Here is a 72,089-nt window from a genome sequence, read left to right as displayed (position 1 = left end):
ATGGTACCATCTTCAACACACTCCTAGATTCAGAGATGAATTTATAACTCAAGTCATTTAAAGAAGTTTTTCGGGGGAGGGGGTACTTTGTTTGTTTTTCTGTTTAATTTTTTATTTTTCCCTTGGAGTAGAATCTGTTTCTGTGGCACACAGAAAAATGGTTACAAAGATATGTAGGTTCTAGTCCTTGACCTATGAATGTTACTTTAGATAACAATGGGACTTTGCAAATATGATTGAGTAAACATTTATACATAAAAATATATGCACCCCAACTGTAGCAGTATTCACAGTCGCCAAGACATGGAAACAGCTAAAGTGTCTTTCTATAGATGATTGGATAAAAAAGAGGTGGTGCATATATACAGTATAATATTACTCGCCAATAAGAAAAGATGAAATATTGCCATTTGTGACAACATGGATGGATCTTGAGATAATCATGCTAAGTGAAATAAGCCAGACCAAACAAGTTGAGACCATATGATTTCACTTATATAAAACTGGAAGCAACAAACAAGATAAACAAAAACTCAGAGACACAGATAACAGTTTAGTGGTTACCAGAGGAAAAGTCATGAGGAGGGAGGTAGATAGGAGGTAAAGTGGGTCATACATATAGTGATGGAAGGAGATTTGACTTTGGGTAGTGAAAACACAATGCAATACACAGATGATGTATTATAGAATTCTACATTTAAAACCAATATAATTTTATTAACCATGTCACCCCAATAAATTTAATTTTTTTTTTTTTTTAAAAAAAGGATTTTGAGATGGGGATATTATCCTGGATTTTCTGACTGGATCTTAAATGCAATCATAGGTATCCTTATAAGAAGCAGAAAGGTCATAAGGCAATAGAAATAGAGTTTGGAATGATGTGCTTTAAAGATGGAGAAAAGGTCCACAAGTCAAGATATACCAGCAGCCACTAGAAACTGGAAAAGGAAAAGAAATAGATTATCCCCTCAAAGCCTCCAGAAGGAACCGGCCCTGCTGACATCTTGACTTTAACTCAGTAAAATCGATTTTGGACTTCTGACCTCCAGAACTGTAAAAGAATAAATTTGTGTTGCTTTAAGGCATCAGGTTTGTGGTAATTTGTCATAGCAGCCATAGGAAACTAATACAGTTTCCAACCATCTGAGCACCCTTCCTGTTTTAGAACAATCCCTCATTCTATGAAAATTGTTGGAAAGCAAGGCCTTGTCTCCCTTTATAGATAGCAAGAGAGGTATTGTTTTACTTCATTCTGGGAACCAAATGTCTGAGACACTCAGGATTCTTGATGGTAAACCACAGAGACACATCAGCTAGCTTAAGCAAATATAAAGCTAATTGAAAGACTGCCAAGAGGCTCATAGAAATATGTTGGCAGGCATTAGCCCAACAACATATAAATCCTATCATGTAAGCTGATTTGTCTACTACCCCAGTGAGAACCTAATCCACAGCAGCAATGACCACACTTGAACCCTCTAAGAACAACCAGTACCTGGGGACGAGCTCATTGCCTTTAATGCTTTCCACCTTAGAGGGAAGCAATTTGTCATCACTAGAATAGAAATTGATTCTGATTTGGATTTCAGCATTGTGCAAGCCATATCAGCTATAGTCTTATAGTTTGCTTTTTATGCCATCGTTTTATGCTAACCACATTGTTTATGAACAGAAAGTCATTGTGTAGCAAAATAAGTAGGTAATTAGGCTGGTAGTCCAAAGATTCATTAGTTTCACATGGAAATCGTACATAATTAGCTGGTCTTATAGCATAATGGAATGACATACACAAGACTTAATAAAAACTCTAGATTGTAGTACTGCTCACCAACAGTTGCATTGAATTGAAAGCTGTGACTGGACTTGTTAGTTCACTGGAAGAAAAGGCAAGAAGGAAATTATATTGATGTTAGAGTTATGGTTACTGACAATCAGATTAAAAAAATATGGCAACTTTATAATGAAAGGCAAAAGATGTATGGATGAGAGGGAGAAAAAAATGGCATAGATGATAGAGGCTTTGTTCCTTCCTCCTTCTGGCAATCAAATCAAAGTTGTGACAGAAACACAGAGCAAACGGCAAGCAAAACTATCTTGGATCTAAAGGAACAGAAGCACTACAACTAGGGAGAGAAATAATTAATCAACCTGCAATGGTAGAAGGAAGGAGGAGACAAAGATACGAGCCTGCCCAGTTCCGAGTGGCGGAGTGAGATGTGACAGCAGTGGCAGCCGGCTGCTGCAGACGCTTCTTAAAGGGGCCAAGTCTGGAAGCGGATTTTTGCGATGATGTACCTGCGTGCTCTGAGCACCAGTTGACTGCTCTGGGGGCACTAGAGACTTACAGGGGGGACACTGAGTTGTCTGAGCAAGGGCCAGAGGCAAGGATCTCTCCCCAGCAAAAGTGCCGGCAGCATCCATTGTTCCTCTGTTGAGCCCTCTCCCTCCCAGTGTGCAGACTCGGTGCTGCCATAGCTGAAACATCACCAAACTGGATAATAGAGGTCGCTCTGCCCAGAGGATTTCCCAAAACTCTACCGCCTCCAACTCGTAGCCCCATTCAAGCCACATCCAGGTGTATCTTCAGAGAGTCAAGTGCTCCTTGCTGAGCAGTGCCAAGACTCACAGTGGTGGCAGCTAGACTCAGTTTCTGGAGTGGCCTCTTGAGGCAACTATAAGCACAGCATCTGTGGGTTGCTTGTGGAATCTTAATAGGTGGCCCTGGAAGGGCACAGGCTGGGGTTAACCTTGGTCTGCAGCTGAACTCCTCTCAGGACTGGACACCTACTTAACAAAGCTACACTAATGATACTGGGAGACTTGTTGCTTTGTTTAGTACATAGAAACAGACATGGAAAGGTAGCCAAAATGGGAAGACAAAGAAGAAGAAACTATGTGAAAGAACAGAACATAGATCCAGAAATAATAGAGTCAAGCAATCTAACAGATGGAGAGTTCGAAACACTGGTTATAAAGATGTTCAATGAATTTAGGAGAAGTGTTGATAAATTCAGTGAGAACTTTAACAAAGAGATAAAAATAAACGTAAAAATGGAAATGGAAATTATAAAAGGGAACCAGTCAGAAATGAAGAACACATTATCTGAGATGAAAAGTATATTAGATGGAATAAATATAAAGAAAAGGACTGAACCACCAATATAGAGAATAGAGAAGCCAAGGACACTCAATCAGAATGGCAAGAACGAAGTATCCAAGGCTATAATAATAATTTAAGGAGCCTATAAGACACTATTAAATGTAAAAATACCTGTGCCATAGGGGTACCTGGCAAGACATTGAAGAGCTATTTGAATAAATAATGATGGAAAACTCTCCTCACCTTGTCAAGGAAATAGACATACAACCCCAGGAAGCCCAGAGAGTCCCAAGAAAGAGGAACCCAAAAAGGCCCACAGCAAAACACATCATAATTAAAATGCCAAGGGTTAATACAAAGAGAAACTCTTAAGAGCAGCAAGAGAGAAACAGTTACCTACAGGGGAGCACCCATAAGACTGGCAGCTGATTTCTCAAAAGAAACTATGCAGGACAGAAGGGCTTGGCACAAAATATTCAATGTGAAGAAAACCCAGGATCTACAACCAAAAATAGTTTATACAACAAAACTATCATTTAGAGTCAAAGGATAGATAAAGAGCTTCCCAGACAAAAATAAACTAAAGGAATTTATCAACACCAAGCCAGTATTACAGGAAATGTTGGATAGACTTTAAGAAGAAAAAAATATGTATCTAAAGCATGAATAACAGATGCTAATAACTACATTCCTATCAACAAGTACCTCAAATGGAAAAAAATTAAGTCCTCCAACCAAAAGACAGAGTGGCTGAATGGATAAGAAAACAAGACCCCTATATATGTGCTGCTTACAAGAGACTCACTTCAGCTTAAAAGACACACAGAATAAAAGGAAGGGGATGGAAAAAGATATTGCCTTTATGGACCTAGAGGGTGTTGCGTTGAATGAAATGGGTTGGATAGAGAAAGACAAATATCACATGATTTCACACACATGTGGAATCTAAAGAATAAAATAAACAACAACAACAAAAGCGAAAATACACTCATAGATACAGAGAATATTTTGAGGGATACTAGATGGGAGGGGGGTTGGGGAAATGGTAAAAGAAGGCAAAGTGATTAAGAGGTACAAATGGACAGTTAAAGAATAGACATAGAGATGTAGAGTGTAGCATGGGGTAGATGTTTAATAATGTAATAAATATGTAGGAGGGAAGAAGGGTACTAGATTTAGTGGGGTGATTGCTTTGCGAGTTATGTGGATTTCTGATCACTAGGCTGTACATTTGAAACTGATATATTATTGTATGCCAACTGAAATTGAAAAAACTCATTGAATTGTACAACGTAAATACGAGCAACTAATTGTGTATTATATTTCGATAAAGCCAGGGGTAGGGGAAAAGAATATATTTACTCCAGTATTTTTAACTCTTGGATGAAATCAAGAAATCCCTTGGGACAACTTGATGTTTGAGAATAATAGTGAATGGAAAACTACGGCAACCCTATACAAGTAAGTCCTCCACAGCCTGCCATACCCCAGAAACTATGGTCCATGTTACTCCACTGGATAAAGAACTTAACTCCAAACAGCTGAGTCAATAGGTGAAGTAAAAGGAGACATGAAGTATATTATAGAAGAGAACTTATAAATAGCAGTTTCCAGCCTGAAAAATGGTTAATAAACAAGGACTATAACCCCTACACATATTTCCTTTCTTTCTTGATCTGTCATATATGTATTTAAACACTCAAATCTATTTTCTCTTCCTCTTTACTAAAAGGGTAGACTTTATTGGATATTTGTCAGCTGTTGCCACATAGCATTTGAAAATATTTCCTAATTGGATGGAATCCTCATTGAATGGACTTTGTTTAAAGGCAGAATCCACTCCTTATAAGAATTGAAGGGGAAACACACCTCTCATTTGCTCTCTGGCAGGTAAGACACAGGTATAGGCCTTAGACTACTCTAATCTGATGCCACTGACCAGTAATACTTAAGAGGTTTTTGTGGGTTTAGTTTGGAGAACAAGAGTTACTTTGAGCCAGCTCTCTGTTATTCAGTGCTAGTAGTATCAGCAGTAGTAGGGAGTGACTTGTGGTGGCTTCAGCAGCAGCATCTCAATGAGACTTCCTGTGCTATGATCTAGGATTCTTAGCCTCTACAATTTATGTCCATTTATCCAGGCCAGTTTCCTAGACTGTCCATTAACTTTGCAGACTATTGAATATTCCTTCAATAAATTACTTCTTCTTTACATTAAGTATGCATCTACCTTATGTTTTGTAACCAAGAATCCTTTTTGGTGCATAAAATTTAGTTAGCTGGTAATATTTAAATCCTGGCTTGGTAATGGCTATTTTTTGCTATATAAAAAGAATGTGTCTAACAAACAGACTCATGGACATAGAGAGAAATGGCAGGGGGGAGGGAGATAAGGGGGTCAAATATAAGGTGACGGAAGAAAATTTAACTCTAGTGAACACACAATGCAATATATGAGTAACATATTATTGAACTGTACACTTGAAACCTATATAATTTTATTAACCGTCACCCCAGTAAATTTAAGAAAAAAAGATTATGTCTGAGAAATGGTAAGAGAAAAAGAGAGCAAGTCCTGAAAATATTATAAATGTCTGAATCTACTAGTGCCTAAGCCATCTACCAATGGAGTTTTAATTCAGTTACATGAGCTCTCCCTTAACCCTTACCATGTTTTTTTTTTTTTTTTTTTTTTTTGCTTATTCGTTTATTTTACTTAGACTAGTTCCAGTTCCACTTCTGCTACTTAAAACTAAAAGAATCTTGAGTAGTACCTGAGAGTTTACGGGAGGCAGCATTAATTTTACAGTTATAAAGACTTCATATGTTGTCCACAGCTTGTAGAACAGGTCCTGAAATAATTATCTAATATATCTCTTTCTTCCAGAAGAAAAATTAGGAAAAATTTGTTTCTAATAAACTCAACCTCCTAAGTCATCGTGAAAAAGGAGTATTTTTTCTTCAGAATTATCAGAATTTCTCATGTCTAAGGGAATGAATTGAAGAAGTTACATGCTTAATTAGATCTGAGAGTCCAAGGTAAGTATCAGGAGCTATAATTGTCAGATATGTGGGGAAAATAAAAGTAAGAAGCTATGGGCTCAAATGAAAGAAAGGGAGGTCCTAAGAACCAGTTCTGGAACCAAGTTTTCCATTTGCTGCCATGAATTTTTTGCAGGAATGTTGAGGGCCCCTGTGAAAGGGCTTAGAGAGCTGACCTAATAGGTGAAGCTACCGTACCAATGTTGTTGGTGACTTTTTATTGTTTTCTGTCTGCCTGTTAAATAATTGACATTATTAATAATTGTGTGGAAATTTTCTAAGTCAGATGGATTTCTTAAAAATTCAAAATTTCACAATTCTCAGCAGCATTCCCTCCCTCTAAATATCTCCAAAGCCTTTGCCTCACACCCACCTGGCTATTTGTGTCTCATCAACCCTCTTCCATGCAGTTCTTTATTATAAATTTTCTTCTATGTACCTTTATATCCCCTCTCTCATTTTACTATTTATATTCCCATCCTGCTCAATATAAACAAAAGGGTTTTCTACACAATTGGCCCTACCTAAGAGAGAAAATTTTTGTTCTGTTCACTTTTATTTGGGGGAAATCTGTTTATGTTGCCACTTAAATATATAACAACCAACATATATATCATACAGATATAAATACAGTATATATATATGCATAAAGATACAAATGTATGCGTGTGTGTGTGTGTGTGTGTGTGTGTGTGTATACACACACATGACTTTACTGTAGGTCGGATATAAATACCTAAAAGGAACAGGCAATGTGAAGCTTCTCAGCTTTGGTACAGTCATCCCTGGGGAGCAGACTGAGGTATAGACTCCAGGGTAAAGAACTTATTCTGACTGGGGCTGGAGAGGTCACGATTTGTAGATATCTACCAGGATAGGTGGTATCTCCTCCTATTATTGTATCTCTCCCCACATCTATCATAGCACATTATGTCCTTTTACTGGCTGTCACAGTCAACTTTAATTGACTTTGAACATGAAAAATGTAAATTCGTACATTATTTTTCCTAACTGCCTATAGCTAAAACAAGATTTTAGAGGAGTCATAGCAGTAGTTCTCAACTTAGAGCAATTTTGTCTCCCAGGAGACATTTGGCAATGTCTGGAGACAATTTCAATGGTCACAACTCAGGTATGGAGTGCTACTGGCACCGGAGGCCAGGGATGTTACTAAATATTCCACAATGCACAGGACAGCTGCCACAGACAGGAAGTATCTGGCCCAAAGCATCAACAGTACTGAAGTTCAAAAATTGGGGGTTAGAGTAAGGAAGGACATACAATAAACATGCTGTTAAAATGAAAAATATTTCTCTTTGTGTATTGATAAAGGAGATTCAACTATTCAACTTTTTTCTGTATGTGTTCTCTTGACGTGTTATACTGATTTTGCATACTAATTCAGATTACCCAGGTCTGACTGAATGAAATTAAAAAATTAGAAAGACAAAGGCAGCCCAAAATAAAAATAAGGAGAACCTGCCTTCAAATGCAAAAGATTGTATTTAATGCTTCAACTGTTGCAGAGGAGAGAGGTAGAGAGAGGATACACAGAAGAAACAGATGTTAGAAAAAAGTGTGCTCTCTTTTTGTCATTAGGAAATAAAACACCTCTGCCTAACAAAATTAAATGATCTAAAGAATAAAACACATTACAAAGATCAAGAATTGTGACAACTCAATCCATTACTAAAACCAATTTGATATATTAAATATTTATATTAAGGTGTATTGTTATACCAAGAACAACAAAACCACTGACGTTTCCCCAATGTATTCCTGTATCTAAATGCATATGAGCAGCATAAAAAGAAGTCTGCTATGTTATGATGAAAATTATGAGAATTGAAACCAGATTCTTACATTCTAGTTTTCCAAGAGCTAGGCCAAACTGAATAACAACATAACACAGAAATAAGCAATTTTTTTAATATGTCAGCAAAATCACAAGTCTATCATACAGGTTAGCTGTAATAGGAATTGGAATGTTCAAATTCATCAAAGAAAACCCAAACTATTATAGTCGCCAATAATTATTTCTATGCATAAAAATATCTGAAGAATTTAAGGGATATTATAAACATTAAAGTTATATGGCAGACTATGCCCTCTCCAATTAAAACCAAGTACAAAAGTTCTTTGGATAATACAGATATTATGAATGCCGAGCTCCAGTTACACATCAGCAATTGTTTTTAAAAAGATTGTTAGTTTGATACATTTTAATAAAGCCAAGCACCTCATTTAGAGATTATTTTATAATTCTAATTTTTTGTCAAATACATATTAATGAACCATGTGAAACTGCCATTTTTATAGGTCAAAAACTATCCAATGTCAGCAATTTCACTTGGTTCCATCTACATTTCCCCTTTGCTAGTAATCCTGTATACTTTTTCTTTTATTTTTTATATACAATTAATGCCAACAAGTAAGCTATTGATTAAAAATATGATTATTGTATGTTTTCACATTTTAACCAGATAGTTTATTTTGCTATTATTTAAGGAAGGAGGTAAGTGATGTTGAAGATTGTAGTTAAGTGAAAAAAAGTAAGCAGATGCCCTGTTATCTGTTTGACACTTGCATAAGTAAATGCCTCTCTGAGATACTATAATCTACCTTTTAAGATGATTTTATGATAAGATATTAAAATTTCTTAAATTTTATTAGAGACTGCCAATATCTTTAATTTTTTTTTCTAAAATGGACTGTTTTACTCATTTATATTCATTATAGAGTTTTGAACATATATTCATTTGGTTCTGGAGTAATCACAAATATTTCTTTGGATAGAAAATACAAAATAAGCCCAATTCTGAGCACAAAGTCTCCTGTTACATACATTTTAGGATTAAGAAACTTGAAGAATTCCTCAAGGATCAGCCTATGACAAACTTTTACTCCATATTCAGGACAAGGTGATACAGGGGCAAGATTTGGCTGCCTAATGTGAAAGATCCTTGCTGCCTACAATACCCCTGGACTAAAGAGGGCTACATTCTTTAGTGAGGGCACCTCTATGTTGGTGGCAGAAAGTTTATCCAGGACAACATGGTCAGCAAGAGTCCACTCAGTGGTTGTGACCTGGATAGGAGAGTCTGAAGAAGGACAGAAGAAAGATGGTCATTTACCTGATGCATAATTTTTTTAATGTTCATGAAGTCAAATCTATTTCTTTCTTCTTGACTTTGGTGTCCTATCCAAGACATCATTGCTAAATCCAATGTCATAAAGCTCCTGCTACATATTTTCTTCTAAGAGTTTTATAGTTTTAAGTTTTACATTTAAATTCATTTTGAGTTAACTTCGGTATATTGTGTTAGGGGCCTTTAGCATCTTATCATTCTTCTACTATGTATTTCACTGTCTAATTATATTCTGATTACTCATTCATATCTTTCTCTAGTTCAAGAGTATAAGCTACACTAGCATAGAACATATTTTCTTTATCTTTATAGTCCTCCACCATCATATAAAAAATGCATAATTATCAAAATATTTTAATTAATGAAGGAACGAATGAGTACATGAATTCATTACTTCTAAAGACTGCAGACCTAAGGTTTTTAAATTTTATTCTTTGAAACTAATTTAGGTTTTAACTCCCATTCTATGGACCTACTCATGGACTTATCTTGGATGAAGTAAAGGGGAAGAGTGTGAAGCAACACTTTAGTATGTGTGATTCTGAAGACTGCATCTATTATGTATGATATTGGGATATTTTTAAAACTTGATGGAGAGAAAGTTATATCAAGAGGAAGCTTTTCACACTCCCCTCCCTCTGACCTTAAAATCAGAGAGAATAGAGATATTGAATTAAGAAAAAAGTTCTAAAGTAACAGAGTGAAAGTCAAGAACTTGTTCTCTGTGAATAAAAATGATTATAAATATATAAATAGAGACATATAAATAGACTAGAGATTTGTTAATGGCTAACAATCTACATTTCAGCATATGTGTGGATTCTTTTTTAAGTCATGATCTCATTTAATTTAAAATTATTTTTTTCTTATGTCTGCTCATTATGTTAAATTAAGAAAACAAAATTTTAGGGGAGAAAATGAAAAATCATGTGTAAACTTAATGACAAACACTGCTAACACATAGCTGTGTATTTTATGTTTCTTTTCTATGTAGATAGATGCATAAGCATCTATGAAAAATATGTAGAGGAATAGATATAAAAAGAGAGTTTGAAAATACAATTACAATAAAACAAAATAAAAATTAAAGCAAGGGCACCAAGAAAATTTTAAAGCAAAATCATAACATTTTCCTATCAGAGGTCTATGTTTTGCTTTTTTTCATTTAATATCACTTTAGCCATTCTTTTTGTTACTGAATTTTTTTGCATGGTTTCAAGATATTCTTTTTTTATGCATACATCATATTTCATTTAGCAAACTGTTTATTTCTGAATATTTAGATTTCTAATATTAATATTGAAAATCATATTACAGTGAATTCTTTATACATAAAGGCTTTTGTATAGTAATTATTTTTACATGAAAGTTTCCTATAAGCAGAATAAAGAAACTTTGATACAAATTATCATTTTTTAAAAATAATACCAGTTTACACTTCTAAAGTAATGTGACAGTCTTACTGTATCCTTACCAACATTAACTATTATTAGATTCTCAAAAATATGTATGCTAACTTGATCAGTATAAAGCTCAGTCTCAAGCATTTGGTAAAAGTCTCTGAGTAGAGCTCAATACAGTTAGACACAATCTATTCTCAGAATGGAAGAAGCAAACAGTAAGCCTTCTTCCATGAACTCCCAACATCACTTCACTTACTGTCACATTGCTTTCTGGAAGTTGTAATTTTTCACTAGATATGGAAGATTTGTGTCTTTATGTTTCTGGATGGGAGAGGGCGAAGACAGAGAGCTCTGGCTAGCACAAGAGTATCCATACTATAAAATTATGGCTGTCTAGTTTTATGAATTGCTTAGATTACTTGGTACAGGGAAAGATGGACAGACAAAGACAAAATATCTTTCCATCTTATTCCTGTGAGATGGTGCTACAGTTTTTTTTTTTTTTTAAGTGGAAAATGTCTGAGTGGGACATCATTTGTTTAGTTCAACTCTTTGGAAAGCTCGCTTTTAATTTTCTGTCCTATGAATTTCAACCTTTTTAAAAAATCTTCACAGAAACTCTAGTGGGAAGTTTAAATACAGTGCATATAGGCTTTGGATCAGTAGTATGTGTAGCAGCTACAAGTAAGAAACCCCAACTACAATGATTTAAGTAAATATACCTTATTTTTCTCCCATAATAAGAAGTCTAAACTTATACTGATGCTGATACTTGTTTAGTTGCTGTATGATAGAAACAATATGGGAAACTGAACCCACTGGCCAAATTTGGTTCATCATTTATTTTAGTAAGTAAAGTTTTATTGGAATGGAGCCACACACATTTATCCAAATATTTTGTATGGACACTTTTACAATAGTCCAGCAGAAATGCTGTAACAAACAGCATTTATTATAGAGGAGGCATAGCCTACAAAACATAAAATATTAATTATTCAGGACTTTACATGAAAACAAAACTTGGCAATTGCTGATGTAAGTATGAAATCTCTGTAATTTCTTGACCCTTTCCTGATGTTTCAAGAAAGCAGCTACAGCCATCCCACCCCATCAAGGAGAAAAATAAAAGGGAAAATAGGTAGGACTGGCTGTATATGGCCTCTATTACTAAGAAATACTAAAGCCTTCCCAGAAGATCCCATCAATACTTATGTTACATTAGCCAGAACTTAGCTATAAAAGTATTTACATATATAACCAGTAAAAAGGGGTTGGGAATTCCTGTTGGCTCAGTCCATAAAAAACAAACAAGTTGTTGAATATTTCATATTGGCTTCTGCTCACTTTTGTTTTCTTCTCTTTGTAATTATATGGGCAACACTATCGGCAAACAAAGAGAAATAACTAAAATATTTCAAGGATAGAGATGATCGTTATTGTCTCTCTGTTACATTTTGAATTGTTAATTCAAATAAATCATGTAAGATGTTTGCTTTCTTCTAAATAGAGTTAAAATCCCTGGACATCATATATGAAACAGACATACGAAGACTGAAAAAAGGGGAAAAATGTCAGACTACCTAAGCACCTGGGGACTCAAGGAACAACACAGAAGTGAGCTCTCTCAGTTTTGTTTTTGCTTCATATGTCTGAGACTAGATGCTAGAGAAATGGGCAACTGTAAATGCTAAGAGGCATTGACCAAAAAGAGCCCAAGGAAAGCTTGCTCTTTCTACACAAAGGACCAGTAAAGAGGCAAGTTAGTATAATAGAACACTACTAGATGATAATTGCTCTATTCCAACCAAATACCATAGAAATAACTCTGCCCACCCCACCTATCACCAGACTAGACTTCCACTTCGCCAAATTATATTAAAATACTGTAACTCCTCTGCCAGAGTGATGCTGACAAAGCCCTGGGCAGTAATGAAGTGCCAGCCCCCAGTTATCGAGGGAGACCACATGAATAGCAGGGACTCTTACCCTCGTTTGTTGATTATGAGGTGCTTTTTCCCCCTGCCACTGGGGTGGAGTCAGAGAAAAAAAATGGAGAGTCTGGACTTTTATTACTGCCCAGCTAAAAAGGCCACCACCCCAACCTACCAGTGTCATGGAAGGCCACATGGAAACCAAAAACAAGGCATCAATATACCTGTCAACCAGTGGGATATTAGCAGAGACCTAGTGGGGACACTAGAAAGCCACATGCACTCAGCAATAATGAGCAGACTTCCCTTCCCGGGTTTATAGGTAGAGGCTAAGAAGGAAACCTGGACTTCAGCTCATGTGGTGTTAAGGAGATGGTATTCCTCTTCTCCGCTAGAGGAGTGCCAGAAATAGTCTGCTGTAATAGAGTCAGGCATGCAAGATAGTTCTCCAAATGTTCAGGTTTCAGTCCAAAATTGCTTGTCATACCAAGAACATGGGAAATCACAATCTGGACAAGAAAACTCAGTCAATATGCACCACATGCAGATTATGAATTATCTAATAAGAATTTTAAAGGCACTATCATAAAATGATTTAATAATCAATTACAAATATATTTGAAACATATGAAAAACAGAAAGCCTCAGCAAAGATACTAAAAATGGAAATTATATATTTTTGTTTTTAAAAATGTTTGCCCAAATATATTGAGATATAATTTACAGATAAAATTGTATCTATTTAAAGTGTACAACATGATGATTTGATAAGTGTAGACATTGTAAAATAATTACCACAATTAAGTTCATTAACACATGCATCACCACACATATGTACTATATTTTGTGTGTGGTGAGAACACTTAAAAGATACGGTCTCAGTAAATTTCAAGGATACAATACAGTATTGTAAACTATAGTCACTATGCTGTAAATTAGATTTCCAGAAATTACTGATCTTATAAGTGAAAGTATACCCTTTGACCAACATCTGTTCTGATATTTATTTTCTTTCTTCTATTTTCTTTGGGTCTACTTTGGTTTTCTTTTTCTAGTTTCTTGAGATGTAAAGTTAGGTTGTTTATGTGAGATTTTTCTTTTTTCTTAATATTGGTGTTTATTCTATAAACTTTCCTCTTAGCTCTGCTTTTGATACAGCTCATGGGTTTTAATATGTTGTGTTTTCATTTTCATTTGTTCCAAGATAACTTTTAATTTCTCTTTTGATTTCTTCTTTGATCCATTGGTTGTTCAGGGGCGTTTTGTTTAATTTTCACTTACTTGTGAATTTTAAATTTGTTTCTAGTTATTTAATTTATTGTTTCATTATGGTTAAGAAAGACTTTGATATAATGTTAATCTTAAATTTGTTAAGACTTGTTTCGAGACCTAACATATAATTATCCTGAAGAACATTCCACGCAGGCTACAGAGGAATGTGTATTCTGCTGATATTGGATAAAATGTTCTGTTTATGTTTATTAGGTCCATTTAATCTAAAATATAGTTGAAGCCCAATGTTTCCTTAATGATTTTCTATTTGAATGATCTATTCATTACTGAAAGTAGGCATTGAAGTCCCTTCTATTTATTGTTTAGTAAAACAATAATTGTTAATATTTGCTTAATATATTTAGATGCTCCAGTGTATGTACATATATGTTTACAATTATTATATCCTCTTGATGAATCAACCCCTTTATCATTGTATAATAACCATCTTGGTTTCTTATTATAGTTTTTGACTTAATGTCTATTATGTCCAATATAAGTATGTCTACCCATGCTATTTTTTTATTTCTATTTTGATATAATCGATTATCATCTTCCATCTATCACTTTTAGCCCATGTGTATACTTAAAACTGACATTAATATCTTGTATAGCTGGTTCTTGTTTTTATCCATTCATCTACTCAGTGTCTTTTAGTTGAAGATTTTAATCAATTTACATTTAAATTAATTATTAATTGGAAAAACTTACTATTGCCATCTTCTTAATTGTTTTCTCATTGTTTTTTAGTTCTCTTTTATGTTTCTCTCTGTTTTCTTTTGTGATTTGATGATTATCTATGGTGGTATGTTTTGATTCTTTATCTTTTGTGTATCTACTATAAGTTTTTGTTTTGTGGTTACCATGAGACTTACATAAACTAAACTAATAAGTGAAATTAGTAATGTCAGATGTTAATTTACAAGATAAATATACAAATCTCAATTGTGTCTATTTACCAACTATGATTACAATAGTGAGAAAAAGAGTGAAAGAGAGAGAGAGAGAAATCTAAGAAGTCAGAACATGTATAGGACTTACATAAAATTTTAATGAATGAAATCACAGAAGATTTAAATAAATTGAAAGACATAGTATGTTTGAGATTGGGAGTCTTAACATAGTCAAGATGTCAGTTATCCCCAAATATATATACAGATTTGCCTCAATTCCTATCAAAATCACAGCAAGGTGTATTTTTAGATATATGCAAGATTGTTCTAAAATTTATATAAAAAAGCAAAGAAACTAGAATAGCTAAAAATTTTTGAAAAAGACAAACAAAGTGGTTTGAATTGATCTACCCAATTTTAAGACTTTATTATTTAGCTACACTAATCAAAACTGTGTGATATTAGCAGAGGAATAGACACATAGATCAATGGAACATAATAGAATACCCAGAAATAATCCAATAAATGCAGTCAAATTATTTTTAAAGAAAAATATAAAACAATTCATTAAAGAAAGAATATTCTTTTTAACAAATGGGAATGGAGGAGTTGAATATTCATACCAGAAATATAAGCTTTAATCTAAAGCTCACCCTTTATATAAAAATTAACCCTGAAGGATCATAGATTTAAATATTAAACATAAAACTATAAAAGTTTTAGAAAAGAAATAGAGGAGAAAATTTTCAGGATCTATGACTTGGTGAAGAGTTCTTAGACTTTACACTAAAAGCACGATCCATAGAAGGAAATATTGGTAAATTGTACATTATCAAAGTTAAAATGTTTTGCATTGTAAATACTCTTTAAAAAGTGAAACATATAGTTGTGACAAAAGACAAACAAGGAGAAAACATTTATAAACTACATTCTGACAGAGGATTTATATCTAGAATTCATAAAGGACTCTTAACATTCAATAGTAAAAAAAAAAAATTCAATTAGAAAATGGGCTAAAGATATAAATAGACATTTCCCAGAAAAGCATCTATGGATAGCAAATGAGCCCATGAAATAATGTTCACCAGCACTAGCCATCGGGGAAATGCAAATTAAAATGCGATATGACTGCAATGAGATATGACTACACAACTATTAGAAAAGCTAAAATAAAAAATAGTGACTACCAAATGCTGGCAAGGATTCTGAGAAACTGAATTTCTCATACATTGCTTAAAGGAATGTAAAATGAAAAATAGAAAGGTCCTTTTTAAAAATATCTAAATACACTTACCATATAACACAGCAGTCTCATCCCTGGGCATTTATTCCAAACAAATAAAAAATTATGTTCACATTAAACATGCCCATGACTGTTCATAGCAGCTTTATTTGCAATAGCCCCAAATTGAAACAACCAAAATGTCCTTCAATGGATGAATGGGTAAACAAATAGTGATACATCTATACCATGGGATAAAAAGACAAATCATACCAACTAGTAAAAAATTAATAAAAAGAAATATTGATACATGCAACAGCTTAGATGGTTCTCAAGTACATTGCGCTGTATTTAAAAAGCCAACCTCAAAAGGTCATATCTTGTATGATTCCATTTGAATAACATTCTAAAAATGATAAATTATGTGTGTGGAGAACAGATTAGTTGATGCCAGGGCCAGAGATGGTTGAGGGGAGATGGTGTGGTAAGAAAGATAGTAAAGTGTAAAGGAGTAACACGGAATTTTTGTGGTGAAAAAATTGTTCTCCACCTTTATTTCAGTGGTTGTTACACAAATCTGCACAGCCGGTGAAATGACACAGAACCATTAATATCCAATGTATTAATGTCGGTTTTCTGGTTTTGATATTGTACTATAGCTATGTAAGAAGTAGCCATTGAAAGAAACTGGGTAAAGGGCACAGAAGATCCCTCTGTATTATCCTCGTAGCTTCTTTTCAATCTGTAATTATTTCAAAATATATTTTTTAATCATATAGCCTAAATTGTCCTATGCCTTTCCCTATTTAATTAAATATCACTCACCTGACACACACAAAAATCATCTATTTATGAATAAATAAAGCTAAGAAATAAAATTTTCTGATTGAGTTTTCTGAATTAGAGAATGAGGATTTATAATAGGCCTATAAGTGAGATCTGCAGAAAATCTTTTGCTCTCAAGTCTACAGTTTGACATATTTCAAATGACAGGTTTTAATTATTAGGAACATAATATGTTTAATGGTGAGCCACTTGAACAGATATCTATATAAAGGTAGTCCATGTCAACTTATATAATGATAAGCCTAGAGTATATACTTAGACATAATACATACAATTAAAACATCACTTATTGGATTTTGTTAACCAATGTTACCATAATAAATAAAAATAAATAAATTCAGAAACAAAGATAAAAAATAAAAACAAAATAAAGCAAAAAAAGTACATATCAGCCAAATGCACATGGAGATTTGTGCATGTGTACTTATTTTTTCATAAATTATAAAATTTGATTAAATTAAACTACATAATAATTACTACTTACTATTTAATTCATTTCCCAACAGACAATGTTAAATGGTTGATACAGTTTTAGATGGTTAGGAACTGCTTGCCTGCTACCACATAAATGTTAATTCATATAATTTTTAAAAATGGAAAGACTCACAGAAGTCACAGCAAGGACAGCATAGGCAAATTTGGTCAGTGAGCCATACATTGGATATCCAGGGACTCAATGATCTTGTAGAAGCTTCTAACTCTAAAATGCTGTGATAAAGACAATGCAACATTAAGTGATATTTTTGTCTCAAGAGGATACTTGATAATAGCTTAATTAGTGAATAGAAATTATCATAGTTTGATACAATTCTACTTGTCAGAGGCTCACAAATTAGACTTTTTAATACAGCTTGGTGGTGCTAACAGGAGATATAACTAATGCACAATTTATAATATTACAGATCCAGATGGCAAACTAAATGCATGCATTTATTTCCACTGTCCTCCTAAAGTCCAGTTGCAATACAATATGCATAGAAGAGAATAATTTTGTAAAAACGCTGTAAATAAGAGAACTTTAGCAAACACGAGATTTTGACAAATACCTGGATGATATGACAAATGAAATCACATTAACAAAGAGAGGCTGAAAGATACACAGGAGAAAGTGGATGTGGAGGAGAGAGCCTCCATTTTGGTAGTGTTTTCAATTGCTTTTTTTTTTTTTTTGAGGAAGTTGTTAGATTTAACTTTTTAACTTTTATGGAGTTTGTTTACATGTAGATCTATGTCTTTATTTTTTTTTTTCCTATTTCACAGTTTCTTAACACCATTTATTACAAAATTCATCTGATGTAATATGGGTTTTTCCCAAAAGCAAAGCTTGGGACAGAGGTGATCTATTTTTTGAGTGTGTTCTAAAGGAGCAGAAGTGAGGGATAGGGGTCAACAGTAAAGGACTAAAAGCCGATTTAGTATTATCTAGTACACCACAGCTTCTGATGACTAGATACCCAGTGAGGGACGTTCTAAGATGCATTGCAACATGTAACCCAGTACCATTCACTCCAGTCTTGAAAGAGAGAAACATTCATTGGCTTTTATCCTCCTTCATATGGTATGGATCATGACCAAGTGCACTCACATAAGATTATCAGGTTACCAGAGAAGTCCCAGGACAAGGAACAAGAGATATTCAGTACAAACTTTCAATAAGGAGCTAATAAACAAGGAAGTTAAAACCTGTGCAGAACAGCGCACCAGGTTGGGCTGGAATCAGATGTCAGACCAAGAGGCTGTAAGGCAGTACTCCAGTGGTGTCAATTACACCTTCCTTTCAGCACTGATTTTAATTTAGTACACTAAATTTCTATAGATATATTAAGTACCTACCAAGAGCCTTTATTATGTTCCACTGGTCAACTTTATTGTTCCTGGACCAATGAACCCCATTTGTTATTACAGTGGCTTTATAGTATAAGTTGGTATCTAGTAGTGGCATGTCCCTCATGATTGTAATGTTTCAAATATACAATAGCTATTTTATATATTTTATATTTTTGATGTATTTCAAAATTGTTTTGTTAGAAAACAACAACAAAAAAGTTCTGTTAGGAGTTGGAGTTGGATTATTTTGAACTTGTAGATTAATTTGAGGAGACTTAAGAATTTTATGATGTTGTGCTTTCCCATCCAACAATATGATGTTGTGTGTCATTGTTCTAGTCTTCTTTTATATATCTCTTCATAGATATGTTGCATATTTCTTGGTAGCTTTACATCTACATGTTATATAGTTAATAGATTTTTAAATTATTTTTATAATTAGTAATTATAATTGTTGCATGACAAAGCTGTGGAATTTTGTTTGCCGATTTTCTGTGTGGCCATCTTATTAAATAAACAAGAGTTTTCTGCTTTCATCCATTTCTACTTTGTTAATTCATTGGAAAATCTAGATATCTAACCATAGCTCACAACTCATTTACACTTAAATCTATTTTAACTTCCAATATTTTAATAAAACTTCTCTTCCTAAAGTTACCAATTGCCTCTGTGTTAGCAAATTCATAGTTACTTTTTTAATAGTTCTATTTGATTTTTCAGCTGCATCTCACAGGATGACCACTTCAATCTTCTTGAAATACACTATATTCTTGGTTTCAGTGATTCTATTTTCTTTGATATTTCTTTTATTTCTTTGGCCACTCTTTCATGGTATCCTTCTTCATTTTGCTAAACTTGGAGATCCTCATGATTCCGGCCTCACTGCAAACTTTTTTTGTTCTTACTAAAAATTTCCCCTTGAAAAATCTCTATTATACCTATGAGTTAAAATATTTTCTGTACTTTGTCAAATTCTAAATTTGTAGTAGTAACACAGTGACATACCAAAAGTGGGACAGCAAAGACTCTGTCCCTGATATGGGCAATAAAAAGATGCATTACATATCGATAATTTAAAATAATAATAAAACAGACTAAAAGTTAGTCTGCTTTTTCATTATCCTTATTTGAAAATTTTAAATAATATCATAAAATAATATGTGATAAAATACTTCTCCCTCAAAAAAAAAAAAAACTCATTCGACACGTTCTAAACAATTGCTGTAGTTATCGTTAAATTCAATAATATAAATGTAAACTTCAAACTAGTACATTTTTTTTATTTTAAACCTTTTAATAAACTATATATTCTAACAAAATGTAATGAGGTAACTCTTAGTTATAAAATCAGTCCTTGCTTTACCTGGACTCAACTACACATATTAGTTTTAAGAATAATTTTATAAAGGTTAAAAATAGTTTGAGCTTGCTTTGTGCATTCTCTTTAAATCCAATCAACTACATGTTTCTGCTTTTAAATAGTAGACTCCCAATAACCAGTGATAGCACAGTAATTATAAAGATAAAGAAACATGAGTTATTTTGGTTCTATCATTGTATTCAACCATTTGACATTTTTGTTTATGCTTAGAGTTTTTCAACTGCAGAAATATTTCAAAACAACTAGAATCAATCCTGAAAAAAGAAAACATGAACAATATTATAATTTCTGTAATTCATCATTAAATGGGATTTTATGATATACTCCAAACTTATTATCATATTTAAGGTTTTCTTTGTATATCTCTTGCTTCATGTGAAATGAAAATAAATTTTAACAAATTCTTCAATTATAGGAAGGAAGATTTATTGGTAGATGTGAATGTTATTTATTGAACAGAAGATATATGATAAAAAATACATATCTTTATAAGATCATTGACAAATTCACACAAGGCTCAAAACAGAAAATGTAATGTCATTTTCATCATGGCAACAAAACAATAGGTAGGTATAATGTATTCTCCTTTTTTCATAAGACACATTAATGTAATTAAAAGGTATCGTTCCATTACTTTCCCTTCGTGTATTGGAATATTTAATTATTGTTATTGACTACACGTACATACTCAATAAAAATAAGTTTCTTTGTATTTCTTCTGGTTGTTTTTATTATGTTTCATATCAGAATTACTACTGAAAATAATTCTGTCAGATAAAGGAGAGGAATACTAAAAAAAAAAAAAAAAAAATCTCTCCGGAACTCAGTATCTAATCTCCCTTTAGAACATTTCTATTTGAATGATTCTAAATCATTTTAAAGTCTAGCATATCTTAAACTGTACATGCGATAGTCCTCCCAAACCCAATCCTCCTGTGTTTTTTCTAATTTCAGTAAATGATATTTTCATCCCTCCATTTTTCTATTTTAGAAAGTGAAGAAGGATCACTAACTTCTATGGCTTCTTTCAAAATAGACCTTGGCTCTTTGACTCCTGCATCTGCTGTCTCTGTCTCTTCCAGTTCTAGTTCTAATAAATCTAGTCTGAAGAAATGGTGGTGGCAAGGTAAAATATAGGTAAAAGAGTAAAGCACCTGGTAAGAAATTGTAACCAGTAATTTTAATAAATATTGTTTGAGATCAATAGTAATGAAAATTCTATATGGGCACATATGGCAAATTGTGATGTGGTTAAGTAGAGGGGAAAGTGAATTTTCCTTCCCAAGATGCCCTGCTATTCCCTTTTGCCAAAGCCACCTCTACCCCTGCACATATATCTGAAGCTTAGAACCCCTTTTAGATATTGACATAATATCTATTGGAAAAATATCACTGAAGTGACATGGAGAACTATAGAAGAAAGAAGAAACTAGTAGAAAGAAGGATGCAAAGAACAGAGGTGACAATGGGAATGTAATCCATGAAACTGTTTGGGGGGAAATAAAAGTTTTTAGAACAAATGATGTGAGCAAGTGACTTGCACAGCAGGGCTAGATATTACATATAACTTCAGAGCACTTCACCTGTATGTGCTGGATTTACTGTTGCATGTCTGTGCATTATGGGAAAAGATTGAGTGGTTTTGAATGTCTTTGTGATTTGGTAAATCAAAGAAATAAAATAATGTTAACTGCTATTACAAATACCTTATGTATAACTGGTTATAAGCATCAATTCTCTAGGCAGAGCTTTAAATTCTCATGTATTTTGATTCTACTTAGACTTCAGCTTCATAAAGTTCCATTGGATTGAAACCAGGTTGTGAGTGTTGATAATGAGTCTCTCTGACTCATGAACAATTACCAAGACTAACTTTGTTATACTTTTGACCCAGACATTAAGCTGAGGGCTGACTTTGAGGGATGTGGATGGCTTTCAGAAGCTTTATGTGTTTATCTGTCTTTCCCCATAGACTTTCACTCAAAGAGAACAGCTGCACCAACTTTGAGAAAACAAACTTCTAAACCATAAAATCACTAGATGCTAGGTAAGTTAGGCCAACACTCTGTTTAAAAGAGAATAATAAACTTAGGCAGCATTGCTTTGGCATTATTCAAATTTGATGTATATTTTCTGTTCATAATTAAGATCATGAATACATTTATGTCACCAAAGATCATACATTCAATTTTTAGTAAATGTTGGCTCCTAGTCATTGGATGTACTAGGCAATGTTATATTAATGCTGTAACAATATAGCAAATAAAATATTTTTTAGAGTATAGATTTCTTGAGGAGAGAGCCTCAGAAGAACACTGTGTTCCTTTTCTATATCTGCTTAAAATTTGTTAGACCTTTGTGGTAGTTTGTCCCCCAAATGACCCAATTCTTCATCCTTCCATGTACCTATGACCATCACCATAAAATTCTTAGGGATCTCCTACTCTGACTCTGAGTTTAGTCATATAATTTGGTTTGGCCAATGGACTTTAGAAAATGTTAACACAAGCAGAGAGTCAAATGTTTGCATGACTGGATTTTCTACTTCTCAAAGGTATCCATGAGAACAGTTTGAGGCCAGCCTGCTGGATAATGAGTCACTGTCGTCATTCCAGATGAGACTATTAGATCTGCCAGCAGCCAGTCAACCTCTAGACACATGAACTAGTCCAACCAGGAAGAGCAGAGATGCTCGATGACCCACAGCTGACTGCAGACAAGTGTACCAACACAGCCAGGTCAGCTAAACCCTTCAGACTCATGAGCCAAATAAACATTTATTGTGTGTGTCACTGAATTTTTCTGGCGAGTGTTACACAACATTATTGTGGCAACAGATAACTGATACAACAACCTTCTCATAGTTTAAACAAATTTCAAAGTGCCTCAAGTACTTTCTATAAGGTTAGTATGATGTATTAAATACATGAATATTATAGGAGAATTCAAAGATCTTCAGTCAGAAGATTAACTTTGAGTGCCAAATCTGCTACTTACTGGTTTTGTGACACATGGAAAATTACTTAAAATCACTCACCAGCCAACTGAGTAATTGTGAGGATTAAAAGAAATGTTATGTCAAACTTGCTGTATGACCTTGGGCAAGATACTTAATCGCCTTAATCTCAGTTCTTATTAGTAAAATGAGGTTTAGAATGGTTGTTATCTCTCTAGAGTAATTGTGAAGGTTTTTTTTTTTTTTCATTTCTTTAATGATATAGAGCTTTTAACAGACAGCTTGGTAGTTAGAAAGTGATCAATATATATTAAAATTATTCTTTTTACTATTAGTAACACTTTTAGCTTTGACGACAAAAGTGAGGCATTGTAGCTAAAACATTTCTGGTAAAATGTATATATTACTTAAGGAGTTTTTCAGGGTCCTAGGTGCAAGAACCTATATGGCTTCCATTTATGAGATTGTAACCTTAGAAGAAGAAAAAGTCTTCATAGAGAAATGAATTTAAAATATGATAGTTTAAGTGGAAAAAAATGAAGGAAGCAGAGAGGTAAAGTATCTCTATTAGCCAGAGGGGCTGTAGGAAATACTTAGCAGGAAGCCCCTGAGAGTGGTGGGAACTCTATGTATGGCTAAGAGCCAGGATGGAAAAGCCTATCCTGAGCAGTAGGATGCTGAAGGGAGATGTGAGGTGGAATTAAATAATCCTGGTGAATTATTTTAATGCAAATCTTAAAGTTGGTATTTCTGAAATTATGTGACTTTATTTTTGTCCTGCATAAAATAAACCAAGTCATACAATGTGGAGGGTTCCCATGAGACAGTTGATTGGTGCTACAAGTAACAGGATTTGGGTCTCCAATAAGTCTACGCTGGTAGCAATTTAGGTTACAAAGACCAATGTCCCAAATCAAATGTAACAGAGAAGGAAGAATGAGAAAGCGTATGGAGCTCAATAGAAGCAGAGATAGCACAGGAATCCTTTTCAGCATAAAAGCAGAAAAGCATTTTAGTATTCAAAAGCTCTAGGAGCTTCAGGCAGACAGAATAAAAGCAGTTGGCAATCAAATGACAGCAGCTAACTGAGCACTGAAAGACCTTTACAGAGAATTTCTCCTTTTTTCTAGTCTGGAGATAATGAATCTAAATATTTTAGGATATTTTTCATTAGTGTGAGACAATATGAGAAATAACATTATTTGGAAGACAAATACCCAAGAGAACCTCTTTTATACCTCTGAGGGTGAGCCTGAGATGCACAAAGTCCTTCAGAAAATGGTGCCCCAGGCACTAAGATCTTCTAAGATGAAAAATAGAAAAGAGACAGCTCTAGAAAGTGAGAAGCTGATTCTGCTTCAATGTGCACAAACATGAACAGTGCAGAAGTGAGGATGAGGAGGAGAATGACAGGGCTAATGAGGAAAATTCTGTGAACATGGGAAGAGCAAATTATAAGGAAAGTGTCACAGCAAAACAGAAGACTTAAGAAAACGTAGTCACTTTTTTCTATTTAAGTTTTTAAGTTTGTATATTTAAAAAAAAGTCTCCTCTTACTGTTGATCATGATATGATGTATCAGAATAATGTTTTCCCCACTCTACATCTAGATAAGGATGTGCCATCATCACTTAGTAACCTCCCTAAAAATTGATTTTCTGCGTCTGCCTTCAGTTTCCTGCTGAATGGGTCTATCTTTTTCTTAAATTTGTTGGAGAAAACATTATAATCAGAACAGCTAAAAATAAACAGGAAGAAGTCCTGAATCCTAGTCTCGGAGCTGCACCAGCCTGAACTTGGGCATTTAAGTCTTCCTTGGTTAAAAAAAAAAAAAAAGAAAAAGAAAAAGAAAATAAAGGAGATCCAATTAAAGGGGTGGTATTTATTAAGTTTCTGATGAGAAAAATCACTCTATAAAAATTTTGCAGGACAAGAATTCAAGCACCACAAAAAATGAATAAAAAGCACAGTTTCTTTTTACAAAGATGGATATCACAGAAGTCATTCTTTGCTGTCAACAAGGTGGTCCTAAAATTTTAACATGAATCTCCACATTTGGATGGCTCAGATAGACTGATACTGTCAAACTTACTTTATTCCAAAATAGTCATAATATTAAAAGATTCATTTTCCTGAGGATTATATGGTAACTACTGCTAACATTGAACCCATTAATTAGTTAATTAAATAAATATATATTTTCAAACACCTACTGTATAGCGGTTATGGCTGTAGGTGCTAGGGATAGAGCAGTAAAAATAAACAAATACCCTCCCCCCCACACACACACAAATTCTCAGTGCTCATGGAATTTGCATTGTAAGGGTAGAATTGAAGAATGAATGAATGAATAAATAAATGATAGATAGATGATAGATAGATAGATAAATGGAAATGTATGTGTCTGTGTTTGTGTGTGTACATACACATATATTAGAAAGTGTAGGTGTTTTAGAGGGACATCAGAGAACAAGAAGTCATGAAATATACTGAAGGACCCAAATTGCTCAGAGTGAGCTTCATTGACCTTTGAAGAAAGATGCACAAGAGGTGAGGGAATGAACTTTCTAGGCAAAAGGAACAGCAAGAGGCTAACGGCCCTGAGGCAGGCACATGATTATGTATTACAAGTCTAATAAAGAGGTTGTTGTGTCTGGAACAGAATGGATGAGTGGGAGAGTGGCAGAAAATAAGGTCAGAGAGGATATGAGAGGTGCATTAGACTAAAGCTATTGACCAACATAAAGTATTTGTTTTAAGAAGGTTTTTTTTTTTTTTTTTTTATGACACATTTTACATTGCTCTCTGGCTGCTATGGTGAGTACAGGATCAAAGTAGGGGAATGGGTAACAAAAACAAAAGCAAATGGTTATTGCAATAATATAGGCAAGATATGAGAGCAGAGTGAACTAGGGTAGAAGCAATGGTACTGAATATATTTTGAAGGTAGAACTGACAATCTATTTGCTGGCAGACTGGATCTGGGTGTGGCAGCAAAAGAAGACAAAGATGACTACAAAGATTCTGACATAAAATACTGGATGGATGGGATTGCCATTAAGTAAAATGGGGAGCATGAGGGACAAGAATGTGCTCGCTTGGTGGGGAAGAGCACCGAGATCAATGTTTAGTTTTGAATAATATAAGATTGGTATACCTATCTATATTCGAAGGAAAAATCCAAGTAAGCAAGCAGCTATAAATCCTGCAGTTCTGGAAATGTCCAGATTGCAACAGTAAATATAGGAGTCTATAGCATAAGTTGGTGTGTACAGCCACGAGACTGGTGATATTAACAAAGGAATGATTGAAAGCAGAGAAGAAAAGAGGTCCATGGAATGAGCCCTGAATATTCCAATGCTGACAGCCTGGGGGATGAGTCAAGGAAAACCAAGGGAGTGTGGTGTCTTGGAAGTCAAGTGAAGAAAATGTTTTAAGAAAAGTGGAGTTATCAGACAGGTCAACTGAGAAGTAAAATCAGATTTAGCTATGTGGAGGACTATTCTCTCTGTGAGGTAAGAAAGGTTATCAGCTGAGAGGGAGAAAAGGGAAAGAGGAAGAAGGATGGACAAGAGATAAACAGAATGATTCCTGATTCCATAAGTCCACCTGTTCCAGTGATCAAGAATTTCAAATAAGGTCAGTCAGCCAAGGCATGTCTTTTCTTTCAGACACATGAGCCATGGCAGGTACCACCAGGGAATAAGCAGAGAGGGGGATTTGACCAGGCCTGAAGCGAATATGAAGAAATGAGAGAAATATGAGAAAATGAGAGAAGGTCAAGAAAGTCAAACATATGTGCAAGGGTGTGCTTATAACTGACCATGGTATTCGATCTGGGAAGAGAGGAATGAGGACATAAAGAGAGATAAGACAAGTAATAATCAATATATTTTATGTCCCAAGACAAGAAAGAAAGAAAGAAAGAAAGAAAGAAAGAAAGAAAGAAAGAAAGAAAGAAAGAAAGAAAGAAAGAAAGAAAGCTAGCTAGCTCATTGAAGTAAGAGCACTAGAGAAAGTGAGCTAGAAAAATGGGAGGTGATAGTTTGTATGTGGGATGTTTAAAATTAGAATTAGAATCATATTTACCAGGAATGCTAAAACTCAGGGTAAGATGTTACATGTGTGAGGTTGAAGAAACTTGTTAAACAAGATTATAAGAGAAGTAGAGGTCAAAGAATTGAATGTTCAGGTTATTGGAGGAATAACTTATATGGATATTGAAACCATAAATTATGTCAAAAGCAGTGTTGGAGGGTACCATTTATGTTTTGGGGAAGAAAAACATATCAAGTTCTTGAAACTTATTTTTTTTGTGTACCTAAGAATTTGTGAAATGGCTTAAGGGAATAGATCAATAACAAGCGCACACTATACTTTTTTGAATAATTTTTGGTAGGACCTTTAAGCGGTGTTCAGATTAATAAACATTTGAATCTCTCTTGTGCTTCTCTTTGTATGCTCTGGGAAGCATGTTTTATCTTATTGACCAAAATCTCATTTACGGTTCAATTAATACAGTAGAGAATACATGGTACATGCCACGCTCTTCCATTCTTTATGGTGTGCACTGTGATTCTGGCAGGCAAAACCAATTAACTCAAAAGAGAAAGCAAAAGAAGGAAAAAAATTAGTTCCTTCTTATTAAGAGTCAATAATTCCTTCAGGTCATACAAAATTTGGTGAAATGTTGATAGCAAAGTAACCATATCTTATAATTTAGGATCTTTTTGAAATTTTATCTTTTAACTTGCTTTGAGATTTAAAATGCCAGTGACAACATTTAAACTCACGTACATGCAAACACGTGTAGAAAGCACAATTTTATCAAGTATATGTCATATGTTGTTCTCATAACTAAATAAAAGTTTTCATCCATTCTCTTTCCACCTGCTAATATTTCCTTGCAGAGGAAGTTGGGCTATCTGCTGTGTCATCCTGTTGCTAAGAGATGTGTATACCTAAATCAATCATATTCCTAGAGTAGAGTGCTGAAATTGTGAATGCAGATAGGGTACTTTGTATCATTCTGCAATGTAGCATCCTTTGAATACGGTTTGATTTTATTTATATTTCCTTCGCGGGAGATTATAATCTACTATATGCAATGTGCTATCAATTTTTGGTGCAAAATTTCTTGTCAAGAGACTTATTACAAACTGATACTATAATATGATTGATCTGTTTTCCCTCTGCTAACAACTATATAAAATAATAGACTGCTTTGCCTCTCTTCTGTATAAAGGAGAAATATATGATTTGGAATAAACAATAGTCATCTTCTATTAATGCATATCCACTTAAAATAAAACCAACATAAACTGTGAATAAATAAATATGCTAAGGTTATATATCCTTGAACCTTAAAAGCTGGTTTGACGGTCTAATAAAACCTTATTTTCAAATGTCTCTTTGTGATATAGACAATGTCATATCAATTTTTTAAATGACTTAAAACTGAATGGTATTATATCAGGTCTAGGATCAAGTTATTGTAATATCTTTTCTTAATTTTTTTTTATTTGTCAGAAAGATGTAGTTGTTGATATGGAAAGAATATAAAATTATAAAAAGAATTTGAGTTGGTCAGGAATGCAAAAAAATAATCAATATTGAATTTTATCATATAATCCATAATGATAAAAACTGGAACAAACTTTAGAGGAAAATCATTTTTAGTAGGCAAAAAGCATTCTTAATATTACAGCAGATTTAAAGGTAACATCAGGGAGTGAATTGCAATATTAATTTGAAAATAAGGACTGTATTCATTTTTGCTTTTTCCCCTCCTATACTTAGCAGTGATTTATATACGTCTTTTATTGCTTATGATTTCAGTCAGACTATGATCCAGTTCCTAATTAAATGTAAAATCTTCAGCTTTAGATGTTGCTTTCTGTTTTCTGATTTGTATCTTAAAGTACAAAACAATAAGAGAAGGGGGTACTTCAAATTCTCAGGAATCTCAGTCAACACAGTCTACTAACTACCCTCTTATATTCCCCTAACTCAGAACTCCATCAACCCTGGGCTACTGGAGGTTTAATTTATGCATCATTGGCAAGGATCATCTCATCTACGACTTGAATAATGTTTTCCCTACAATTCAAATTTGTGTTACTGCTACCAATACAATAATAATATAAGCTCAACATCTGGTGTATGATGTGGGAAGAATCTGCAAAAGAATAAATGAAAACCTAAAGTATAAATTGAAATATCTCTACCGTTTCCTGAAATCTGTGCCAGGTCTAATGCTAGGTCAAGTGCAGCTACAAACCTGCCTTTGAAGTTCCACAGCATTGTATCTCTTCTCTCTTGGCGGTAAACTCTGTTCCATCTTACAGCTCCCATAATGCAAGTAAAGCAAAAATGAAGACTTTACCACTCTCCAAAACACCCTCTCTTTGAACTTGTATAGCAAAAACACCACCTGGAGACCAGTTCTATAAAGGGAACTATTAACCTTATAGCCAGCTGAAAATATTGGTCAAAACTTTTCAAGCATACTATCACTTCCCACCATGAGCTATGAATTAGGTGAGATAGTAAGTGGACATATATGTGCCAAAATCAATACTGATGTTCATGTTTTTTCAAATGCTGCTCCACACTGAATTAGAGGCTACAGAAGACAATCTAGCTCCAAAATATATGTATTCTGAGTGAGTCATTACATTTCTGATGTAGAGCATGGAGTCCCTAATTCTTGTCCATGCTCACAACTGTTTAAAATAGAAAGGAAAGCCCAAATCAAAAAACAGGACCCTCCAAACAGGCATGGTGAAGTAGGCAAAATAGATAATCATATAAAACCAATTTTCTTCTTCTTCCTCAGAAATGAAACTTGCAAATGTCAAGTGAACACAGGAGTGCCCAAAGTAAAAACCCAATAGACTAGACTTCATTGTGGGTATCTAAGTTCTAGCCCAGGCTGTACATCCAGAAGTGGTGGTGAAATTTTTAGGAATCTCTTGCTACTGGTGTACAGATGAAATGGCCTAAGTTGTAACAGACACCTTGGACTACCAATAGAAGTTCAATATTGAAGAAGATGAAGAAATTAGGTAGAAAATACCTAGTCTTTGATGATCATGGGAATCTTGAATCTCTTATTCAGAGTTTTACAAGATAAAAATAATTTTATCTTATTTCAAACCATTGTTATATTATTCTTTTTCTCATCACATGCAGATGAAACTAATCATAACTAGTACATTAGAGAAGGTTAATTGTCTCATTTTGTTAGAAGCTTTCAGAAACAATTATGAAGAATTCCCTTTCACAGGTGTTCCTATGAGATGATTTCAATATTATATGCATTTCGAGAAGCCTAATACCATTGGATAATGTAATTAATTCAACCCATTTTGCTCCCTCATCCATTTTCTCTGAATCCTATAGTTCTCATTTAAGCAATTAATGTAGTGTTGTAATCATTAGAAATGTTCACGCAATTTTTGGTCCCCCTCCTGGTAGGGTTGCCTTTCCTTGACCACTTGAAGCCAGGTGGCTATGTGACTAGCTTGGCTAATGAAATATGAACAGGAATAACGTACATCACTCCTGTGAGAAAGTTATAAGAACCCATGTGAGATGCATCATGCCTCCTTTTCCCCACAGTGGTTATTATGAATATTTACCAAGATGGGGACTTTGTCACTCTATGTCCCTGTATAAATGCTATAAATGTCTTTGTCAACCCACAAAAAATACAAAGCAGAAGAAGAAATAAACTTTATTTTATTAAAACAATATTTGTGGGGAGGGGGTTTGTTTCTACAGCAAAATTTAACCTATCCTGACTGATACAGGTAGCAAATTATCCTGTGCATGACTATGTGTATATATTTAGAGGTGGGGAGGGGAGAGGGAGGGAAAGAGAGAGAGAGAGAGATTGGGAGAGAGATTTCTTAAAGATTGAACCAACTGAAATATCTAAGTTCTCCTTTTCCTAAGGAATTTTTCTCTCCCCACTGGACTCCCCAGTATGCTATTCAAGGACTCTCAGGTCTCTCTTCCTTCCTATGGCATCTTTCTGTCAACTTTTGCCTTTTCTATGTTTTTTTTTAATTTCCATTTACATATACTTATTTCTCTTTTTATTAAGATATAATTAATATACAACATTGTTTTAGTTTCAGGTAAACAAAATAATGATTCAATATTTGTATATATTGCAAAATGATCACCACAATAAGTCTAGTTAACATCCATCACCATAGAGAATATTTTCCTTGTGATGAGAACTTTTAAGATCTACTATCTTAGCAACTTTCAAATACAGCATCATTAATAATAGCCACTAGGCTATACATTACATCCCATAACTTATTTATTTTATAAATGGACATTTGTACCTTTAGATTCCCTTTACCCATTACACTGACCCCCAACCCCAGCTTCTGGCAACCAGCAATCTGTTTTCATAATGTCCGAGCTTTCTATCTGTGCTTTTTCCAGATACTACCTCATATGTCAACTTGGTTCTGTTTCCAAATGTCTATGAAGGTAAGTTTATACTACTTCCCTCCACCCCATTATATCTCTCATCATTTATATTCATGATTACTCCTAAACCCCTTGATGGTCTTGTCCCCACAACCCTATTGAAAATGCTATTTGTAAGGATACCAAAGACTTCATATTTACCAAAACTAATGACTTCATCTCCCTCAACCACTTTGCCTCTTGGGCCTCTGATGGCATTTCTTCATAGTTTTAGTGGTAATGTTCCTCTAGAGAGCTTTTCCTGGACTTCTTCTTATGTGTCCTACCATTTTTCTCTATATTCTTTCTTGACTGCCTTTCTAACTTCAGCCACCACCAAGATTCTCCAATCAATTTCCTTTTGATTTACTCATTTTATTCCTCCAGATGAGTTTATCAACCCCATAATTTATGAGCTGATGTTTCAAAATCTATACCTCCAACCCCAAAAGTCACTCAACAATTACAAACCTCAGAGAGCTCTAGCTTCTCATAACCAAAACAGAAATCATTACCTTCTGCATCAATTTCCACCATCTCTTCTATTTCATACTATATCTCAACCCAGTATGCTAAAACACCTCAGTCATTATTGGCCCTTCTTTCTCCCTAACACACACCCAATCAGTTACTTCAATCTATTTATTTCTCTGAATTATCATTGAAAATTCCTTTGCTCATATTTGTATCCTCTCTACTTGCTCTGTGAAATAGCCTTCTGGCTGACCTGCCTGCCTTCATGTTTACTCATACCAAGTCTTCATGAGGTCTTCTAAATTATCTCTCTCGATTCTTGATTTGATATATTACATCTACAAAACCAAGGGCAAATTACCATTGTATTACGAAGCCCACTAAATATGGCTTTATAACAATTTAATTTATGTCCTCCTAAACTGCCTAACTAGCTCTGTTAATCAAATGCTCAGATGACTCTGTGTGCTTCAAATATTTTCTTTTCTCAGGTTTCTTCTTTTCTGTTACATTTATCTACTATACTTTATGTTTTTAACTCCCCCTCTAGACCATGAACTACTCTCTGTCTTATTAATCTTGGTATTTCCAGCACCTAATCAATAGATTAGATACATAGATGATAGATAGATAGATAGATAGATAGATAGATAGATAGATGATAGATAGATAGATAAGAGAGACTATATACATATTTGAGATACATACACATATATTCCAAGCAATAAAAAAATCTAAGATTTTATCATTTTTTGCTACAAAAATCAGTTAACCTGCTATAGTTTCTTTTAACTTTACTACTATTTTCCTTTCAGTCAAGCTCAGTGGTGAAACTAGTTTTCACTCTTTGTAAAACTTCATGTTATCAAAAAGCAACTCTTTCATTTAGGCAGAAAGTATTTTATGATCTGTTATAGAAGAGGAAATTCAGTGCTAAATTACTTAGAAACAGTTTCAGAACACTGTAAAGTAAAATCTGTAATGAATAACTTGTCCATACTTTGTATGCTAAGACATTTTTGAGCAAATCTTAAAAGAAATGCATAGGAATTTAGTCATGAGACTTTCAGCAAGATTAATGAAAGCAATGTTCCTTAAATCCCCTGGCACGTCTTTGAAAATTTCCTATGTGTTATCAGTGATGTCTTTGTAACTTAAAATTCTGGCTTTAGTTTTAGATTGCAGATCTAAGGAAGCAATGAATGTGTTTGATACTGACAACCTTGTGGCCTCAATTATAAAATAACAGGATATCAGGTTTTGATGATAACCTAGAAACTATTCTGATACTTGAATTCTCTCTATAGCACTGGTCAAGTAATCACGCTACCTCCATTTGAACAGAAAAGTCATTGCCCACCAAATGTCAATTTCATTTAAACAAAATAGAGATGAAGATTAAAGTAACAATTTATGATGGTGAAAGATATGAATTTTAAATTTTAGAAAAAGAAAATTATAAACCTCATTGTATACATAAGTCGTTGCATACTTCCCAACCCTCTGGTAAATCTTAAAGCTTCTAATGATAATGAAAAGATATTCATGAAAAAGAGGCTACATATTTATTTAGTATGCGGTCATTACTGTTAGAATATTCTTGAAAGTGGTCAGTTGGCTAGTCATGTAATAGCTCTCGTTCACAGATGTTCTTAAGATGTGACTCTTGTAGAAATCGCTCCTCAGATGGGAAATTTTCACCCACTTAAGGGAGAAAAAGGAATATCCAAAAAACCTATGAATAAACTTAATAAACAAACAAAATATATCTGTATTTTGAAGAGTGAACATACTCTGGAGGTTTCTAACAGTAATTTTTTCCTTTCAAGGATCTTCCACATCACCAAAACAACCTTTAGATTCACTGGGACATTTTACAAACCCTGTACCAGTTCCATACTGATTTAAATCTTTAGAGTGGTCCAGACATTGTTAAAGTCTTAACAACTAGCATTCTGAAGCCCCACATTTCTTCTAACTCTGTAGTCAATAGCTAAAATACATTAACATTGTAAAAAATATTTCTTTGTTATAATATTGATGGCACCATTTTTCCCTTGTCAAGATTATTTTAAGCAACTTCTGTAATACTAAACTTCCACTAAATGTGGCACCACTTTAAGCCAAAAGGATGTCAACAGCAAACATATTTTTAAGTGAACTGTAATCTATGTCTCCATAGAGATCATGGTTTCTAATGTAGCATTCTGCCAGAGTGCCAACCTAAGAAAAAGAAAACCAAATCTGTTTTAAATGAAAAAGCCTAGAATTCAAAGAATAGCAAGGTACAATCTAGGCATTTTACATGGTGTTTCATAAAGTAACTACAGACTATATTCCTTTGCAGGACTATTGTTTCTGCTGGCACTAGGTATGATCTTCATATCTTGAAGGCAATCATATTCATGGTCTAAATTATTTTAACCTGAAGCAGTCCTTTACACAAAGATCATAATCGCTGAATTATCTAAAATGTTTAATAAAATGTTTTGGAGGAAATGATACAAGTAACTCTCAGATTGAAAGCCTGTATGCTCTTGTGGGAAAAATTCATCATAACAATGTAGATTGAGAATATATATTAAAAATATATGTTCTTCTGTTTTAAAATAGCAGTAAAATACACCTGAAAATAACAACTTGAGTTCTGTTGACCCAATAGATCATGCAGAATCCACTGGAAAGACAGAAGATGAGAAGGTAACAGAGATGCTTTCTGGAATTTTTGAAGTATTTAGAGAATGAGAGGCAAGGAAGAAGGATGAAGGACAAGACAGAATAACCTCTACAAGACATTTTTCCTAAAGAGTAAATGAAGCAAGGGAAATATGTGGCTATAAGATGCTAAAATAGACCTATTGGACTTCAGATACCTGTGAAGAAAAGTTTACATCTAACATTAATAAGTAGATAGTTTGAGACACAAAGAACACCATATCTTTAGGAACCAAAGTAATTGAGAGTTGGTACATTTTTCGCCACCTTCTCTTAAAGCAGATTTGACCTAGAGTCATAGGAACCAAAATACATTACAAAAGCATGAACCAAATATCCTTTGCTCTGATTATAAAAGCATCGATAGGCATTGTTGAAGAAGAAATTGACACAAAAGTTGGAGGATGAAAAAAGATGAAATTAAATTAAATATTTATGTGATTAATTTTGTTAATTTATGTCTACCCTTGTTAAAGAGAAAAAAAAGCTTCTAGTTTGTTCATCTTTGACATTATATATATGACCTTTTTTGTTTATATGTGTTCTTATATGTTTTAGTATTAATTCATCAGAATAAAAACTTGGTTTGTCTTGGTGAAGAATTGAGTAAACATAGAGAAGTTATTTTAGACCCTTCAAAGAGAGTAGGCAGAGTGTCATTATTTCAATATTGGTACCTTAAATGGAAGCTGGACATTTGTCCTCTAGATTTATGTGGGAAACAACTGATTTTCATCCAAACATAATTTTATCCTGTACTCTAGGCAAATGATTAACTTTCGGTGTTGGAATATTGTATTTATGTTATTATATGCTCTTAGATTTGTATGTCTGTTTTGCCAAGCGACCACACTCTGAAGAAAAATGTAGATTAAGGCATAGGCAAGTTATTATTTGGCCATAACCTCAATATACTCAAGCGGCCTTTACATGTTAACCGATTTTAGCAAAACCAAAGTACAGAAGTTCAAAGAAAACTTCTTACACATGTAATTATCTTTGTCCAAGACTACACTCGTAATTACATAATTGAGATGCTCTGTATGGCTGGTGGAAAGGCATTCCACCTAAACTTACCCGAAATCACTTTTCTGTATGAGAACTTTCTCCACCCACTCTCCACAATCAAAAGGGAAAGCTATATGATTTACTCTACATTGTAGCACTCTCAAATAAAAATAACTTCTTTAAGCCATAGTTCTGGAAGAGATCATACTTTCTAGGTTTACACAAATGACACCAGAATCTTGAACTTTATAGCTAACCTGATTCAATTAGTTTAGATATGAATATGTAGTATTACCTAGAATGAATTCTTAAAATTGTGACATTACGAATATTGCAAAATTAAGTCTCAAAAAAAGTTAAACCCAGAATCTTTTGAGACCCATATACATTTAATATGCCTATTGCACAAGGTGAACAATACGAGATCCAGTTCGTTACTTGCCCAAAGTAGAGAGTAAAATGTTTAATTATGTGGCTAAGTTCTAAATCACTGGATGTTCTGTGTTTATTGATACTGGTCTTCTCCCTTGGAGCTCATTCTTCTCTGAAATACAAACTTTGCTTATCACCAACTACAGGTATGACAGAAGATGTTTGTAAGTACAGGAACGAACATGTATGCCTTGCCTCTTTTTGTTATCTGAATACGCGTTTCTTTGATTGCTCTGTTTGCTACAATTGCTTTCCATTGTTAGTCACTGTATTCAGTCAAATAAGAAAATTTTATTTCCAGAGATACAGTCACTTTAAATTTGATGGGGAAAATGAAAATTAATTTCCATGTAAGGCTATTATACTCTTTACATAACCTATCCCTGGCTGGGGTAGCTATTACTTTCCTTAAAATAAAAATAAAAGTGAGATGACTCATCTTTATCTAAAGAATATGGTGAGGTGGCAAGTCATAGTAAATCACAATTGTTTCATCTCCTTCACATTCACCTCTTGGAATTCCATTCATGTATATACATATGCATTTTGTGATTCCTATAGTAGTTTTCCTACATTTTGTGACCACATGCTCTTGTTCATTGATTCAGAAGTGGGAAGTTGACCCTAGAATGACCAATATGAGAACTTGACTTTTAACGAGCAGGGTGCTGGATATGCTGTCAGCCTTAGGCCAAATGTCATCTCCCTGGGCTGAGTTGTACTGTTTACCAAGAGGCTGTTACAAGTGTTTAATGGTCCTATCAGATCCAATGCCTCACTCTTGGACTGACGATGTTTAAAATATACTAATTTATAGTTCTTATCAAAGTAACCTGAACCAGGAAGCTAATTTAATTTTCAAAAAGAAGGTCCAGGCAATCAAAACTAAGGCCTGATGAAAGGTAATATACAATAAATTTCACATAAAGGTTGTGTGAGACACTGAATATCACAAGCAAGTTTTACTGACACAGAATAATACTTCCTAAACTCTTAATATCAAATATTATAATTTTTTCTTATAGTTGCTTTCAGTTGCCTCACTACTAGTTACTTGGTTCTCTGCAGTGCTACCCTATAAATCTTTCTACTCTGAGAAGTTTATGGTGAATCCTTGTTTTATAAGGCAGGGCCCACAAAAAATTTTACTCAAACCCAAATAGTAATTCAGTGTTAAGTCAGAACACATGCTATAAGTGGTAAGATTGACCTACACATCAAAGAAAGTGCTAACATGATGTGATTCTAGGTAGTGAGTACAATCCTGGTGTCCCCTCCAAATAGCTTCCTTCTTCATCCACTGATTTATATAGAACTTCCACCATTCTCTTCAACACATTAATTAATTAAAAATGAAAATCCCTAAGAATTGGCATTGTTTTACACTATTGTCTTTACTGTACACCTTGATGGAAATGAGTGATCTGAATAAGTTTGTTGAGGAGTAAAGATAGGGTGAACCAGGTACATACATGGGGAATGGGAGTGGTAAAGCAGTACTAAACAAGGAGATTGAGTTTGCCAAAACAAATTTCTTTACTTCATAACTTTTACTTATTTTCTGCCTTACTATAAAAGCTTAAATGACATTTTGATCATTTTAAAGATGAACAGAGATGATGAACAAGATTATTTCTGTCTTAAATACTATATCAAAAATTTCAGCAAACTGATATCTAGGTGACAATGGTGTCTGAACCACTGATTGCTATTGCCCACGTGACTATCTTTGTATACATATTATTAAATGAGCACATATTATAATAAATTATTTTAATAACACAAATATAAAATCACTACTAATAGCACAGTGTAAGATCTTTTAGGAGAGAAACAAGATAATAATTGATCTCTGTATCTCCTACAGGGCTTAGAACAAAACCTAGGAAATACCAGAAACACTGAACATTTCAACTATTTAAAATTATTTAAAACAAGATATCAAAAAAATCCAGAAAATCTAGGTTAAATTAGCTGAGTATATTTAGTCTTAGTTATTCTTAATGATAACCTTAGATTTTCTTTTCCCTAAGCATTTTATAAATCTTGAGTCATGAGAAATTATGTTACTTATTGGAAATATAAACTTTTTCAAAGATTATAATCTTTTTCTAAGGTTAAATAGTTAATACCAGCCTTTATCTTTTACCTAACATATAAAACTTGGGGCAGCATTTTTCAAACTTTAATACAACTGTAAATCCTGTGAACATAGAACATTCATTAACTACTCACAAAATTCATGTTCTTAAGAACATAGTTTGATCGATACTGGTTTAAATTTTTGTAAACTTGTTCTTTACCAGGAAATTTATCCAGACAGCTCAACACTTTCTTTACTAATTTTCAAGGCTTTTTTTTTTTCCTTCTTAACTGGAATAAAAATTATCCCACCACTCTCCCATCTCACAAAGTGGCTTCCTTTGGCTGTGCTTAACCAGTACAGAAATGGATTTTCTTCTGGCTTTTTGTGTAAGAAGCATGCCTCTCAATAAAGACCTTGCATAAAGTTTTTTTTTTAAGTAAATATTTTCATATCTTAACATTAAAACAGATTATTTTATTAAGGATAATTTATAAATCTGCTTTTTATTTTTTATTTTTTTTTTTGTTTTACACAGTCATGTTTTAGCCAAACCTTTTTAAACAGATGACGGAAATTAAAATTTGAGTAGTTAACAATCTCAGGAGGACTCCAGCATCAGTGCCATCTACATCTCTCCACTCGTACCCTTTTAAGAATCTCATCTCCAAATATTTGTTGAAAGTTTTTAATGAGTCCAGCAATATTTTCTGTATTGAAATTATACAAGTGAAGGAGGTAGGCAATTTCCTGACTTCAAGGAGTTTATAATACAATAGCAGACAGATAATTAGCAAGGAAATAAACCTTCTCCCCTAAATTTTCCCTCCTAAAATCTATTTCTAGGGAACACTCCTTGCTTCTGATGGTTATATGTTATAACTTGACCTCTGTTATTTAGATATTTTATAATTTGTTTTGGTGTCAGTGAGCCCAATTCTGGAAGATCCCCTGCCCCTACTTGCGGAAGATAGTTGCTCCTTAGCTTCTTCGTAGTGTGAGTGGCCTGTCTACAAATGTATTTCTTATGATGCTGACAAGGTACTCTCACTTCGAACGTGGTCTTTAGGAGATATTTCCAGCCTTACCTATTCTAGCTCTGTGAGCCTTCTTCTACCATCTTCTGCAACAGTTCTGGCATTTCTATGACACTTAGGGTGGGCATTACTTTCTCCAAGATTTCAAGAGCCAAACTAGTAACATGTTAGTTCCAGAGGTTTTGTCATGTAATTAAATATTAAGTATGGAAGAATGGTTCCATATCCACAAACTCTTCTTTATCCAATCTTTTGTAATGGTCCTCTTGATCCATCCAGTACTCTCATGATCCAGTCCTTTACATATATCCAGGCTCCTGACAGTATATTTTAACTAGGTCCTTCAGCTTTTTATTGGCACAGGACTGTTTCTCTCTTTGCAGGCTTAGTATTTTATCTGCCTGTCTAGTTCATGGTGGGACTTCATTCTAAGTACTATTCTAGTAGCAAAAAAAGAAAAAAGAAATGGGAATATATACTTAAAGTGAAGATGGGGACATGAATTATTTTCCAAAGCAGAGCAAATATTACTCTCTTGTCAAGGACGTATGAACCACTACTGTAAGTCCAGATGGTTCATGAAAATCTTAGGTTTCGATATTTTCAAGTATATCAATCCAGATGTCTCTATCCAAAGTATCGGGATTCCACTCATTCCAACAAGGGGCTTGATTTTGCCATAAGACTTGTCAGGCTGAGAACTCAAATTTTTCAGTTCCGTTGTTCTTATTATCTGGTCCTTGGCCTGGTTCTTTTTCTACCCTCTGCCTTCAGAATATTGGAGTTTCTTCATACTTCCCATAAGGGGCTCTGGCTTCCTCACTTAGCCATTAATTTTCTTTATTGAATGCATCAATTGCTCCCAGCAATAACAATCAAATGCCATAATCCTTATAGTTACCACTTTGTTCAAACTTCTAAAGCACTTAAGTTAGTGCCCCACTGAGGCATTATCTTCTATGAGTATCCCATCCTAGTTCATCATGAATAAAAATTTTTAACAATTACATCATTATGATGTGCCAAGAGCCTCCTACCCTCTACTTATCTCCATTAACGGGGTCCCTCCAGAGGACTGAGTATCTGAGTGAGTGTTGAAAAAGTGAGACGTTCAAGGATGTGAAAATCCAGAGTATAATTTGAGTCATTCACACGATGGTGAAGTCACCAAAACAAAGACAGAACTATGGTAATCAAAAAAAAAAAAAAAAAGTAAGAATTATGTTAAAATGGTCCGTGAATAAGGTTGTTGGTAGATATGGCAATGAGGAGGGGCAATTGACTGCAAAGTGTATTAACTCAGAATTCAGAAGCTAGGTTTTTAGGGGAAAGAAAAGCTAATTGAACTTGGAATGGTAATAAAAGAAAAAAATACACTTACACCGTCTCTGGGCATTGTGTCATGTGGAATGTATGAGGGAAAAAAAAAAACAGTTTGAGAGGTTATAGAGGTATCCAACATTCTCAAGTGATGGTCAGGTTTCAATAAAAGCAGAAAGGAAAAGGAATGTTTAGAGATGGTTAAAGATGATACACAATTTTACTGATAGCAGAATCTCAGTTCCAGAAAGCATAGTGTGTGTATAGGCGGTAGGGGGAAGAAGGATGGTAATAAGGGCAGTGTGTGAGATTATATCATGTTGGAGGATGTCCAGAGCCAAAAGGAGGTGCATGAAGGTTACCATGTATATCTTGAGGAGTTTGGCCTTCTGGTGAAGACTGGGATCAGGGATGTGCACAGCTGAAAAAAAGAAAAAAGAAAAAAAAAAAAGATCCTGGTAGAGGCTCTTAGAAAAAAGTGAATATTCACTTTTATTTACAATCTACTTAAAACTGTCTCTTCACCTTTTGTAATGGTGAAGTCATTTGATTGGAGCCTGTGGTGAGACACTCTCAGAATCCCAGGAATCTTCTTTTGTCTTTCTAAATCCTTGTATAGAGTCACATCTCAGAGAAGGCCCATGAGCCAGGGAAGCCAATCTTAACACTTAAACTGCTGGCTACACTGAATGGTCCTCAGCCCAAAATGTGTAAATTAAAATCTTGCTCAGGGTTCCTAAGCAGAACTATCTGCAAGAACTTCTTTTTTTCTTTTTTTTGAGGGGGAAAGGGGGTTTGGACGGGGTGACTTAAATATCAATTTCTGGATCTATATTCCCTGCCATGTGGAATAAGTTTATGTGCTTAAGAGAGAATGAGTAACGCATGGAAAGAAGCAGAGTAGAAAGGGGAAAAGGAGACTTTACTGCATTCCATTCTTTAAATCCAGCTGTCTCTAATGCTAACACAGACCACACCCTTTTATAGCAAACCAATGTATATTTGTCACATGCAATCAAACATAGTTGACTTGTACATATATTTAAAATAAATACATCTTAAACAGTAGGACAATTTTGAAACATATTCTTGAAAGTTATAAGTAAAATGACCTTGAAAGGTCATCTAATCCATTACTTTGCCTTCAAGCAGAATGACACTTAAACCATCCAAGAATGCATGTGGATTTTTTAATAAATACCATCTGTTGGAAACATATGCCTATGGGATTTGTATGTGTAAATTACAATTATGAGATACTCAAAAAAATAAAAAACAACTATACATCTATAGCGCCTTCTCTGGAAAATGATGACTCATACTGAAGATGGCATACTTTGTTTCTCTTTTTGAAAGGGCATCACCGATTAGTTTAAAAATTTATTTTCAACAAAGCCAGAACTGCCTTAATGAGGCATCTAAAAATTTCTGCTTTTTAAAAATATATTCAACTATCATAAAATTTTTAGTTTTAAAAAGTCTTGTCTTTGAGAAATACTTGTTTTCTGACATTATTAATGCTGCATGGAAGAAGAAACATAAGTTCATGAAAAACACACTTTTCCCAGAACAGTAATGACATCATTTCTGACATTATCAAAGGCATTTCCTGCAAACACACTCTGCAAACTAGGGTGATGTTGACAATTCTTCCATGAGAGCCAGGAACAGTGATCAATCCTCAACAAATAATAAAGGATTTTCTCATAGGTAAGGAGAGAGATTTGTTTAGGACCCTAATAGAGTACCACAATAATAAATAGAGGAGAATGGATGAAATCTAGATCAAATGATAATACAACAGGTAACTTCATATTCCATTATTACCAATACCATATGAAATTGTAAGTAATATTTGAAACCAGACAGAGTCTACTAAAGATTACATACCCAGACCTGGAAGACGGCCTATTTCAAGCACAACTCTGTGAAGGGAGTACATATGGTGACTATTTGCTCTAGAGGCTGAAACACTGACCAAGAAATCCACCCCATCCAGGTCCTTCCCATAACATACATTGTTGCCAGAGAGAGCTCTTTAGAATTTTATAAAGTCAAAAAAAGAAAGAGAAAAGGAGGAGGAGTTAAATAAAATGAAATGTCCCCATTCTGTATAATGCACAATTTATTTAGCACATTTAAAAATAAGTGTTTGAAAATAAGTATATGTTTGTAAGTGCATGTGTACCTGTTTGTGCATTGTGTGTATGTCCGTCTCACTGAGTCTGTAAAACTACTTTTGTAAAATATCACACTGGGAACAGTATTACAGACTATTTTTCTCAAAATTCTCCAGACCAGAAAGGCACTGTGGCACTTCATTTATAATAGATACAAGTCATTGGAATGACTTAGCAGGGATAAAATGTGATATTTAAATCAAATAAGAAAACTTGTTTCTTTGTGCAATTTACATCTCTCTATATGATAAAAAAAAAATCATATTTTCTTCAAATACTTTCTTAACTCAATAAACAACTCCTACTTCTGGTTGAAAGGGAAGCCAAGTTATTTCACAGTCAATAGTTCCCAGAAATAACATTTTACATTTTATTTTTCATTTTCATTTTTTTAAATGTGTCATTTGCTAAAGAAATAAATGATATTTTATAAATTTTAAATTCTCCTTTATTACATATACTATATTAAGATATTAACAATTTATTAGGAGCTTTTAATTTAAATATTGTAACTTTACTACCTTTCTCAAAGTGAGTTCCATTGGATATGTAGGAATATGTGGCAAGGTTTTTGTGAAAAATGTATTTGAGAAAGGCTCTCATTAATGTATTTAAATCTCTAAAATAAGTGCACACACACACTTATATGATTTAATTTAATACAACAAGCCCCAAATTTGTATAACTATAGACCACTGTAAGGAAAACATCATAGGTCACAAAACAGCCAAGGGGAAACACCATTTCTATTGAATTAACTTTAAATGAACAACTCTACTGTTCATAGAAATGAGCTGCATGCAAAAGTATTTAAAAAAAAAAAAACTCACATATTCACATATGATTGTGTAAGCATTCTTTCTTACTAGATAATGGAGAAACCCTTGGCCAAGGAATGGCTAAGGATAGTGACTTTCCTCGTCTTTTATTCCCCTCTTCACACCTCTAGCTCCACATGCCATGCCATGGTTACATCTGTGAAATCTGTGTATCATGATATACTAATTGCAAAGAATTTTCAGATTTAATATCTTTAATTGTTCTGAATTCAGTCTGTCTTTAAGCTATGTTTTTATTTATTTAACTGAATATCAATAGAAGGAGAACAAAAAGGAATCATAGAGAACACGAGGCTGAGTTTTAGGTGATATAAGTGTAAGAGCCACTTTAGCAACAGGAACCAGCTTTTATGCACAAAAAGATGTATAATCGTGGTCTTCTTGGACAAGAAGACAAAGTATGAATTCAACTCTTTTTATTGTTCCAGACTTTAAATGCATCTTTTAAATTTTAAATACATCTTGAGTAAAATGTACAACTAAAAGACCTTATTAAATATGGCACCTTTGCCTTCTCATCAGCTCCCTTGTGATTGTATTTCTCCCTTTTTTCTAGGTTGGTCGTTTCAACTTCACTAACTGCTACAATCTTTAATGCCTACCCATCAAACTTTTACTTAAACCTTTAGTTTGTCAGCACCATAAAATCTGAGGAAGTGAGCAAATAAGTAGTAATGTTAAAAAAAAATAGTAATCATCTCAAAAGACCATTATAAAAAAAGGAGAAATGTCCTAAAACAGAACCCAGAAGTTAATTTTCAAAATTAACTTTCCATTCTGCAATACTTGACTTATTTATTTTTAGGATAGATAAGCTCTTTGAATGGATAGAACACTAAAGGGAGAGAAAGCAATGGATCAATAAATAATGACTATAAAATATTATTACACTACATTCTAATAGGTAAGTAAATTATATCTTAAATGCGATTTTGTTTGATTGGCTCAGATTTTTAGTGATTTGCTAAGAAAATGATGTTTTAAGTTCAAGTCCCATAAGGAGCCAAGTAAATATGGACAGTTTTCTAATCAGAAACAGTATCCATAATCCAAGCCAGTCATGTTACAATACTTCACCATTGGTCAGCTGTTTGACTGGTCAAGAGAATATGAATTGATCCCCATGAAAAAAAAAATTATCTATCTATCTATATAACTCACTGAGCGATTAATGTTATTTTCATATTTGCAGAGATTTTATTCATTCAAATTTGACACTTGCAAATTGTTTGCACTGCCTCAAACACAACAGAATCTGTATATGTAAATTCCTTTTCCTAGTAAGTCATTTCTCCTTCTCTCATTTAGAGAGGTCAAATGTAGCCTCCTACAGGAACATATTCATGACTGGCTCCCTGCCTTCGGTAAGGGTCAGGACATCTTCCCAGACAGTGTTTACTGGCATGCCCCTGCCTCCTCCTATCCAGCTCTGGAATAGGAACTTCTATGTACCTTACACTCAATTTCTGCAATGATGTTTAACTATAGTATCATTATGACTCAAAGACATATCTATTTGTATGTCTTCTCTGAAAAGCAGTGCTATCTTAATGGTAGGACTGCATGTTTTCCTTCTGTTCTCAGTACATGTATTCCATAAGAAGTTTTCTCCAAAGAACTGGTAAATAAGATAAATGCCACCCTCTTACACTAAGATTTAATATCGTTATAAATAAAAACGAATGGATCTTTTTAGTTTGCAAAATCAGATCAATCAACTCTGAGCCTCCATGAACATATCTGGTTAATTGAAAATTAGCTGTTAGTAATTGTTTTTGATTTTTTGTGTTGGGGTGGGGGGAAGAGGACCTTTCCACCTCTCTAACATTATGTACGAGTCCCAGGGATTTTAGATAAATGGAAATAGATACACCCTATTCTCCAGTGTACTTAGGAAAGTGTTGATACTGTCTGAGCCTGTAGGGCACCTTTCTGTTCCCATGCTAGAACGGGGAAGAAAAATTTTTCACTAACAATCTCAAGGTCTCAGCTATTAATTATCAGGCCACTGGCATCTAGCGTCACTCACTCATATCCCTTCTGCCTGGCCCTTGCTTAACTTTCCTCAAACTGATTTTTTCCCCTGGGGAGAAAAAGTAGAATAAAGACAATTTACCATTAGTTCTACAGTGTTGGCATGTCTTTCATGAGGTCCAAGAGGGACCAACAGATAGTTTCTTTTGTTTTTTATTAGCTCACTTGTTAAGCATCCTTCAGAGGAAAAGATTAGACAGCCATGTCAGCAAAAACAAGGAATCGCTGAAGCGAACATTGTAAGCACCAGTTCATGAACACACCCGGGGAAGAGGAAGCCTTAGCTTGTCATAGTTTTCAAGTGTTTTAGCCCCTTTGCAATGCTGACACCGTTGTGACGAAGGATGCATCTGGATATATTCACTGCATTAGGTCTACATCTAAATCTCTTTCCTGTGATTCAAGTTCTAGATTCATCCAGAAATCTTTTAACTGTAGTTTGGCCTCTGTGTAGCCCTGCTGATGAGGATAGTGTTAACAGTCTTGCCTGCTTGCTTATTTCCGCCTGCATGGCAGTTATTGTTTCTTATTGTGAAGTAAAGAATTGGAAATCTGGTTTTGTAAATTAGTCTCAGGAGCTCTAATAATTGCATCTTTGGCTACAGAAATTGATTCCCTATGTATGAGCTGACAATATACAAAAGGTGGAAGGCCAAATTGGGGTCATCTTTTACTAGAGTCAGCCTTGGGAGATAACCAGGAAACTGCCCCACAATCTCTTCGAAGTTATCAGATGTTTTCCCTTCTCTCTTCCCCAGTCTGAATCCATATAAAAGTCTAAATAGCTATCTGCTGAATGCGTCATCCTTTTAAATTTCTATAGTATTGTTCAGATTACAAAATAAGTCTCCAAGTATTACTTTTTCATTCTTAAAACAATACTAAAGGTTACTGTGGATGTTTATACACCCATTATATAGGTAAAAAAAATTGAGCCAAAGAGTTTTGTTGACTTGTGTGAGGTCACAATGCTAATAAACAACCAAGCCATAATACACTAAAGAAAAAAAAAAAAAGAGTGAGTTTTACTACTTATTGCCGAAATATGCCCTTCAAAACACATACAGATAAACATTAATATAATAGTTAATAGTCAGGTAACTTTTATGTGCAAGGTACTGCTCTAGGTAATTTACAAACATCAACTTCTTTAGTCCTTATGATAACCCTTTGAAATTAGTACAAATTATTTTTCTTATTTTACAGATGAGGAAAATAAACCTCAAATAAATTATGCAGGTTGCCCAAGGTCACACAGCTAAGAAGTAGCAGAGCTGGGAATCAAAGCCAGATACTACTGCTACCCAAACCTATATTCTTACCCTATGTTATACTGAGAATATATGAAAATCCTTTGCCTGGTCGAATACTATAAATCGTGCTTTCTTCTTCCAGCTTGATTTGTCATGTGCTAAAGGCATCTTTTCCACTTGGTTTAGTAGCCAAGTTTGAGATTTGGTTTCTATACTCATATCTCATCATGCTTGTACCTGGAAATCTGTCACTTCCTCCAACATCTGCTGATTTATACTTTCTAAAATAAAGAAAAATCACAAGAATTGACACCTACACTCCTAATTCTAGATTTCCTCAGTCTTATTCAGACTGCTTCCGAATAAGCCCAGTTACAATAGGCAAAACGAGAGGAAATTTTATTCTATTAAAAGACAATTCCACTGAAATACCAAGCATTGACTAATGTCCGGGCCCCATTTACTAGATTTTAAAATCAACTTATTGGATGCCAATCTGTATTTTGATAGGTACCTCATCTAACTAAATCTTGTGATATTTCTCAGCACATTCTCTTTCCTAGACCACCCACCACAATCATAAACACTACTCTTTCATTTAAGAGATATTTACTGAACCACTAACAGGTATAAGGTATAAGCCTAAACTGAATCCTCTGAGAAACAAGGCAGAAAGCACAGCCCTTGTTGTCAAGGAGCCTATATTTATCAGGGTTAAAAGATGTGCAGAAATGAGTATTAGAAGAGTATTAGTTGCAAAAGGTATGTTTTGTACAAACTCCAGAGGTTTAGAAGAGGGATTGTTCCATTTGCTTTAAGGAATCCAAAGGTCTCGTGAAGAAAGTTACACTTAAGTTGGAATCGAGCAGGAGTGCCAAAGAAAGAGGCAATTCAGGGTTGAGCAAATAGTGAGATAAAAGGATAGAGGGCTGAGATGGAATAGAATATTTATCTAGCTTAGCTGAAGCAGTGGATGGATTGAAGGATGTAGCAGAAAATCATATGGAAAGATAGGTTGGGGCCAGAGAATAGTGCACCTTGAATGTACAGCCCTGTGTTTCACTGTAAAGTGACCATGGAAGTAAATAATATTCTTTTTATTATATAGTACAGCAGTTAAAGAAAGGAGCATTGGAGTCAGATAAAATTCCCAGCTTTGCCACTTAGTAGTTTGGTGACTTTGAGTAAGTTATTTGACCATTCGAAGTCTCGATTTTCTCATCCATGAAACGGTAATGAGTGTAAGAACTACGCGTCAGAGGCGTGATGGCAATTAAGTAAAGCAATGCTTACAAAAGACTCAACATTGAGGTTGGTGACAGTAGATAACTTGAAAACATTATTAGTATTAAATGAGCAAATAAAAGTGAAAGACTTTTTAAATTCTAATAATTCCCTTTGCATACCTTAGAATAATTTCTGATTTATCAGGGCCCCTATGATTGTGACAAAAAGGATTTGACAATATGTTACATGCACATACAGTTGAGCCTTATGTGAATGTTTACCTATTCACCCATGTTTAGCTATTCACCCATTTCTGTGATTGCATTCTAGCAAACACATCACACTGATAGACAAAACCTGCAGGACTTTTTCATACATATAACTGCCATGCCAGGCCTCCTGAACCCTGTCCTCATGCAATTCTTTTTTCCCCCTAAATGTAAAACTATACAGCATCTCTGCTGATTTAATCTTATTAATTTGAATCAAACTTTTCCTTATAAAGATCTTTCTAACAATACTAATTTTAATCTAGCATGCAAGCTACAGATCACCTGAAAATTTGATAAACATTGAACTTATCATTAAAAATATCTGACTGGGAAGAACAAAAAAAAAGTTCTGAATTATATAAATTTAGCTGTTCCTCCTAGTTTATTAATTCATTAATTAGTACAATTTGGCTGTAATAATTCAACCAGTTAAATTTCTCTTAATATACTTATGTACTTCTTGCTTAAAAGACTATCTTGAAACATTGGATCAAATACTTTGCCCAGCTGAGATATAATTTATCTGCCCTATTATCTATAATGAAAAGGTAAACTGGATGTTGCTTACATGACTTCTTTTTTGTAAACACATGCTGGTTTTCCATGATTACTGTTTTCTTATCTAATGACTTCCCAAATATTTACTTTATATCTATGTTTTTCTCCAAGTTCTCAATGTATATTTAAAAGGTTTGTTCAGCAGAAAAGATCTGGCCAAATGTTCTTACAGGAGCTTTTCCAGGGAAGGCACTACAGGTTCTTGAATATATACAAGAAATAGAGCAAGGCTTTGAGCTACATTTATTTAATATATCATGAAATGTGTTTATTTATAAAGCCCTTTAAAAGGCAGACTATAGCTTAAGTCTTTTATGTCATACTATTTTTAAGGCACATTTTAATGTATTTTTGCAAGCAAGAGAACATATTCTAAGGCCTTTCACTTAATTTTTATGTGAATTCATCATGTACACAAAGAAAAAATACACCAATTACTTGTGTTTCCTGAAGTCATTTCATTAAAAGACAACAGATGGAAATTTTATTATTCTAAATAGGCATTAGCAATTAACACTATAAAAAAATTAACAGGAGAAGATTCTATTCCTCCCAGCAATCAAAAGTTGTTCTATCAAAAGGAATTGAAAGGAAATTCCTTTGACCCTAACCACCAATTCCATTTGTAGTTCATTGTCTCAAATCTTTTGTTCTAAAAGGTTTTCACAGAGCAAACACCTTGGTAGCTTGTTCTGTCACCTCTATTGCACTTTGTCCAATAAATTGGGTCAATATACTTCCTATTCTCAGCCTTTTCTTTTGACTCCAACAGGATGCTGGCATCATTCCAAACCTGCTGAGTCCCAATCCTGGTTTCATAGAAATTAAAAAAAAAAAATCAATGAGAGAAAAAAAATGTTTCTGGATAGCTCAGCTGACATAGCCATAGGCAGGAGCTGGCTGGTGCTATTCGGTATTATCCACACGACCAGCTAGACACAGATTTTGTTATTTCACAGTTCACCCTGCCAACCAAGTCACTCAATTGTTGCAGTCAGTGCTGGTGCTTCAGGGTAAAAATAAATAACAAATGTGGGCTAGCGCACGTCCTGGCTGGCGCTGTGAATACATACAGAACAGCAGGCAGTATAGGTAGATTCAGTCTGCCAGGGTCTAAATCAGCTAATTCATTTCTGATTTTTTTTTTTTTTGCTTTTGTTTTTTTCATTTACGCTTTGTCAGTTAACAGATTGTGACCATGAAATTACCTTTTTGAAACAAAACTTGCTTTGGGTAATACTCTTCTTTCTAAAAGAAAATCTGCTGACTATGGCATCACAAAGCGAGACCACCTAATACAGGCTACTGCAAGTCAAGAGGGAAAAGGGAAGGCTTATATAATAAGCAACATGGAGAGATCCCTTGCTTTGAAGTATATGAACTCTTTAAAAGGCTTTAGAAGCTACCTTCCCATACAGTAGTCTAGAGATGTTATAATTCATCCGAAGAGCCTCATTCAGAATGGGAAAAATAGAAATGTAAACCTATCCAACTTGGCATGAAAAACATAAATGGGTTTGAATAATTGAAAGCAAGCAGACTTTACCATATTGCAGCCAAAAATTAAACAGCATGTTGGCTCCTGCTACACGGAAAAGCAATCTAGGGCATTATCTCGTGTGTCATTCTTTCTACTTTCCTTTAAGAAAACTACTGCAAAGGATTTGTGTTTTAAACATGAATACCAGATATGAGCACCATGAAAAATGCATATATTTAAAATGTTGGAGAGGCATATATTTAGAAGAAAATAAACTTATTAATGATTTGAAATTGTGTCTTTCCTCTATCTGTGCCAAGTAATAGGCTTTGTCATCCATTACAGTAACACGGGATATTTAAATGCTGACAGGGTGAGAGGAATGGGAGGTTACTATAGGCATTTCCAATTCTATCTGTATTAAAAGAAAAAAGAGCATCATTTTAATAAAGGGGGGGAAATACCTGTTTTTACCTGCAACATTGGAATTTTATAACTTGGTTTCACTAGTCTAACCTCTCCCAAATTAGCTTTCATTTCCTACCATTCCACTGCAGCATAGCCTAGGCTTTGTACAAAATATGCATAATGTCCAAATTATAATCACAACTTTATAATATTTTAAATTATGTAATCAAGTAGGATTTCACTTATAAAAAGAAATGCCTGTCAGCTTCACAAGATAGGAGGAAAAATATGAAAACAACTCTGGAGAAAAAATATAAAGGACTGATGGATAGCTGCTGGAGCATAGATTATTTGTAGTAAAAGTTTAATTTCATCAGCAGAAAAAATTATAATCAGAGCAGAAATAACAGTAATCGAACAAAAGTGGATAATGGGAATAACATATACTGAAAAGCAATGGAAAACTGGATAGAACTTGGGAAAACCAGCAGATAAAGACATGTTATTGAAAGAGACCAAATCAGAGAATGCATAACCAATAAATACCAATTTGAGTAAGAAGGTTATAAGTATCTGGGAGAGGAGAAAGAAAATGACTACTGATTGGAAGATTGTTGATGGTCACAGTCTTTGAAGCTGTCAAGTGTTCTGGGTGTAACAAAACACTTTGCCACACCTCCTTTCTTTCTCTTAAATGTCAATATCCCACCCACTCCCACTTCCTACAGGTGCTTCCTATACAAGGCATTATCGTGGCTCATTTCTGAAAACTAAGTAGATAAAACCTGGGTAGAGAGAAGCCCATTTTGAGTAGTAAAATAAACTGGGTTTTCTCTTTTTATTGAAAACTCTTGCCTCAATTATTTCCTGCACTGCAATCACCTCAGTAACACTGCCCCCAGAGAAGGAGGGTGCTCATCCACCTGGGTTTGACCCTATCTGGCAATGCAACTCTGATCACTCCCGACGGTGGGTAAGTCGATGTTTCCCAGTGCAGAGGTGCATTCCAGTAGATACCCAAGTCACTGAGAGATGTTTCAAACTTCACAGGCCTAACACACAATTGCACTAAGAATATGGTTGCTCTAGAGTTTGATAATCTCACCGAAGGCCTATAATGAGCTCCATTGTATCTAATTAGCTTAATCACATCCAATGTTCACCTTCACTCCAAAATGAGAAGCCATCTGAGACTGAGGGTCAAAAAAGAGAAAGACCAGAAGAAGTTTACATTCACTAGAGCTTATTTTTATACTTTCAAAAGTTCAGATTTATAAAATTAATGAATTCTAACAAATTAATTTTTGTTTGTAGTTTTTTAATATTATGAGTTACTTTTCTTTTTATATAATTAATTCCAAGTAAAATAAATTTGAAAAAAAATGTTTACTATGAATTTAAAGATTTTTTTATTCAACATCAGAAAAGTCATAATCTGTATAAAAGAAATATTGCTTTAGTTCTTATTTATTGTCAATGTCATTATTCTCCTTACTATCAACAAATTTCACTGAGAATTTATAAGAAGATCTACCAGATGAGGTTATTATATTTAAGACTAGATCAGATAGTTTCATAAGAGAAGATATGGAAAAATATATTTTTATGAACTGATTATTTTACCAGTCATTCCATGAAGCCTTGGGATTTCTGCAATGTACATAATTTCCATGAACTAATCTTTCTTATTCTAAAGCTTATGCCCCTTCAATTCCACCTTCAAATAGCCTGAGAAATCTCCTTTGTGGAACCACAGCAATAGTATTTGACCAGTTAAGTAGATTAACATTTTCACTTTTATACTAATATTTCCCTCAAAGTAGCACACTGTCCTCAGGGATGATTTAGATATAGATGTTATCTTTCTAAAGTTTTTTCTCTATGGTTATTAGGTATGAGCTGCAAACCTGATAGCAATGGATCTAAGTCAAATATCAATTTATGTATCAAATGTACATTGTTATAGATTTCTGTTGACCTATCTAGGCACTTGAAGAGAATAAAACTATGGGTGAGCATTTTGTGTTAATGTGGATGTACCAAGAAGATAGGATCAGATGTACAAAAGATTTACTTGAGTGGTAGGGAGGAGCATAATGTAGATCTGACATCTATAAAAGGAGAAAGAATAAAAGAGAGGATGATTGGGTTGAAGGAGCTTCTTCTTGCAACTGAGTTCCAAGAAAGTCTCAGCAAGGTTGACGGAGACTCCTCAAGTCAAATTCACCCATTAGAAGAGTTCTCCATCCTATAGAATGGGCCATCTTAGTACCCTCACTATTCTCAGCCATTGGCTGGAAGTAGCCCACTGGGAGGTATGGGGTCAGGGCAAACATGATGGGGGATCCAGAGGGGCAGCTCCTTCAATTATGCTCCCTCAGCAGGAGGTCTGAGAGGTGTATTTTCATGGCCATGAAAATTAGTGAATCTTGGCAATATATCATTTTAGCTCAAATGAAAAGATTAACTAAATCACTGACTTTGATCTGTTTAAAATAAGGGTGATATCAAAGACTTGTAACAAATTAATTTTTTTTATAAATTTTTACTAAGCGCAGACAATATTTCAGGTACCATACCAGCTTCCATGGATAGAAAAGTGACTAAAACACAGTACTAGTCTCAAGAAAATTGCATACAGTGTTATATGACATAAGGCAACATTTCACCCATAAAAAAAGTTTAAGGCTCTTAATATCGAATAAACCAATAATTGGCAATGTGATGATGGCAGCAGTATAATTTTTTAAAATACTCCCCAAATAGTCCTAAATAATAAATCATGAGTGTTAAATAAGACAAACAAAACAAAATTATAGACAATATCCTCAACAAAACTAGGGACAAGGAATCTCCATGACTTCAGAATAGACATGAGTGTGGCCAAACCATCAATAGCTGAGTGCCCTGCATAGAATAACGACTACATGGTTGGAGCATTGAGGAGTGAAGAGTGATACTGACTAATCCTACAAGTCATAGAAACCAAATATTATTCCAAAACAATCACAACCAAAATGAGATAACCCTGTATTAGCCAAGACTAAAGGAATGGCCTAAATGTCCTTATGAGATACAAGTTTCACAGAGAGCAAGTATGACTTATGAATGTGAGAAGATCAAACAGAGCTTTGTCAGGGTAAGCCCTTGATAAATACAGAGCAAATAATTATTTTTAGAAGTGCAAAGCCTTACTCTCAAGAACGCTACTGGAAATAAATGCTAAAATGAGTGGAATGGGAACACTCACAAAAGAGAGAGAAGATTCAGATAAAAGGGTAGAGTCACCCAAAGGAAATAAATCATGGAAAGCAGTTTGAAGGCAAAATTATGAGACTAAGTTTGACAGCACTACCTTGGAATGCAAGGCCTATGTTGCTGAACACTGAAGCATACAGCTGAAGACAGAAAATATTTCCAATTTGTACCTATAAAAGAAACTACGCAGAGGCCATGTTTTGAGTGTTTCACATAACAACAAAAAGGAAATTCTCAGTCCAAGGAGCTCTCTACAAGAACATTTTCCTAATAGCCTGAGAAACTCCACAACATTGAAATATTGGAGCCAATATAATGTAAACCATATAAAGTCATTAACCAGAAAAATGATTAAAATTAACATAATGACATATCAATTAATAAAGAATCCACTAGGAACATTTGTCAACAAAGTAAATGAGAATTGGCTAAAAGATATTAAGAAAATTAAGAAAGAATGAGCTTTTAAAATAGCACATATCTTAACAGAAAAGATCAGAAATGATATAATAACATCGAGGAGATATAAAACCAAGAGATCACAAGAAAAAAATATATTAAAAAAATTAGAAATAAAACAGAAGTACAAAAAAATATAAGGGCAAATATGTACCACAGAATGTATACCCAATGAAGAATGAAAATAAAATTTATAAAACCTTAAACAGAAATGAAAAAAGATATTAAAGAATATTCAAGAAAATTGTTGAACATAGCCCTCAGTTTTACCTAATCAGGAAGCCTGGGCATCCACATAGGACATCCTACAGCCCTGCTCAGGCAGAGAGGAAAGCCAGCAGCCTCACCAACTGCTGAGCATATCCTACAGCTACATCTCATCAGGGAGTCCAAATAATAACTCCATGGGAAGTCTCAGAACTCAGCCTACAAACTAGCCATGGAGTCTAGCCTGTGGCCCTGCTCCTCATCCAAGCAGAGAGCTCTGCCAGTGACCCCACTCTATTGTGGAACATAATCTGTGGTCAGGCCCCATCAGGGAATCCAGAGATCAATTTCACCCCAAAATGGAACACAGCCAGTGAGTACCCAATTACAGAAACCAGCCTGCAGGCCCACTCAACTCCAGGACAGAGTCTGCAGCTCCCCCTAATCATATAGTATAGCAGGAGGCCCCATCCAACCACAAAGTTTGGCCCTGCCTGAACACGTAGCCCAGCCAGCAGCATAATCTGTTGTAATATTCCATCACTTTTACCATACTTTAATCACTGTGAGTCAATCATTAAGTCCAGCCTAATTGGATAAAAATTAAATTCCACCTTTTGAGAGGTGGACTGTCAAAAAATTTGTGGACACCTCTCTAGACCACTACAAACACCAATGGATTTTTTTTTCTGGAAACAGACAATTTGATTTTAAAGTTAATATAAAAAAATAAATAAGGAAAATAATTTTTAAAATATTATGATATAAAGGAGATTTCTCTACTACATATTATCATATTACTGTGTTTCCATAATTCAAAAATGTAGTAATACATGAACCAGTGGAAAAAGAATAAAAAATCCAAAATAGACTCAACTTCATTTGGAAGTATATTAATTAAATGATATTCAGATCATATCAGAAAGGAAAAGGTGGACTTTAAAAATGGCCATCAAAACACTGGTAAAAATAAAAATCAATGGAAGAAGAAAGCAATCACTAATTTTAAAAACCTATATAGAAAGACAGAGTACCTAGTGGAGAAGACATAGAGAGAAGCAAGATTTCTCTGAAAATGCTTTGATATACAGTATTAATTTGGGGAGCACATGTTTCATGTATTTAACAATAAAATAAATAAATTAGATAACAAAAAAAAATCTTAAAAGCTACAAATACATTTAAACGGATAAGTTTAACTATGTATCAAATTTGTGACCACATGGGGAAAATCGAAAATGTGGACCATTTAAATGTGGACCATTTCCCAGGACAACTAACCTTGTATTTACGACACAAGGATAAGAAGAAAAAAATAGGGAGAGGGTATGAATTATACTGAAAGATATTTGTGATTCAGATGACAATCAGATATAATATATGAACCTTGTTGGAATTTTGAATTGAGCAAAACAACTTTTAAAATCAAAACAAAACAAAAACATTTTTGTAAGTGAGGAACATTTGCCTCTAGCCTGGACAACAGATTAAATCAATTGCACCAATCAAAGTTCCTGTAAAAAAAAAAAAAAAATAGATGGCACAATCAAAAGAGTCATTGAGGTTAAATAGTGAACAGATTTACAAAAGTATGGATAGGGTTGAGATATAAGAGCAAGGAATGGTGATGCACCCCAGGGCTAGCAACTATGGGGAACAGTTATCACTATTAGTTTAAAAAGGGCACAGGGATGGAGTGGACACCCGAATCCAGCAAGATGGGCACCTGTAAGCCAGAACCACCCTGAGAGAGCTATCATTTTAGGTAGAAGAACACAAAGAGGCAGCCCAGCAGGAGAAACCAGGAGAATGAACACTTGAACCTCACTATTCTGCCCTCCAAAGAGATTCTCCTCCACAAATGGAAGCTAGAAGCAAAAGAATCTCAGGGATGTCATTTAAATTTATTAGGTGAGGTAATGACATTAAGGTTATGTACAAAAAGATTCCCAATTTTAGGGAGATTCAAATAAATTCAAATAAATGTTAAAAAAATTTTAAAAAACTATGTCAAATATCTTTAGTTACAAATATTCTTATTGTTTTTGTTTGTCTCATCATTGGGGATGAAATGAGTACTGTTTTATGCTGCTGAAATGGAAAATAATCACAATCTTGCTGGAAAGCTATTTGGTAATATGGATCAAGAGGTATAAAAATGCTTACAGGCTCTGGTCTTCCAATCAAAAAAATAAGTAGCCATGAAAACAAATGTACACACAAAATGGCCCTTCATGGCTGGACTATTTTAAAAGGCAAATTGTAAGAAACTTAAAATTGAATGATAGGGAAATATTACCTAATATCGGGAAGTAATTTTAAATTAAATGTAGAAAGTTTTAATGACTTGAGAAAATGCTCCACAGCCCTTAGGCTCTTTCAAGTCATCATGAGACAGCCCTAAAATTTCTGTTGCTGTGCTAACCAATTTAGTTTAATCAATATAGAATATTCCACAGCTACCTGTTTCATAACCAAAATATCCACTGGGGTATCACTGAGACGATTTGATTTCTCTGTGCCCTTAGAATACAAATCACCTCCACTCATTCTTTTGCAAGAAGTTATATTTTTATTTATGTAAGTAATACATATATTTCTCCTTCTTGAAAGAACAAATCAGAAAAACTCCTAGTATACCAAAAATAACCTGAAAGCCTCATTTACCACCACTCTAGCCCCTACTCCTTTTTAGAGGAAATCTTTCCATTCTACTTTCCACAAACTCGTTATATAAGAGACTTATCTATATACACATATTTAATTGTAAGTATATATGCCTGCACATACCTATACACATACACAATCTCATACTATCCTCATGTAAATTGCTTTCAATTTTCAAAGGCTTCACCCATTTATATGTTATCAACAGTGTTTGCTCACATCCTGGCTAAAAATAGTTCTTATCAACTACTTCAAATTTTATTAATCTTATGAAAGAAAAAGTGCTTTTGTCATTTTAATTTGCATTTATAAGTGTGATAATTGTCATATGTTTATCAGTCATTTTATATCTTCAATACTAAATTGCCTGTTCATATCTATTATTCATTTTTAATTTGATTGTTTATTTTCTTCTTTTTAATACACAGTAACTCTTTATACTTATACATATTTATCCATTATCAGTTGATATATTGCCAACATTTTCTCCTCTTCAATATTTTTAAATTTACTTCATTGATGACATCTCTTTTTTGAACAAAAGTTTTAAATTTTTTATAAGGTCAAATTTGCCAGTTATTTTCTAAGGCTTTTAAGTTTGCGCTTTTTTCTTTTTAATGAAGAAATTTGACTCCCTGTTATTTATTTAAAAGATTGTATTACCTTCTCCTAATATTTTTATTATTTATTTACACATTAGATTTTCAACTCATATATAATTTCTAGAAAAATATCCATTTTTTCTGATTTTTTTCATTGCCACACAACTTATCAATTATTCTATAATATTTATTTATCAAAAATAATAAATAAAACTCCAATTTCTAATTTTAAGTAGTTGTGGCCTGTATTTAGCTGGATCATAAATGCCAACATTGAATCTATTTCAATAATCTTTACAAAGAACCATCTTTCATTTTTATGATTCAGGACTATTTCGTTAATTCCTCTCCCTATTTTTATTAATTCCTTCATTCTATTATCTTTGGCTTTATTTTTTATTTTTCTTGCATCTTCATTTATATGCTGTCTTCTCTCTTCAGTTTTTCTTATTTTCAAATGTATATATATGTTTAAAGTTTTATCTTTCTTCTGAATAGATTTTGAGCTTTTTAATAGCAAAATTGTCCTGCCAAAGACATCTGTGTTTTGATATTTTCCTGCAGCTTGAGCGGTGCCTATTAATAGAAAATTTTAAAGTATTTAAATTTATGTTTATGATTAATATGTCTGGTCTTCTCTAATCTAGTTTTATGCTTTCTATTTGTTATTGTTCCTTTACATTTTACTTCAATATTTTCCATGTGATTTTAAAGGTAAATGTCTATTTTTTAAAATGTGTTAGGTTTGCATTTTTAAAATATTGAACTTCGATGTCTATACTTATGAACATGAATAATTTTTAATTAATTAATTAATTAAATTGAAGAAATAATTTAACTTTTTCCCCCATCTACCTTCCCTCTACTCCCTCCCCTCTGGTAACCACTAGTCCATTGTCCATATCCATGAGTCTCTGTTTGTTTGTCCTGTTTATTTGCTGCTTCTAGGTTTATATCCCACATATAAGTGAAACCATGTAATTTTCAACTTTTTTTGTCTGGCTTACTTCACTTAGCATGATTATCTTTGAGGTCCATCCATGTTGTCGCAAATGGCAGTATTTCATCTCTTCTTATGGCTGAGTAATATTACATGGTATATATGTACTACAGCTTCCTTAGCCAAACATCTATTGTAGGACACTTCACTTGCTTCCATGCCCTGGCTACTGTGAATAATGCTGCTATGAACATCGGTGTACAAATATCTTTTCATATATGGGTTTTCAAGTCTTCGGGGTAAAAACCCAGTAGAGGGATTGCTGGATCATACGGTAGATCAATTCTTGGTTTTTTCAGGAACCTCCACACTGTTTTCCACAGTGGCTGTACCAATTTGCAGCCCCACCGGCAGTGTATGAGGGTTCCTATTTGAATATTAATAATTTAAGAGCATATCTTGACTTCTTCTATGTAGAATGAGAAAGTTACCAAACTTTTTAATTTCACTTCTACCCTTCTATGCTTTCGTTTTTTTGTTATAATCTATATTTAAACCTTGATTATAAGTTTAAAACTATTTTATTATAATTATGTCATAATAATTTTTCAATTTTCCATCAGTTTTTTCTTAGCACCACATATGAATTCTTTGTTAAAATATTTATTTACTTGTACCTCACTTAACTTGAATGACTTTAATGTCCTCAGTAGTTGTTAGAGAAGAACAACTAGCTTTTTAGTTTTTCCCTTTCCTTTTCACAATACAAATGGGAACTTGACTGAGTGAAGAACTCATGTCACAACCTTTTCTCTTAAAACCCCTTATCACAGACCTTTCAATCTGGTGTGTCGAGAATGGGTTTTAGGAATGATAACAAGGATGGGAATCCCCTCGGCCTAACGGTAGCTAAGCAAACACCTTAACAATTGGAACTCCATCCTACTCTCCTCACTGCAAACAGTCATGAGCACTTAACATGCAATATTTATTTCCTCTTCCTATCATGTTGCAAAAATGTTAGGAAGTCCTGCTGTAGATGTTGCTCTATTATTTCTCTTTGTAACTGTGGAAAAGATTGAAACCCAGATAAGTTTTTTTTTTTTTCATTGTATTTAATTTTTTTTCTACATCCTAAAGCTTTTAGGTTTCTTTTTCATTGTTAAATGTCCAGACTTTCATCAGAATGTGCTTACATTCAGTTCTTTTAGTTAAATTTGAAAACTTGTGAGCCATTTGAGTTTACAGAGTAAGTTTATTCTTTAGTTTGAATGTTTTTTTCTTACAATACTTTGCATACTTCTTCTAGGTCATTTGTTCTGATTCTTCAAATTTCCATATTTTATTGCTTGTTTTTTATATTTATCATATTTCTATTAATGATTTTCACCTCTTTTTTCTTTCCTCTGAAACTTAGGCAATGCCTAAAGTTAATATTTTGTGTAATTCTTGATCTTCTGCCACCTCTGTCTTGTTCTTTACTTTTTCTACAACAGGTAAAAATTTTATTTTTTTAAATAAATGTTATAACATCTTTATTTATTGTACCTAGCAATCTTTATATTGCTTTATATCTCTTGATCCACACATTTTTCATCTCTATCATCTCATCTTTTTTTATACTGCCATGTATATAATATTTTATAAAATTTCACTGTGTTCAAAACTATACTGACTAAACCTACAATAAAATATGCATTTATTTATTATATATGTATTTTTTATCCTTTCCCTTTGTTCTCACATTTCTTTATAGGCTTCACATTGTTTTGCTTTTCCTTCATATTTGCCATAATGGTGATAATTCTATACATTCTATAATTCTATCTATTTTTCAGCAAAACAGAGAACTATGTAATTTTGGACATCCCATTCTCCAACTGAATGCCATTGATTTTCTCTCATTTGATCTGAAGTTGGAAAGTTAATTAATTAGTTCTTTTTTTCAGTATCTAGAAGCCTGAGGAATGTGGCCAAAGGACTGTGACCAATTAGAAAAGTATCTTTCAGTGTTTCTATAAATAGAAAAGATAAAAATATTTTATCCATGACCAGATCCAGTGTCCTAGTGCTGTCACCAACTGTCTCAAGAATTTGTTGTTGTTTTTTTTTTAAATTGTCTAAATCTGCTGTCTCTCACCCTTTACCTCTACCCTCCACCTAAACTCAGGTCTTCTGGCATAGCTGCCTTCAAATTCCACCTGATCCCCTTCAAGTGGCTGGCATCAGTCACACAAAGAGAGGAGCCCTGAACTTTTGGGCAAATGCTCTTTTCTTCCCCAAATCAAAAGCATGAGAGCACACATTTAAGTTTAGGTGTAACCCAGTTCTAAGTTTTTATTTCCACTACAGGTAAAATCTCTCTTCATATTTCTATTAGTACCTTTATAATAAAGACCAAATCTTGTCTTTTATCTATATTATACACAAACATTGCTACACATAATTCTTGTTCAGTATTTGTCTGCTTTTTTGCTTGCATTATTGATAGATTTATTAAAGGAGTCTTTATTACTGTAAACAGTGTTTGGACCTCCATTTCAAATGAAAATTCTCACTGCTGATCATGGAGATTCCTAAAATTTGGAGCACAGGTGATTCTACTTCAATATACCAGTACAACAAAGAGCATGGCATTCATGACTCAGTATAAATTCCAATTCTCTATTCAGTCCAATGAAGGAAAATCTACTGTTTCACGCTACCTCATTTGAACCGATAAAAAGATAAGTGATCAGTGAGGAATCTGCAGCTACAGCTATAACATGACCTTGAAAAGAGAAGAAAGTATGGGCACCAAGTCAGACTTGAGGCCTGTTCAGGGTGCAGAAATACCTTTCATTATGAGATATTTGGCCCATAAAAGTCCAGTCCAGTGATAGACAGTAGAATTTTCTGCAATTATGGACATGTTCTATATCTGTACATTAGATACAGTAGCTATTAGCCACATCTGGCTATTGAGCACTTGAAATATGCCAGAATGACTGACAAACTGTATTTTTAATCTTTATAGTTAATTTTCATTTAAATAGTCCCATGTACTGTATAGTCCAAGCCTAATAAAATTATCGACTTATCTTTATTCAAATTCTCTCCCTTAAATCCAATCCCTCAGTTTTCCCCAGAGCCATTGGAAGTTTATTTCAAGGAGATTTTGAAACAAATATTACCATTCTTACTTTTTTTTTCCTTAATAGATCACTCTAGATTTTAAAGAACCTGTGTATTAGGTCTAAAAGTTTGAAGGAAACATCAGCTTCTTCCCTACAGGAGCTCTGAGCTTTACCTCAGAGCTAGGCCATAACTTATGATCAAATAAGCTGGAGGACTCAGAGACCCCACCAGCTTGGCAAAGACTTAGGAAGGAACTAAGCTCTTTCAACTTAACATTGTCTTTGCCTTGCCCTCCTTCCCCAAGAACAAGCAAGATTTGTTCTCATAAAAACAAGCACCTAAACCTCATGCTGGTTTTTTAATGTTTGAAATGTTTTACTATAGCAGATATTCAACTTTTAATCTCACTGTTTCTGTAAAATATTGTATTTTTACCAGATCTTATCATATTTCTCTTCTGAGTTAAAACAAAATTGCCTAATGACCTATTTTATGCAGAGCATGTGGTTAAAATCAAAGTAAAACTATTCATTCCACACACAAACAATTTTTCATCTTGGAAAAAACACTGATTACTCCCAGAGAACACTGCTGCACAGTAGTTATTACTTCACCATTTCACAGATGAAGAGTGAAAGGAGGAAATGAATAAAAACTAAAAGAAGAATATCTGTGTGGAGTTCTAGTCAGTATCAAAGTTAGACTTCTAAGGTCTGTAATTTTTCATCTCAACTTCACAACCGTCCTCTCTGTATTTAAGGTTATAACCATAAATCATCCTCAATTAACTATGATTACATTTTACACTGTAAATTTAAACTCATACCAGCAGCCTTCCTGTCAAGAAAAAAGAGAGAGAAAGAAAGAAGCATAATACTGTTATTAACCACATTATACTGTTAATTTCATCAGCTATTTTGTTGACTGGTTCCACAGGAAGGATTCAGACGTACATATATGTGAAACAAGGGAACTCGTACTCTCTTCCCCACTTTAGTTTAATAACATGGAAAATATCATGAAACCACACATCACATTACTTAAAAATCATCCACACCCAAAAATGGCTGCTTCTGCTCCCAAATCTCTATTACCAACTGACTGCAAATTGGTAAAGCCACTATGGAAAATAATATGGAGGTTCCTTAAAAAACTAAGAATTGATCTACCATATGATCCAGCAGTCCCTCCACTGAGTATTTATCCCAAAGACTTGAAAACATATATCCAAAAGGGTATATGCACACTGATGTTCATAGCAGCATTATTCACAGTGGCCAGGACATGGAAGCACCTGAAGTGTCCTACTATAGATAGTTGGCTAAAGAAGCTGTAGTACATATATACAATGGAATATTATTCGGTCATAAGAAGAGATAAAATCCTGCCATTTACGACAACATGGAAGGACCTTGAAATAATCATGCTAAGCGAAATAAGCTAGACAGAATAAGTTGAAAACCACATAACATCACTTATGTGTGGGACATAAATCTAAAAGCGACAAATGAACATGACAAACAAATAGAGACTTATGGACATAGACAGTAGACTAATGGTTACCAAAGGTTAAGGGAGGAGTGGTGAGATAGATGAGGTAAAAGGAGTCAAATATGTGGTGACAAAAAGAAATCTAACTATGAGTGGTGAACATACAATGCCGTATATATATGACTTACTGTTGAATTGTACACTTGAAACTTATTGGATTTTGTTAACCAATGTCACCATAATAAAAATAAATAAATAAAAATAAAACTCTACTCCTGTTAACAAAGAAAAAAATTTCTATTACCTATTGTAGAGCCTGTCTTATCACTGCAAAGATAACTATATGTGATTGTGTATGGATGAGTGGGGGCGTTGTAACTAGGGAACATTTGGTTCATAAGGAAGAGAGGAAGTTATTTCTAACTTTGGATGGTGAACACATAATGCAATATATGTATATGATGTATTGTTGAATTGTACACTTGACACATTTGATTTTATTAACTGACATCAGCTCAATATTTTTTTTAATGAAAAAAAATCTTTGAAGGTCTTCTCAAGATGAAAATGTCAGTTATAAATATCCTGTCCACGTGGTTCTGCCTACCCTCAACATAACTCTTTTCTTCCTAAATATACTAATCTCAGAAATCTCTTTGTCATAATGCCTAAAATTCTGCCGAAATAGTCATATTTTAGTTAATAATAATTTTCTTTTAAAATTCAAATATCTTTGAAAATATTGTAGATCTGTCCCTTCACCAATACCTCACCAAGCTATGTTGCTCAATTCCAGGAAGTGTTGTTCCCAAGAGCTGTGGCCCTGTGCATCACCCATTTTGATAAGGGTTTAGGGCATTTGAATACATGGAACCCTGGGGACCATGGGGAAAGAGCTAAAATGAAAAGATAGATGAATATATGAAAATAACTTAGTGCCAAAGGCATACTTTGCCATTTCAAAATTTCAACAAAATTTGGCTTTGTATCCCAAGAGAGCAGCAACCCCCCATTTTCTTCCTCTTTTTTCTTCTCTTCCTGCTCTTCTTCTACAAAACTCTCTACTCTCAGAGCCTGGAATATATTTCATATAGTTCAATATTACATAGACAAAAAATTTTTATGTGTTGCCTTGAGAATCCATCTGTCATTTTTAACATGACTTCAATGAGAAAACTTATAAAAGTACAAGCAATCCAATACAACCCTTCCCTAAGATAGGAACTTAAATGTATACTAACAAGAAAGCCAGATAGACAAGATTCCAAGAGAAAAATAAAATAATTCTACATTGTCAAGAACCAGCATGCAAATAGATTATATTGCCTGTCAAAAACAAGCAAACAAACAAACAAAAAAACGCAGTGATCAAGAGGATCATAGTCGGGAATTACTGACACACTTGGGGTTTCCCAAATCTTTACAGTTATTCCTTAGAATGTTTCAATAAAAGTGTTCTAAATTTTTTAAATGTAATATAAACTCATAACAAGTACAAAAGTATATTCTAAAACCAGTCATGAATTTATTTTGGTTATTCATCTGCACTTTTTCATAACGACAGTCAAACTGTACTGCCTTTGTTATATAATCCCTTTGTTACATAAAATGTGAAACTCAGACTTGCAGCATTAGCATCACCTAGGAACTTGTCAGAAATAAAGAATTACAGGCTCCACAGCAGACAAACTGAATTCAAATCTACATTTCAAAGAGATTTCTGGTGACTGTATGCACATCAACTTTTGAGAAGCACTGTTTCATTTCATATCAGGTCTTACCTCTGAGGGAACTCAAAGCCCATCTGCTACTGATACTCTCTGATGTTGGTGATATTAAGTATCTGGAGTCTGGGTCTGAAATATTCATAGAGATTATGACTTTAGAATTGATTTTCAGAAATAAATCCATTTTTGTCAATGCATGTTTCTACAATGTATATATATACATTACCGATATTTCAATTTCTTCTAAGGATTTCCATAAAACAAGGCTAAAGTCAATTCAGTGACTGACCCATGGGTAGATAATGGCAGTCCCTTTCAATAGAGAGTAGGAACAAGGATCATACTAGTTAGGATTTTTTAAGTGTGCATTCAAAATCACATAATACTGTAAAATAAATGCTTGTTCCACCCTTATCTGGTTTAATACTAATTGGACTATCTGATGTTTGACCACTTTGAATGAAAATGCAGAAGAGAAAATTGTCATATTAACCATCCACAAAGCCCTCTAAATTTTTTTGGTTATGAAATCCAGAAGTAAATTTTAATTCTTTACTTCATGACTCCCCACCTCAATTATCCCATATATTCAATAAAAGACATTAACAAAATTGTGAAAACACATAAAATAAAATGGGGAGGAAGAGAAGAAATGGGTTAGAGGATTCATTTATATCTGACATTTTTTTATTTCTCTTTTTAATTTAAACTACTTATTTTGCTTAGTTGTTAGCTTCTTGGAAGGTAGGTTCCAGATCCTTGAAACTGGGTTTGATTTCTGGCAACTTAATCTTATCAACAGCTGCAATAAATAAAGTATCTAGTATATGATAGATCAAGGACAGATCTTCTATCCTTTCAGGAAATTTCTCTCACTTTATTTTTTAATTGTAACTGTAGCCCACACTCAAGCTAATCATGAAAATATATGCAGAATTCTTTTAAAAGCAACATGCAAAAGAGTAAGTAGATGAACACAAAGCCATCAGCATAATCAAACAATTTAAAGTACATTCCTTTAATGAATTCATGATGTATGTGATGAAAAAGCTTATTTTTATTCATTATAAGAAAACACTATATAATTTTGATGACCCAATTTTTGCTCATTTAAATTATTTTATCTTTAATTTACTGATTTCTTATTGCTAACTTTGCATTATTCCAATTTCTGACAATCAATTCTTTTTGTCATTTTTATACAATTTCATTCACTTTAACAGTTTTTTTCTAACATTCTGATATTTGCTAATTGACTACAATATTATAGGTAATCAGTTTCTCATAGGCAGGACTCTCACCTACCATTAGTACAAAAATTTCATACATTCAGCAGAAAAAGGTCACTGATAGTATTATTGTTTGGCAACTACATTCCCTAGACTTTATGAATAGAATAAAAGGAGATAGATATTTGTGATTTGGCTTATATAATTCAAAATCTCCATTTTTGTTATATAATTAAATATATTTAGTTTGGCTAATAGATGAAGGGTACATTTAAACAGCTTGATTTTATAAGGTTATCCTTTTGTTAGGAGTTGAGAGCTTAGCTGCCTCTTTAATAAACAGACCGATACATACAACCACGTGCAGTGTGTGTTGAGTTCCTCCATGTCTATCGAGTAGCTTAATGCTATCAAAGTACTTCAGTGATAATGAAACTCAAGGCTCAAAGGACAGTGAGAATATTATTCCATATAATGTATTATGCATCAATAGTTTCAGGCAAGCAAATTCTACCAGCCTCTCAGACCACTACAACAGAGTCAGTGAAAAGATTATTAACTGATGCAAGAAATGGAAAAGTAGAAAGAAGAAAGAGAAACCAAAGGAAGTAAAAATATACACCCCGTTCTTTTATTTATTTATTTTTTACATCTCTGGCCGTCTTTTTATATCCACCTTGAGTTCCACAGATCTACCCTTTGGGCTCTCTGGTTCTACTCTCCATTCTCCAAACCATCTGCCCCTCCCTTTGCCTACACCTCTCTTTCTCATGTTCTCTTTTTTTCTTTCTTTATTAGACATCAAAGCTCAATTCAAGGTCATAGTCAAATATATACTTGTTACCATTCAGCCCTAGATATTTACTTATCAAATTAAAGCTTTTCATTCAAATCGATGTTATTATGACCACGCTCTAATTCCAACCCTAATATATGTATCCCATAGCCTCTGATATTAATTCCACCTGAGCAATATTTTTTTTCTACACAGAAAAACTACTCTGTCACAGCAGCAAACTTTAAAGAAGATTTGCTGAAGTCCCTTTGCTTGTACTAGTGTCTAGTTGTCATTTTAAGAAAGATAAATTGGATCCATTATCAGGAAACAGTTGCTGTTGCCAATTTTTAACAACAAAACTGCACCCTGATCTTTAAAACTCCTTTTATTGATCACTCTCATATCAGATTGTATCAGACGTATTTTAGTTTAAGACCCTTTCTCATCATTGCATAAGAGAAGAAACAGACAATTTCTATTGATGTTTAGTATGAGATTTGTGCTTCCTTTCTCGTGTATCATCTGAAAAAGTAATGTACTCTTCCTATCATGCAAATTACACAAGTTTGCATGGGTATTTTGAAAAGATAATACCAAAGAAGTTGAAGCACAGTATTTAACCTCATTGTTTCTCAATGCACAGATTAACAGCTTTGCAAAACTTTTTCCTGTTGAGTTCAAACATACTACATAACACCTGGATTTTTAAATACAAAGGAGAACTTGCCCCTGAATATTAAGAATGTGCCTACTTAATTACTCTATCTCAATAGTTTTGTGAAGACACATTAGTAATATTCTGGTTCTGCTACCCACTTCCATCCAAGTCATGTATTCTGAAGGTCTCTTAACTGTTGGCATCCTGCCTCTTTAACTTACGGTTTGCTCAGAAGTTTCAATACAGGGACATGTCACAACAGGTATGTGCATGTCTGCTTGTCTTTAAACTGTTGCTGTTTACATAAACACATTTAAAAAAAGGTTTCAGAAGAATATTTAAAAGTCTGGGGACCATCAGACTTAAAATAAAAGTACAATAGAAATGCTATACATATTTTGTAAAATAAATTTGGTGGATATTGTGAGAATTTCTTGTTCTGCTGTATTTTATTTTTGTAAAGCCTTAATATTTTAAGCAAAGTGACTTCAAATGAAACAATACATCGTGGTGTATATATATTCATACATAAGAATATATGTATGTACATATGTATACATGTGCATATGTGTATAAAATTATTTTATATATATTATTTAAATATGAATGGAAACTGAATTGAGAAGAAAAAGTTTTTGCTCCTTCAGCTCCAATTAGAACCTCAACTCACCTTGCTCCACTGTTTCCTGATAGCAGCTCTTACCCACTCCCCTCTGGTTCCAAGAGACCAGAAATGAATATTGCAACCCAATAATATGCCTCAAACAGTCCCTGTCACACAAGTACTCTTACCGAGATTATAGGAAAAAGTCATCAAAAAATATAACTAATTAGTTTCCCTTGTCACTGCTATACAATGATATTTGCAACAGTCTTTCCATGATACATAAAAAGTATTCAACCTATATCTATTTTTTTGAGAGCACAATTCAATACTCTATTGTTCAAGCTTTAACGGACTTTTGGAAGCTAGACCCGAAATTACACATTGAGCCAAAATTATGTTTGAAATAGGTTCCTTTATAGTTTAGAACAAATGCTTTCCAGATGAGAGTCAAAACTCAAAAATAGAGCCTAGAATTCAGAACTGTCCAGTTGGATTATGGAATTTGTAGGCTAAGACAAAATAAAGGCTCAAAATCTACTAAAAGCATATATTTTTGGTCTCTTTTCTCCTTGGAGAATGTTCATCAGGGATGCTATGGAATTTCTGTCAATTCCTAAAATAACCATACATTCTACTTTTGGAAACCTAAATAAATAAGAAGAAACATAACTTCTTTCATGTAACATAATATAAAGTTCAAAATGAAAACTTGGAAGTTTGCTTTTACTTCCCTTGCCTTTGAGGTCAAATTCATAAAATCCTCTCTAAATCCAAGGTTCATGAGTTCAGTACCCATATTTTCTTCTATGCAATTTATTGTTTTGGGTCTTATATTCAGGCCTTTGATCCAATTTGAGTTATTTTTGGTATTTGGTGACAGATAGTTTAGTTTTATTCTTTTGCATGTGGCTTTCCAATTCTCTCAGCATCATTTATTGAGGAGGCTTTCTTTTCTCCATTGTATGTTTTTGGCTTCTTTGTCAAAAATTATTTGCCCACATATATGAGGGGTTACTTCTGGACTTTCAATTCTGTTCCATTGGTCTGTGTGTCTATTTTTCTGCCAATACCATGCTGTTTTGATTATTATTGCTTTATAGTATAATTGAAGTCAGGCAGAGTGATACCTCTGGGTTTGTTCTCTTTTCTCAGGATGGCTTTAGCTATTTGGGGTCTTTTGTGCTTCCATACAAATCTGATAATTTTTTATTCCATTTCTTTATTAAAAAAAAAATGCTGTTAGGTTTTGACAGAGATTGCATTATATCTGTATATTGTTTTTGGTAATAAGGCCATTTTAACCATGTTGGTTCTTCCATCCAAAACATAGAATATCTTTCCATTTCTTTTTGTCTTCTTCAATTTCTTTTAATAAAGTCTTATGATTTTCAATATATAGGTTCTTTCTTTGCATGCTCCCTTAGGTTTATTCATAGGTATTTTATTCTTTTTGTTGCAATTGCAAAAGGAATTTTTTTCCATTTTTCTTAAAATTCATTGTTAGTGTATAAATTCATTACCTGAACAGTTCAGATCAGATCTAGGCAAATAGGCTGTATTGCTTCTGTGCTCCCATTCCTTTACAATTTGGGGAACATTTTTTTGTAAAATAAATTTGGTGAATAGTATAGTGTTTTGGGGTTTGTTTTGTTTTTGTCTGTTTTACCGGATATATTTAGTCTTTTGCCTTGGGAAAAGAAACTATGAAAAGAATACATGTGCTTCATTTGTCCGCAGAATATTATTCTTTTTAGACCAGAAAATACATAATCAAAATAAGTTCAGATTCACATTTTTGTGATAAATCTATCCCTATTTCAGAACAGTGAATGTATGCAGCAGCTTACTGATATAGATATAATGTAACATAAAAGAAAAAGACCAGACTTTTGATTTGAGAGAATTGGCGTTGAATTCCAACTTCAATGCCCACTAACAAGTAAAGAGCTCGGTGAGCTTCAATTTTTCCTCTGCAAAATGAGAATAATACTTAATTTTCAAGGATGTTGGGAGGGTCAAAAACAATATATATAAAGTCAGTAACACAGTCTTTGAGTCGTAATAAGTAGTTAATGTGAGACCTATTACATATTTTGTATTGCAGGAACAAATTGAATTTATATTCTTGTACTCAGATTCATTTAGCAATACCTCCCAGGATCTACAAATAGTCAAGAGCATCAAAAGTATGGATTGTGATTGCTAGTTATCTCTATTCTTCCTCTAGGAAGAAGCCTGTTTCACTGTTTTTAGGTCTGCATTGGAACTTTGTAGTCAAAATGATGAAATAAATAAAAACTTATTAACTACTGTTGCATGAACCAGCAAAGCTACATAAGCCCTTTTCCACTTTTTCCAATACATGTTTTAATATGTGGTGTTCCTTTGACAAGCTTTATCATAATTTATATTTGAAGAAGTACCAATAAATTATAGATAATATGTGCATGTAGCAAAAAGTATTTTTGAATAAAACTACTCTAAACACATTAGGGAATAAATCTGACAAATCTGTCTCCCCTTCCCCGTTATTCTCCTATCTTCTTCCTTGCCCATCTCTCTAATTATTGGAAGTCTCAACTCTATCCATTCTTCAAATCCCAGTTCAAAGGTTGTCTCTTCTTTGAAGCCTACAGAGGCAAATTCTGTCTCCTTGTAACTGTCATTGTAAACAGTCACACATTTTTTATGGTTATTATTATTAACAAATGAGTACAAAGCTGTACCCCTACAATTACACATGTCAGAAACCTGAGAATAGCTTTCGCCTTTATCTTTAGCCACATTCGTCCCAACAGTCACATTGGGCTGCCACACTGTTTCTTCCTTCTGTCACTCCCTTAATTCCTGACCTTTCGTGACCTGACACTCCTCACCTGTCCATAAAAAAAGCCTCTAAATTGGTCTTTCTGCCTCCAGCCCTACACCTCCACTATTTCCCTGCACACTGTTAACAGAATGTGCTCTAAAAGCAGGAATCTCATCTTAGCACTAGCTTTATAAATCTTTTCTCCTTTGTCTACTTAATAAAATCCAAGTCTAGGACATGATTGCATGCTCTTTCCTGAAAAGGTAGGTTTGGGCAGGGGCCAAAAGTTTGGGGTTTAGAATTGCACCCTCCCGGGCTTGCAGCCCGGCTTCAGTATTCACTAGCTGTGTGACTTAGGCACTTACTCAACTCCTTTACTTCAACTTCTCTCTTTAAAATGAGAATTGTCTGAAGCATTAAATGCAATAGTGAATTTATAGTGACTAGCAGAGGGCTTCCCACACACAAATCACTAGGCAAATGGTTTTTGTTATTCATAACATCATCCCTTACAGCTCTGCCCTCATCTTCTACTTCTCCCCCATCCGACTCTACAAGCTGGAGGTTTCCTAATGGGGTTACATTCCCTCAGATTTCTTTGCCTTAGAATATACAGTTACCTCTGCCTGCAGAACTTATATCTCTGCTCACTTCATCAATAATAGTAATAATATGTAGAAAGTACAACTTACTGCCCACGATCTTAGA

The sequence above is a fragment of the Rousettus aegyptiacus genome, unplaced genomic scaffold, assembly GCF_014176215.1.
Source record: "Rousettus aegyptiacus isolate mRouAeg1 unplaced genomic scaffold, mRouAeg1.p scaffold_m13_p_12, whole genome shotgun sequence".
NCBI classification, from domain to species: domain Eukaryota; kingdom Metazoa; phylum Chordata; class Mammalia; order Chiroptera; family Pteropodidae; genus Rousettus; species Rousettus aegyptiacus.
The sequence above is the reverse complement of the archived record's forward strand: the minus strand, read 5'-3'. Positions refer to the sequence as shown.